Below are 72,089 nucleotides of genomic sequence, written 5' to 3' on the forward strand. Positions count from 1 at the left end.
TCATAAGGGCGATGAGGAGGTAATGAATGAGCGCGTTCCTTACTAAAAACCTCTCCCAGGTCATGATACTCCACTGGCACTGTGGACAAATCGGGAGGAGGAAACTGTTCAATGGGGAGAGAGCGAGAGAGAGACTGAGCTGTACGGAGACAGTTAGTTGAACAGTAAGGACTCCAGCCAGAAATTGAGGTGGAAACCCAGTCTAAATGGGGGTTATGCTTCTTTAACCAGGGAAGACCTAGGACTAGTGGAGAGGAGGAGGAAGAGATCACCAGAAGGCTGATGTCTTCCGTATGGTTTCCTGAGATGGTCAAAGTCAAGGGTGACGTACGGTGGGTTACATCAGGAAGTGAGCTGCCATCAATCGCACTTAGACGACGTGGGTGATCAAGAGGATGAAGGGCGATGTTCAATGACTGGGCGAAGCTGTGATCAATAAAACTATCATCAGCTCCGGAATCAATAAAAATCTGAACCGGGGTCTGAGTGCCATTAGCGGTTAACAGGGCTGGTAACATTATGCGATTGGCTGACAGCTGGCTTGTACTGGTGTGGCTCACCTGAGTACTGGGGGTGTGAGTGGCGCGAGAGCGAGGAGGACGCACCACACAATTCTGTAACACATGCCCCGCCTGCCCACAGTAGAGGCAGAGACCGAGGGAGAAGCGGCGATGACGCTCCTCGGGGGTCTGGCGAGTGTGACCCACTTGCATGGGCTCCAGTCTGGTCAAGCGTGTCTCTGAAACCGGCGAGCTGACAGAAGGAACTCTGGGATCAGGTCGAGTGAAGGGCAATGAGTTGGAGAACTTATGCTCTCTACGCCGCTCACGTAACCGGTTATCAATCCGGACAGCTAAACAGATCAGATCCTCAAGTGACTGGGGCTCGTCTCGAAAAGCCAGTTGATCACGAATCTCTTCAGTCAGTCCTTGGATGAATGCTGACTTAAGCGCAGGTTCATTCCAGCCACTTTCTGCGGCGGCTATGCGGAACTGGACAGAGTAGTCTCCCACAGAGGAGCTGGACTGGCGGAGTGAAAGAAGCCGACGGGATGCCGAGTCAGTGTTACGAAACGGCAAATCAAACACCCGACGCATCTCAGCTGTCAAAGACTCGAATGACTGGAGGACTGGCGACTGAGACTCCCACAGTGAAGTGGCCCATTCACCGGCGCGACCCCTCATTAAATTAAATAGGAACGCTATACGGGCACGATCAGTGGAGTAATAACTCGGCTGCAGATCAAAAACTAAGTTGCACTGTAATAAGAAACGATTACAGGAACCGATCTCTCCGGAGTAGAAATCTGGCATGGGGACAACAGGTTCGCGAGTCGCCACTAGAGCAGCTGTGGGACTGGTCTGAGAAGGAGTAGCCGATGAAACGGGTGATTGCCCTGAGCAGGAAAGTCGTTTTACAGAGGCAGACAAGGAGGAGAAGGCCTCCATAATTTCTTTAGAGAAATTCTCCAACTTGGAGACCCTGGTGCCTAGGATGCCTGCGGCTAAATGCCAATCTTGGCTTCCTGCTGAGTCCATTTCTGGCCAGGTCGTACTGTCACAAGGCTCAGAAATGAGAGGAGACTCAATTGCAGGAAGTAAGAGAGGCGAGGCAGTTAACGGAACAACACAGGATTTAATAAACAAAAATGTCAGCCAACACAAACGGGACGCAGCCCAAAGTCCATAACGACAACTAAAGGAGTCTCCAACGGAGAATAAATGACGATCGAGGTCAGGAATTGTCCAAAGTCCAAACAAAGAGTTCACAAGGAGGCTCGGGCACGAGGAGGAACAGGAACTAAAAAATGAGAAGTCAAAGTCAGGATAAAACTTACAAAAATACTCAGGTGCAAGGCAGTCCAGGGGGAAAAGTAGCGATCCGAAGAATGAAAAGTCCAGCATACCATACATGAAAAACGTTCACGACCTGGCGCTGCACTGTCATCCAGCTACTCCTTAAGAAGCTGTGGAAAATTAGGGGAAATGAGGTGCAGCTGCCACTCGTGCCCGACCTGTCAAGACAAACCACACACAGGAAACGGGGAAGTGTCCATACAAAATAAAAGCACAACAGGAGGGGACATGACAGACCCTCTGGTCACGTGACTGACAGCTTTCTTTCCTGTCTGAACATAAAACATGGCGGACATCCACTCTATTTTTAACATCGTGGACATCTGTTCTATTTCGCTCTAAATTGTGAGATTTTAAAACAAAAGCTTTTGTTGACTTTTGATCGCATTTCTAGTGACAAATATATTCATTGGGTTAGATATCTGCTCGCACTGAAAAACGTGCAATAACTATGTTTGTCTACTTGGCATACCGTAATAATTTGACGACTTTGCCTCAAAAATCGTTTCACTCTTACGTTTCATTTGTCAATGGCTTTATGAATGGCGTTCCTATGGTCACGTGACTGACAGCCTGCTCTCCTGTCTGAACACAAAACATGGTGGACATCCGTTCCAATTCGCTCTAAATTGTGAGATTTTAAAACGAAAGCTTTTGTTGACTTTTGATCGAATTTCTCGTGACAAATATATTCTATATTGGGTTGCAACCTGAATAAAAAGTGACGTTTACAATCGTCCATGCCTGGAGAGAAGACATTTACTGAGCAGCTACAGTCAGGGTTCTAGTCTAAGCTGAGTAAGAAAGAGGGAGTTTATTCACAAATGAATAGACAGTTATGCAGGAATCCGGTGGATCTCAGGACGCTGCACACTCCACAGCACTGTAATGAAGCAGATACCGGTGTCCCAGGAGTGAGAGAGGTTCTGCGATGGAGGAGCCTGTCCACCGTCCTCCTAAAGAGTGCAATGATGTGGTTGCCGACGGCGGAGACACCATTCCACTGCGCTAGGGAGGCTCTGTCAGCGCCGGGTGGGATGGTCACTCCTCAGGGGTGAGGTCGAACTCCTGGGGCGATCGCATCACGCATTGCGCATGACGGCTGAGTGAGAGGGAACGCGGCGCCGCCAATCCAAACCCTGAACCTGGCAGTAAGCTCCCTACCTGACCAAGTGCGGTGCTAGTGCCAGTGGAGTGTCAGAATTGCGACGGGAGTCCAGATTTCTTCCAGTTGTGGGCAAACAACATGAGGTCGTGACCTGTGTGTAGTCTCGCCATCCAACGCCAGCAGGCCGTTAATGAAGTGGGATGATTCTTGAGCTGGCGATGGAGAGAGAGCTCAACTTCGATACGAGGGGGGCGGATGCCATGAGGCGCGGGTGAAGATCAAGCGGGAACCTGCCTGATTCCACCACACGGAACTCAGCCAACTCTGGCAAGACAGTCTACAGATCCACCTCATAGCAACGCCTGGCTCTCGTCAAACTCATCCCATGGCTTGGAAGAGGGAAATGTGGAACGGTTCGGCTGCTAGTAGGCCATTCGCAGTGTCCTGTTCGTAGAGGATTAGTGTTGAATATAAGAGTAAGAGTGTTTTTCCTATAGCTGTAGGTGATATTCTGATGAGGGAGTGAACACTGCAGAAAACGCGTTTTCAGCCCGAGTGACGGTGGTTTTCAGAATCCACAAACATAAAAATGTTCTTATTCCTCTGAAATCACTTCAGACATGCTGAATTAGTTCTGCAGCGACTAGAAAGACCGCTACCGCTGTAAATTCAGGTGAAAATTTCATGTTCTGAGGCATCGCTGAGCAGTGAGTGAACAGTGCAGGAAACGCGTTTTCAGCCCAAGAGAAGATGGGTTTCTGACCGCCAAAAATAAACTTGTTGATAACCCTCTAAAAACAGTTCAGAAATGTACATTTACTGCTGAATATTCAACAATGAGTCTTTTTCCTATAGTTGCTGTTGATATTTTCATGTTCTCAGGCTTTTCTAATCAGTGAGAGAACAGTGCAGAAATTGCGTTTTCAGCCCGTGAGAATGTGGTTTTCAGACCGATAAACATAAAAATGTTGATAACTCTCTGAAACCACTTCAGAGAGGTTGAATGAGCTCTGCAGTTACTAGAAAGACCCTTTCTGCTATAGAGTCAGGTGAAATTTTCATGCTCTGAGGCATTCCTCAGCAGTGAGTGAAGTGCGGCAAACACATTTTCAGCCTGAGAGAAGCTGCGTTTCAGAGGAGGAAAAAAAAAAGTTCAATACTCCCTGAAATACAAGTTCAGATAGGTAGATTTAGTGTTGAATATACTAGAAAGGGTATTTTTCCGATAGTTGTAGCTGATATTTTCATGCTCAGAGGCTTTTCTGATCAGTGAGTGAACAGAGCAGAAAACTATTTTTTTAGACAAAGAAAAGTTGGTTTTCATACAGACAAAAATAAAAATGTTGATAACTCTCTGAAACCACTTCAAACAGGTGGAATTAGTGCTTCACTTACTTGATAGATCAATTCTGCTATAGTGGCAGGTGAAATTTTCATGTTCTGAGTCTTTTCTGGACATTGAGTTAACAGTGCAGAAAACCTGTGATCAGAGCGAGAGAAGGAGGCTTTCGGACAGTAAACACAATGTCCATGGATGATGTGATGGTGATGGATATACCCCCACCGATCTCTCCCTGTGTCTTATCCTGGGAGTTTTCAATTGTTCTTTATTTCCATCTTGCTTTGACCGTAGTCCGAGTGTAGCAGAGACGAGAGGAATATTGAGAACAGCCTGCTGGTCTCAACCATGGACCAAGAATTTGAACGTGTAGAAGAGGAGGACACATGCCGATGGATGCATCCCCGCCAGGCACCTCGCCTGACCCAGTGGGCCAAGAGACCTGCCGCTATACATCACCCCCAAGGTCGAACAAAATGTTGTTCGTCCGAATGTAGTGAAGTGGCAGCAATAACCCTCCATACAGTGGGTCTGGGCGTCCCACTGGGGCCCGCTCGGTGCCAAATCAGGTGTTTCCCTGCTCCGGCAACTACACTGGGGAACCTGATGCCATCCCACAGCCACAGCACTAGTTTGAGCCCAATGTGGAAGACCACAATTGGCATTAATAACCGTCCATATTTGGAGGGACAACTCACCAGCGGAGACACGTTTGGCCTATGACGAAGCACTGCGGAAGAGAAACACTTTATTGCACCAACAATACAAAAGCATCAGCGCTCCTGAAGTTCGCTCAGCTCTGGTGGAGGGGCGCTGCACCACTAGACCGAAGGAAAAAGTTGGATATAGATGAAGAGAGCCTCCCCTCGGTCAGCTAACGATTCTCTCATTTATTGGCCAGAGATGCTGGAAGCACCTGCAGACAGGACAACGTGAGGTAAAGTAGAAGCAGCCTACGTCAGACAAATCAGCAAAAGTTGAGACGGAAGCCCAGGAGGCTATTGGCAGATATTTGCCAAGAAACACCTCTGAATGTTGACCCTTATTACCACCTGCCAGCGTCACCCACAGCTTATCTGTTTTCCTGAAGGCCTCGACTCCAGTCAGACAAGCTCTCAGTGCACTCACGGGAATACATGAAATACAGTCTAATACAGTCTACAGTCTAATACAGTCTAAATACATTTGATTCGTTCTCCCATGTGGGTTGAGGAGACACGCCCATTGAAGAATTTCTTCTCCGGTTTGCTGTGGTGGCTTGCAGGCTGAATATAAGGCCCGATGCATTTTGAGGTCTCATGCGCTGACTCCTGGGGGACCTTAAACTCCTCCGAGAGGCGCACTGGACCCTGGAGCAGAGGATGGGGTTTATCCAGCATGAATGAATGAATGAATGAATGGGCTGTGAAGATGTAGCATTAACAACCCCTCATACATAGAGTGTAATTGTACACTCTGGGTGGCAGGAGCTGCCGCCTCGCCTTTGCCACCGTAAGCTAAAATAGAAGGTGCTGTTAACAACCCCTGAACAACAGTTCAGAGCGCCCCATCCATTTGATTTAAAAGCGGGGTTTTACCATCTCTACTGTTAAGCGACATTGTAAGACCGCAGCATGTCGGGGACGCACATGCACCACTTTTAAGAACGGTGGAAATCAAGGGTAGTTAGTCAATTATAATCACACAACATTTTAACCCGGCTTACTGTTTACCGGTTGCCAAGAATCATATTGAAAATATTGAAAATAAGAGACGACCCGCACAGATTTGTACAATATTATGAAAAATAGGTGGGTGGAGATCTACCCGGTTTCTACGGTGCCCCGGTTATGTACGGACGAGGCATCGGTTCCCTCCTCTCAAAAATGTTTCGGTTTGTATCACTTCTGTTGAAAAGAGGTATTGCCATAGCGAAACCCCATCTCAAATCAGCAGTGGGTAACATAGCCTCGGATATGTTCACCCGTACCGTGAGAGGAATGAGCGATCAACAGACAGGAAGGGTCAGGCGGTATAGCCGTCTTATCACGAAGAACAAAGAGACGCCCTCCAGGACGATGTGTAACACAGAGCTCAAATAAACGTACAAACAAAAAAAGAAAGAAGTCAGTTGACAGAAGCAAACGGGCCAAGAGGAAGTCTAGAGGGAGCTCTGATATATTTTAAAAAAACTTATATACAGTGACATGGCACTTCTACACCAGAAATCTGCTCATCAAGTCTCATCAATTATCCTCTAAACACAATCTTTGATCAGTGTGATGTGGTTCTGGAGGATCGAATGATTTCGCAGTCCAGTTCCACTCACCCCTACAGAGCTATGATTGAAACACTTAATAGGCCTTAATAAACGGGCAGAGTTCACGAGCAGAACCAGAGAAGTACATCTTCTCGGTCCTCTGCACAGCAACATATTTTTCTGTGAGAGACTGTTATTAAACTCGGTCGATTTAAGAATTAAACTCACCAGGGCGAATGATGCCTTCTGCCTGACCGGACCCCGCGACTCCACCTTTCGTCTGAAAATCCTCGGCGCCTCTCTGTTTGTGAAGAAAGTCACTGTTTCGCCAGCTGTGAGAATAGGTCATGCAGCGGGTTTGTTAAATGGAAATGCTCTCTACCCACTCTCTCGAGTCAATGTAAAATCATACTCCATTCTAGAAACTCGAGAATATGCAACCAGGAGAATATATTTCTGGGTTCAATACCTAAATACGTGGTTTTAGGGATGGTGCATCATGAAGTATTTTCCGGTAGGAGAGATCTCTCCCCGTTCAATTTTCATCATTACGACACTGAATATCTAGCCCTCTGTCAGGATGGCCGCTTTTCAACCTCAGTTTAATAACAGTATGGCAGTCAAAGGGTTTTATAACATGATTCTAGCTACAGGAAGACATTTAAAGGATCTACCTCTGAGTATTGACCGCGAAGGTTTTAACAGGGGTTATTCGCTGTTTGCATTTAATCTCAATCCAGCCGACGACAACGACGCTCTCTCCCCTGTCTCAAATCGGAATTTAAGACTGGAGTTGAGATTCAGAGTTGCTTCACCAAACACCGTAACCCTGACTGTGTACGCTTGTTATGATTCCATTCTGGAGATTGATGCGAAAAGACAAGTGCTGGTGGACTATTATTAAAAAGTTATGGCTAGTCTCCAGTTACAGAGGCTGCTGAGAGGTCTCTTGGGCGACACATTTTACGGTGTATGGCCGTCGGATAAAGTTGCCTCAATTGACTCACGCCCTCAGACTGCCTGCATATTTCATCGTCAACACACATCTGGCACATAAACCAGGAGAGCACTGGTTGGCTTTAACTCTCGAAGAAGACGGTAGAACAACTTTCTTTGACTCGTTTGGAATGGGGCCCTACTTTGCACATTACCCTGAAAATAGAAGAGAAAAGAAACATTCAGGCGACATCAAGTACAACAATGGTCAACTACAGCACCCTCTATCGTTTGTATGTGGTCATCATTGCGTCTTCTACCTCTGTCATCGTGCTAGAGGGCTGTGTATCGAAGAAGTATTCGGTCTGTACAGTGACAATACCTTGAAAAATGACCTCATGGTATACAACTTTGTGAAAGGACATCAACAATGTTTAAAAAGATGTGCACACTGTCCGTGGAAACAACAAAACTGTTCTCTTCTGTATTTTAAAGACTATTGTAACGTGTGACTAATCTTATTTTTTGTGCGTGTGTTTAAAAGAAAAATCTGTAATCTCATAGTAATTCAATAAAACATTTTATTGATGAAAAGACTAACTGTGTACATGCCAATTATTCAGGAAACCCATCGAGGTGTTAGAGACAATTTCTTTCCTTTGGTCACTACACGCGTCAAGCGTCGTCGAGGTGTCACTTCAGGATCCTTTGGGTCGGGAGACCAGCTCTCAGCTATACTTTTCTTTCGCGAGATAGAATTCGATTTAAGTCTCTGATATTGAGCCCTCGCTTCAGGATTGGACAGCAGGGTGAGAGGGATGTTTAGCTTTAATCATGTGACGAGAAACTCGGACCATCCCTCAGGTAACGAAGAACTTGTTTTCTTATACAGTAGGGAAAGGTACTTGAAGATAGCAATCACATGAGAGCCTTTTACAGCATTTCCTTGATACATAAATTCGCCATTCATATTCCAACCATCACCGTTTTTGGATATCCTCTGGATAATGTATTCAGCATTTCTTCGAGCTTTTGACGGAAGGCTATTTAGAATATCCTTACCCAAGTCATCTGTTACAGAGGGTGTTTTTAGAACACTTTCGACACGACTGTCAGAGTCGTGGGGATGATCGCTGGATCCGTCTCGTAAAGTCAGAGTTACTCTCCTGTGGTCTCTCCGATCCTGTTTAGTAAAGGTTAAATATCTCTGCAATAGAGCATCATACTTTTTAATCTTCTCATACGAGTTTAACTGAGAATCATTTAGAATGGTCCTCATCTTCTCATTCAATTCGTCTTTGGCAGTTTCACGGGTGTCGGAGGTTGGACGTGATAACTGGTTAATTTGCTGAGGAGAGACGAGATATATTTTCTGGACAGTCTTCATAGTGTTTTACTTCTTTACAAGTCCTCCTATTAGGTTTCCAATGATTGGAACGGCAGCCGCTAGCAACGGCAAAATGAATCCTCCCGATTGCTTTTTAAGAATCCTTCGTTTACGCTTCACACACGCCTTTTCATTAGCCAAGAGTCTGATGTTTTTCTTCTGTTTTTTGAACTGAGACTGCAACAACAAAACATTCCCCTTCAAAACATTCAGGGCGATCTCGCCGAGAGCTTGAATAAAGTCCCGAGAACTATGCATCAAAATATCTTCACGTTTCTTTGAGGGAGCATGGTATAGTTCCTTGAGTAAACCTGCGTTTCTTTTTATACGCGCTGACAAAACTTAAGCAGACGTTTTTGGTATGTACACTGTGTGACGTTGATGAAGTATCCCAGTCCGAGGGCTGTAGCGTTCTGGACATGAGGGTGTTAGATCAACAATTAAGTACCTGTGAGCGCCGGCTGTAGCATCTTCAAAGCATCTTCATATTTTTATGATGTCTGTACTGAGTAAAAAAGCGAACAACCTAGGGGTTTTCAGAAGCTTCAAAAATAACAGTCACGAATAATCAAATGTTTTCTATCAGAAGGAAACACATCTTCATTTTCAAAACATTCAGTTAAACCTTCAATGAATTTGATATTTTTATTCATATTTTGCAATTCACTGTACGTAGGTTGAAAAGAAGTATAAATACATACAATATTTATTTACAATTGACATCATCGATAACATGTTCACAATTTTCAAGTATACATTTTAGAAAATGGGTCTTTCCTGACCCTGATGGTCCCACCACTAGACATGAAAATGGCGTTTTCATACGTGGATCGAAATGAATTTCTTCCACAATGACCCACTCATCCACTCAAACCTCGGTTGTGCCTTCCGAAAACAATCGTCTCTTATCGTACGCGACCCGGAGTCTTTTAGTAAGTGATCTGATTTCTACTGTGATGTTCTTTTTATCCCTCACAATGTTGTGTTGATGGGTCTCAAGCATCCCATCAGGTGAATTCTGTAAATAGCCCTTTACAAGATCTCTGACGGAGTCAAAGTTTATCTGCTAATAAGACTCTTTTATTTGCATGATACCTTTAACTTTCATTACAACCTTTTTCTGTCCTTTGGTCCTATAACCATACGTCTTTGGACCCGCCGAAACAAAGTCCTCGATGCTATCCCCGTCGAGTTCATCAGTCAGATCACCGAGATAGTTACCTAATTTTAAAGGCGTCTCGCCGTCTTTCACCACATATATCAAGCTGTCTGTGTCAACATGAGAACATTCTCCTGCAATTTCTCCATGTAACTGTACAACTTCAGACGAGCATAAGCAGCGGTAAAAGCTCTGATAAAAACATTTCTGCTTTTACCAGGAGGGTAGGGACCCTTGTAACGCCACTGGATCACAACTTTTCTCATCCAGCACGTTAAAGTAGCTGACCTCGTATTTCCCTGAAAACAAGAAACTGAAAAACTCGTTGGGGTCTGACACTACAGAAACCTGAGACATGTTCTCTTTCTGACAGAACTTGCCGCAAAGGCAATTCAGACAAGCCTTAGCCACCTGTCTCTTTGCAGGTTTGTGACAAATCTTATCAGCACAAAGCAAAATCCCCTGATGGGCTTGATAATCCTGAATGTATTTGTCGCGGCTTTCCTGATCAACGGCCTCAGCAGGGTAACCAGAAGCCTCCTGCTTGCCCTTCAGGAATGTACGGATGTAACCTGTGAAAATACAATTGCTAGATCTCTCAAAATGCCATACTTCAATAATCTTGGCCACCTTGTATCCTTTGTCCAGAGCCTTGTTGAACTCAACCGTGACCCAGACCCCTGTCAAAGCACGTCATCATTATGCATACAGTCATTGTCTTGAACATTACGTCTTGAACAGATACTGCATAACGTGAAGTGTAATTTACCCCCTGGTCCTCTGTAGGGTAAAACAGGTACATATAAACCCCTAGGTGGATAGACAACCACCTTGATGAGACCAAAGTACTGTCTGGGATCCCCGAAGTCCTTGTGAATTATTCAAGGATGACCTAGGGGGTAGGAACATGTGCTGTTGACGTAAGGATACAGAGAGGTGACATCAGCGTAATAAACTTTTTCACCAGGCTTAGCCGTGTAATGCAGCTTTAAAGTGCTGGTTCTACCGCCGTACAGGGCATTACGAGGGTTGAGAGGCTCAGGGGTGTCAAAATCTAAGAGAAAATCTCTGAGATCGTCACACGATTGTCGAAGCGAACACCATTCGTGGTCCCAGATGGTAATAAGATGCACCCCATGATCAGACTTTAATGCCTGCTCTCTCTCCATCGTAGCAGAGTAGAATTCAGGGGGACCTCATGAGGGTCAACACATGAAGGACAACCGTGGAAGAAACATCCATAAAACTCCCAGGCCTGCTTAACACCGTCAACTTCAGCATAACCGTCAAAATATTGGCCAAACACCACCTCCCCACGGTTCAAGGCATGTTGTATGAAAATGCCCTGTCTGTGTGATTTCCATTAAAACCACTGGATGGAAGCAACTGAGAACCTCTTGTTACGTAATTGTTGGGACATGGTATGGCTAATGTGTCTGGTTTTAAAAAGTTGGTCCTGAAAACAGCCATACATATATATATATATATATATATATATACAGGGTCGGTGATGGTGGAGTCTTCCACCACGGTTAGGATTAAGGAGACAAGAAAGGCTGTTTGCTAAGCAAAGCTGATCAGTTCCATCACCACCAACTGCAAAGAGATGTTGTCTTTTTTTACCAATAATTTCGGCATCCAGTGTCTTTTCGAGTTTGCGTTTAGCGCCACCTCGAGGATTATGCACATTTTGGACCATTAATTCAATTCTCTTACCCATAGCGATGACTCTGTCAGATTGCACGGTGTTGCTCAGGAGGTCCTCAAAAGCAGGGTAGATATTTCCCCCGTCACCTTCAACCACAACATTAATGTGTTCTTGAACATCTTCACCTCCCACTTCAAGCGGAACCACATTCTCTCGATCTGCCAGTCTCTGTGCTTCATCAGCCAACTCTCTGACCTGTTGCATCAAACCTCTGTAGAAAGTAGCTAAATCAGGAGTACCGGGTACAGCAGGGCGTGTTAGCACCCTTCGTAGCCTATCTGTATTAAAAGGCTCTATGACTTCTGATTCAATACCGGTACCTCTAATGCAACATCCTTCCTGAACCGAATCACTGTCAACATTGTCATTGCTACAGCTAGAGCCAGACACATCTATCAGAGGGTCAAGAGCAGGTGTCCCTGAATCAGCCGTCTGTAGATTATCAACAAACCTAACCAATCGCCATTGTCTAAAGAGGTATCAGCCCTACCCTCGTGAGATGATGCAGGAACCATATTTAAAATACGATCATCCTCTCGCTCAGGGAAAAAAATGGACTCCATGTTTTCATTTACACTTGGATCTTAGACCAGCTCTACATCCTCCTCAGACATGTCGTCAAACAAGACAGACAGAAACATACGTGTCGGTGAAGCACTCTGGTCAATGAGGTGTGGTGTAGTGTTCTGGTTGTGGGTGGATTCAGGGACAGAACCAGAAGGAAAACCATCATGGTTGGCCATAATTTAACAATAAAATAATAATTTAAAATTAACAAAACAGCAACTTCAAAACACAATGCCCTGCGGTTCTTTTAAATAATCACGCTCCAAATGGACCTTACTGTGGTTGAACTTCAGTCAGGTCAGTCCATGACGTCTGTTACCACCAGGTCCTTGTAGTTGTAGGAGCCTCACGACACCAGCGCTTTATTTGTGATGTCCTTCCTGACGATTTCTGTAACGATAATATATAAGACATATACATCCCAGCTGATTACTCATTGAAAAAGTTGTTCATCTTACCTTCACAAAGATTTCTCGTCAACCGTCGATATCTACGTGCTTGAAGCGCTAGACAACGACTCTGTATTTTGCGTTGATGTAGACGACGTTCAAGCGTACGTACTCTGCATTCAAGCTGTTGCTTTACAGTCGTTGCAGCATAGAACGCCAATAGGGTCGGTGATGGTGGAGTCTTCCACCTCGTGGTAACCCTGTATATATGTATATATATATATATATATATTCACCTACGGCGTGCAGAGGAAGAGTCATCCATAGTGAGACTGGAGTCCGTTTGAAAAGGAGGATGAAGCTCTGGAAGGTCTGGTCAACAGCAAAGGTTACCCCTGAACTGATGTAAAATGTGGTCTGATCTGATAAGACAATGTTGGAAGAGCTCAGCGTTTGCTAGATACCTCAGAGGTGTAAACTTTTTCCCCTGTCAAATGATGCTATTTGAAAAGGAGGGGTGGGTGACCTGTGTGTGTGTGTGTGTGTGTGTGTGTGAACTTTGTCTGAACAATGTTGTCTGAAGACAGTGAGGTTTGCCGTCAGACAGACCAATGAGGTTTGTCTTCAGACAGACCTCTCTGTCTTCAGATTGTGTCTTTTGAAGATTCAACCGTCCGGGAAAGAACTCACATCTCCTCAGCAAATTAACCGGTTATCACAGACACTGTTTCAGTGTCTGAGAAAGAGTCAGGCATGATGGCTGTTGTTCCCCCACTGTGTGACCTCATTTTTTGAACGTATTTCCTGAGTAAGTAAAAATGCATTGTTTCAAACTCACATATGGTATAAAATTAAATAGACTGATTCAACAGAAACTCATATGAGACGGATAGCTGTGTCATTTGAACTAATGCTGAAAAAAGTATTTCTTGCTTTTGTTTTATCCTTGTTCACTGCACCTTATTTTCTGAAAACTAAAAGTATTTTTCAAACAAGTAGAAATTATCTGTTTTAAACACATGTTGAAAAAAATGGTGCATGAGTTGGGTAGCTGTGTCATTTGAACTATTAGTGAAGACTAAAAAAGTGTTTTCTTTCTACTGTTTTATCTTTAATAAATATTTCAAGAATGAAACACTGCTTCATAAGATGTTAAATAACTTCTAAAATGTTTATACCAGAAATAATATTGGAGCTACTAACACGTTTTGATTATTTAGTCTACAATGCAGAAACAGTTTGAACATTGACTAATGCTGAAACTTTAGTTTTATTTTCAATATCTCAATTTCGTCCTTAAGGTAATCCCACAGAGCCACATCAAACCCCTCCCTAATGCAGACCCTACCTGACCTCCTACCGCGCCTAACCATTTGTTGCGGCTGTGAGGATGCAGCTGACCCCTCCCATGCATCACACAGGTTGTTGCTTCCCCCCTCGACCTTCGTTATTTTCCTTCCTGTCATAAAACAAGGGGGATGGCTATTATTTTAATTTCCTGTTGATATAAAAAAGGGGGAGGGTTATTATTCTAATGTCTTGTTGATATAAAAAAGGTGGGGGGGCACTCGATCTCCTCTCATTCTAACTCAGTTGTCTCTGTTACCATTGCCATGTCATGGTTCTGGGTCACGTGATGAAAGTGCCTTTGTTTAAAAGTATTCCTGCTTTGATTGGCATCAGAATTAGAGGGGGAATTGTTACAAGATGCTATTTTGTCTGATCTTGTGGTTTTCTTCATCCCAAGCTAGTCATGAACATAACATCATGGAGCTGATCAATATCTCTGAGAGTGAGCAGTGACACTGAAGAGATACTGAGAGTTGGCTGTGGTGTGGTCACCAGCTGAGACATTCAACCAAGGCCTCCTGATGTGGTGGAAAGAACTGAGAGAAAGTATGGTCTCCAATACTTTCTCTCAGTTCTTTCAACTTCTTTTCCTGATACCTTTGCTCTGTTTCTGACTCAATTCTTCCACAAGCAAATTACCAGGAAGAAGACGAGCTGTGCCACATCTGAGCTGAGTACAACCGTGTTCCTCTGACGGTCTTCATCATCCTGAAGTCAAGAAAATGAACTCAGGCAATCGAATCCCGGTCGTCCACGTGAAGGGCAAAGATGCTGTCCACTATACTGACAAGGATTCTGCTGGCTTCTTTTCACAGGAAGATGAACCATTCAAATCTCTGTGGATAGAATCTTCAGGTACATTTTTATATTACATCCATTTTTTTAGACCCAATCATGTCCATCTTTAGGGGGAGCTTCAATGGAGGAAAAAAAAAAAGAATCAACAGCTGTTAACCAACCTGTTCCTGATGGCATTTAGCATCACAATGCAATGGGTAAATATGAACATCACCTTAATATTGGTTTTGGACTCAAAAGTTGCAAAATACACGGAAAATAATTATTATAAAAAGCGGGATAAAAAAAACGACGGGATTGTGACAACGCAATTGAAAAACCTTTGGTGGGGAAGGAATTAAAAAAAAAAAAAAAAACAATCACTGCAACACATAAAATAACAACCTTCCACGGTGGTTTGGAACCTCTTCTTTTCCTTTGCTTTAAGTTTGTGATAATGTTTGTCTTATATTCTTGTATTCCTCTGTTTTGTTCTCAGTGCAGTTTCTCAATTTCTGACGTTTTCGTGCAGGAAACAATGAGGCCATTTGGTCAAAGCTTGAGTTGGAAACGTCACAAAAGTGTCTGTTTCTCCAGCAAGGATTCAAGACATTTCTGCATCGCATCACATTCTAGTGTATTGGATTCAACACATGCTTCGGTAGCTCAGTCAGTAAGTTGCTGCGGCCACAACGCAGGTTACGAACCACGAGACCAGGGGTGGGCAATCTGGTCCTCAAAAAGCCGGGAAGGTGCAGGTTTTTTTTCTCCCAACCAAACAAGCTCAGACAGTTTAACCAATCAGGTGCAGGTGAAAAAAACAGCACCTGACTGACAATCAAGTGAGTTTACCCTTGAGACACCTGGTTCTTGGTTGAAACAAAAACCTGCAGCCACTGTGGCCCTTTGAGGACCGGTTTGAGACCCCTGGTCCCTGTCAAGGTAGTGTTAGCAGTTTTCCATGAATCTTTATCTTTATTTGCATCAATGTATCTTGAAAAGTCGACTCTGGCTAGCAGGCCAACTTCTGAGGACTCAGGAGAGGAATGTTTTGCAGTGAGTGATTTGGGTGGAACAAGAGGCACGTGGCATGTTGAGTCCTCCTCATCCATCACAGCTGCAGCATCTATGTTCAAGACAGGACAGAAATATTTTGTAGACAATCTCCATATGAGGTGGCTAAAAAGTTGGCGTGGGGCTCGAACCCATGGCCCTGAGATTAAGCAGCGTCCTTCTTAGTATAGTGGACAGTATCTCCGCCTGTCACGCGGAAGACTGCGGTTCGATTCCCTGACGCGTAGTTGATGTTTTTTTTTTTTTTGATACAGTTTGCTTAATTTACATCGGGCACCTGATTCAGTGGCTGTGGAAACTAGGAATATCCTCAGGATATTGAGCGAAGCGAGTCAAACTTCGATGGCAGTGGAGGCACCATTGTCAGGAGGTGGTTCACCCAAGGCTTCAAGGATCCAAGCACAGAAAGTGTCTTTTCATTCTGGCACTGGGGCTGAACTGCTTTGGAATGTTCTCAGGCATCTGATACCCTACTTTCACTCAGGTCAGTTCATATGGAATTGAGCAAGAACACTGGGCTAGTGGCGCAATGGATAATGCGCCTGACTACGGATCAGGAGATTCCAGGTTCGACTCCTGGCTAGCTCGAGCTAATCTTATCTTTCATCCTTGATGTGGAAGTAAAACGTGGGAAGAATGTTTGTGCACTGCGTGCTACCAAACTGTGCTGCACTGAGAACAAAATAAAAAAGAGGTTTTTGTGTTGTTGTTTTTTTTTTTCTTTCCTTCCCCACGGAAGGTTTTAGATTCAAATGGTGCGTCAGCCAATCAGCCTCACACAACACACCAAGGGCAAAACCAGACAACAAAGGAAATTCCTCCTACTGATGTCCCGTAACAACAGGTCCTTCACACCAGAGACCACAACCCACAGGCAGACAAATGCAGATGCACGGTGGTTATGAACACAACTGACTATCACAGGAAGATGGAAAGCCTGTTAAACAACAAAGACATATGTGAACCGCAGAGCAATAACTCTGTGACACACAACATTGCCAAACATCTAGCCCCACTCTTGGCACCGCTGGTAGGGCACAGCACCCACCACATCATCAACTCTACAGACTTTGCACGAAAGATACAGGGAACTAAACTAGATGCGGATGAGACCATGGTCTCATATGATGTCACGTCCCTTTTCATATGTATCCCCACCAACGAAGCGGTCACCACGGTAAGAAAGAAACTCGGCCATGATCTCAGTCTACCTGACAGAACCAGTCTCTCACCAGAGAACATATGTGAATTGTTGGACCTTTGCCTCACCACCACTTACTTCCAATACAATGGATCCTTTACAGACAAAAACACGGTTGTGCAATGGGCTCCCCAGTGTCACCCATAGTTTCGAACCTGAATATGGAAGACATTGAGAACACTGCTTTGGCTTCTTACAAGGGCACACCACCCAGCTGTTGGTTCAGATATGTTGATGACACCTGGGTCCTAATCTAAAAGGATGAAGTGGAACCCTTCACACAACACATCAACTTGGTAGACGGACACATCAAATTCACCCGAGATGATGTGGAAAACAACAGACTACCTTCTCCGGACTGTGTTGAAGCAGACTGGAGCTTCAGCATCGAAGTGTACAGGAAACCAACACACACACAGACCAATACCTCCAGTTTGACTCTCATCACCCACTAGAACAAAAACTAACATCAAGCCCAAAACCACACCTCACCTAGGGGGAGAGAGAAGGAGCATATCAGAAATACCCTTCAAAAATGTGGCTACCTCAACATGGCCTTGACCAAAACATCAAAAGGGAACACAAAGGACAAAGAAAACAATGCCCAGCGCCATAACAGCATTGTTATTCCCTATGTGTCCGGGGTCTCTGAGAAACTCAGAAGAATCTTTAGCAAACATGAAGTCCGGGTTCAGTTCAAACCATGCAACACCTTAAGACAGAAACTCGTCCATCCCAAGGACAAAACGCCTCACCACAAAAGGAGCAATGGGGTTTATGTAGTCCAGTGCAGCCAAGAGTCCCAGACCTTTACATTGAAGAATCGAAACAAGCTCTCATCAAACAAAAGGTCCAACACAAGAGAACCAACTCCTCTGGACAAGACTCAGCAGTCCATTTAAATCGAGAGGACAAGAAACACTCTTTTGAACACAGCAATGTTCACATTTTGACCGGTGGTTTGAAAGAGGCGTAAAAGAAGCCATTTTTGTCAAAGTGGAAAAACCCTGTGTAAACAGAGGTGGAGGACTGAACACCCTCCCCAGGCAGATTTAGCCACTGATCTAGGCTTGGAGAGGTCCTTCACACCTGTACAGTGTGGCATCATCATCTGAATAGCCCCAATTGCCACCTGGGCTACATTCAGCATTTGCATTAATGGCCCATCAACACCCATGACCAGTGGCCGGGGACCCATTAACACATCTCCATTAGCATAATGCTGACTCTTGTCACCCATCACACTGGATTGGCTCTACCCCTGTCCATCAACATCTTGTCCCATTCAGATGGCCTGATATAAGCCTGAACTCCAACCCAGCTCAGTAGAACTGACGAAGCCTCCTGGATAGGAGGCCAAACGTTTTCTTTGACTATTACTAGTCCGGTTGACCTGATTCAAACCTTTGCTGCGTGATGACCCGGATAACTGAGCAGCCTTAGCCTAAAGTTCTAAAACAAATACATTGGTCCAAAGTTTTTCAAGTTATGAGGCTGGGATGTGCAATATCCCAGTCTTCAAAACATTTATTTTCGATTGCACAGTAAAATGACTGTGAGTCGAGCATGAGGCATGTGATCTCAGGGGCTGGTGTCAGGCAAATACAGAAGAGGAGAGGCATTTCCTCTATGAGGAGCTTCACTGAGGCATGAGCATTGAGTTGCTGATTTACGGAGATGAAATGGGGGAAGTTTTGCAAATATAATATAACAGTGACCAGTGTGGGTATCGAACCCATGGCCTTGCTACATGATACTACTATTGACTAGTTTAACTAGAGAGGTCCAGAATCACTGCGTTGTTGCAATGGTATAGCATAGCATAGTAGCATAGCTCTGTGGCGCGATCTGCTTTATCTTGCAGTAAAAACTTCATTCATGTACTCACTCCGACAGACATGATGTTGCTCTCCCTTCTGGACAATCCTCTTAAACAGGGGTCACCAAACTGTCCCAGAAAGGGCTGCTGGTTGAGTCCAACTTCAGCTTGCTTGCCTTGAATGACCCCATGATAATATCACCTGAAATGTATGAAAAGAAAAAAATACTGCTTCTCCTTCGTCATCTGTGAACCTCAGTGGTGATCTTCCTCTTCTTTATTTATTCCTCTTCTTTATTTCTTTATTTGTTCAACTTGTTCCCTCGCTCCTCTCCTTATCTCCAGAACAGCAATACAATAAGTCCTGCCACTGGCCGGTTAGCTCAGATGGTTAGCGCGTGATGCTAATAACGCCAAGGCCATGGGTTCGATCCCCATAGTGGCCACTGTGACATAACACCAGCCCCTGAGATCACATGCCTCATTCTCCACTGACTTACTGTTTTAATGACAGGATATTGCACATCCCAACCTTAAAACTGATCTGAATGCTGCCAAAATATTAAAGAAAACATATAGAGCTTTCTGGATCGCTTTTTTGTGTAGAGCTAGTACAATGATGTCATCACACTCTGTTGTCATTCATGAGAGGAGGAGGATGGGCCTTCCTCCTGCCTCACCTGCTGCTGCTGCTGCGTCTCCTCCAACTTTCCAACCTCCATTATGTGCAGGACACCAAAGGAAGAGACCAACTGAGGGAGGGTCCCCGGATGCTGATGCTGAGCTCAAGCATCTACTCATGAACTCCCTCCACAAACCCAGCTCAGAAGATGAGATAGTTTTCAAGGTCCTGGTTGCTTCAATGCAGATATTGTCAACGCAAATAAAAGATCACATCATTTACAAGTTATTTTATCAAACAAAACAACAGCTGACTGAAATTGGGATCATTTGGACCCTTCATTTATTTCCTTTGTAGCCACAGTCTCATGAAAGGAACCAGACATCGCCCCCCTTTCCTCCCCCTCTATTGACCCTCGTCCCTGCTGGGAAGATCCTTCAAAACACACCTACATAGTTTACTTCAGGTCTGACTATGATTCTGTGTGTATTGGATGAGTATAAATGAATGAGTTATTTTATATTTTGCAAATAAAGAGTTTGATATTGAACATTTGTTTTTTGTGGAAAATGGCTTCACAGAAAAAAATCAAAATCAATCAAATGTCAACAAACTGAGTTGAACACAGCTTTGTTTTATTGCAGAGATGAATTATAATATGCAAGGACCTTTGCTCTGTTAAACAGGTTGGTGACTCTTGAATGAGCAGTTGTGGTGCACTGATAACTGTTTGTTCACAAAGGAGACGCTTCATCTGCGACAAAAACATGTGGTCTGTGGTAGTGGTCCTCTGGTCAGCTCCTGGAAGTGGCACTGAAGCAGTTGGTGATGAGTCTTCTGTTACAGAATGTCTGCAAAATCTAAACCATACATTGATATGTAAACATATATATGTAGGTGATAATTTAACAAAGTATATATCGACCATACAACAGGACATCAACTCACAGGATAAATAGATTTAACACAATGCATTTAATTGTTGCATTAATTCATCACCACAAAGTTGTGTAAACTGACTAGACTCTTTAACTAGACTGGCTAAAGCAACAGTACTTATTTTATGCTACAGAGCCAGCAGAACTGATGATGAGGCCTCCAAGTAGATTTCTGAACCTGGCAACAGATAATAGCTGAAATGTGGTTTGGTTAAATGCTCAAATATGAAAACACACCTCTGGAAACAGTGCAACCATGGGAAAAGCAATGAAAGGAAGCTGACAGACAATCTGGAATTATTTAATAAGTATCCATGGACAAAATACAATGAACATCAGTGTGTGATTCAGATATTTTTTAGGCAGCAGAGAAGGCCTTGCAGGCCCTGACACCCGCCACTGCCATTTCCTCTTTGCCCACAAAGACCTTCAGGAATAATTCCCAGAATAATCCCTTAGTCCATTGCAGGCATTGTTCCCAATATATTTAAGGTTCAGATTTAGAAAGAGTAACGTGTTTACATTCTTTCCTTTCATCACACTTCTTCTTGAACTTATTCATTGTCCAGCCTTAACACTGCAGGTCCTGAGTTGCAGTTACTCTGAGATGTCTCTTCGCAATCCTCCTCATGGATGGGAATGTTGTTTCATGTATTTTCTACCAAAGAAGTGGCTCTCCATTCCATGCACTTGGCCTTTCCTCTGAGTCATGCTGCATTTCTATGAGCACACAGGCCTCGTTGGCGCAGTAGGCAGCGCGTCAGTCTCATAATCTGAAGGTCGTGAGTTCGAGCCTCACACGAGGCACTTTCTTTTTGAAAAGTGATATGGATTTCCATTCCATTCATGAACGTTGAACTGTTTTGGGGGACAAGCTTTGCAACATGACTCCTAGCACGACCTTTATTTGTGGTGTTTCCACGGAGCGATATGTGTCCATTTTCCCCTCTTCCCGAACATCAGGAAAGTTGTGGATGATATTTGTGACCGAGACCAGCACGATGTAGGATGGACGACTCAGAACATGAGAAAATTCTCTTTTGTGTTCTGATCACTTATATGTGTGCAAAACAGGTCACTGACAACAGAAGACGATCACCAGTTCACAGATGTTATTGGAACGATGGTTCAGAGGATTGTCTTGAAGTGCTGGTTTGTTCAAAGGCTGAACAACACCATGAGTTAAAGATTGATGTGGAAGAATACAGCTCCTTCTCTGGTTCAGTGTCAGTAGTTCGCTCATGTTTCTCTTCAGATCGTATAAATCTTTCGCCTTTTACTGAAGATTTCCGTGGAGAGGAACAACATGAGCTTATACTAGTTTTTGATGCCCTGCTCTTGTAGGGCTTCTTATTGTGTTCAGTGAAACCTGTCTGGTTAACGACTTTGTATCGCAAGTGCAGAGTTGTTATTCCCAAGATGTGTATCTACGAAGCAGCAGAGTGTGTTGTCTAACTTCAATTGAGCCATCACTCCATTTCCATGGTTTTCAGAACATGTATTCCTGCTCTCAAAGTGTCTCTCTTTTTGTAGAGATTCTCATGTCTCTGTGACGTAATTGGTCAGCACGTTTGGCTGTTGTGGGAAAGGCTGGTGGTTAGAGTCCACCCTGGGAAGAAGATCCACTTTGGTTCCGTGACGAACCTCACCGTTAGTAGGGCAGGTGATTGGTTGGTGATTTCACAGTGCTGTCGGCCCGTACGTTCCCCAGGGGACTGGAATGTTTGATTTCTGCATTCAAAGGGTTTCACCCAATACTTTGAGGAAACTGCATGAAAAGATCAGACCCTGCCTTGAATTGTTGGACTGTCACAGCATACAGTCTGGTTGAACTCCAGTCAGCTGAAGACCAATGAAGTCACACACACTCTGTTACGTGACGGTTCCACAGAGCGATTCCTGGTGGACACAACATCACTTCATGCGGCATATTCCACCTCAACGCACAACACTATTGTCATGTGACAGTTCTGCAGACTCAAAATGACCTAAGCATCCTAAACACACACCAACGTTATTGGTAGGACTTGAACCTACACAGGTACAACCCAATGGATTTCAAGTCCATCGACTTAACCAGTCGGCCACAACAACAACGTTACTGAGCCACTTCATCAGGAATTTAGTTTTGGGTGAATTAGAAATCAGTTCATCACATCACCTCTTCCTCATCTTTCAAGCAACAATGATGATGGCTGCTTTTCAAGCACTTGACCTGGGTTCGATTCCCAGCCACTGCACGTAGCCCATTCCATTCACTCGTGATTCAAACAACTGGTTTCTTCTGACCATTCACAAATCCACTGAAGGCACGAGTGATGAAGGCCATGGAACTGAAATCCATTGGGGATTTCCCCTGTAGCTTCGAGTCCTTCCAACAACGCGAGGCAGAGATTGATTTTTATCCCATTGAGACCTACGTGTTGGTCGTCCACGTCCAGCCTTAATAGGACATTTGTGGTGTTGACAGTTGAGGCACAAATATTCTGCCATCCATGGTTAGATGGCAAAAACAACTGAGAATTGAACCCAGGTTAACTGCTTGGAAGGAAGCTACTGTTTACACAAGAACACCATTGCCCAGATTCCTGTCAAGGAACATTCACTTTCACAAAGAGAAATCGAAAATAGCGGATGAACAAACATGCGGTGAGATGAGGTTTTTGGCCGACTTAGTTCGGCCCCTCAGCTTCTCTATTTTTTTAAGTCCATGTCAGCTCAAGATATGTATCTACTCAGTTCCACTCTGTACATAAATTGTTGCATCAGCCAAAATATAGCAGTGTGAGTGTTATGAATGTGGGTGGGAATACTTGAGCTTCATTTTCTAAACGTTGTGATGTCTGCCCTGCTCGCCCCTCTCACTCGCTCTTTTGCCTATTTTGGATTCCTACTGACTCAGAAGTCCGAAAGATTTTAGAATGTCCTTCATTCATTTCCTTCAGTTCTTCATTAATTTTTTTCATCATGATTTGTAAGTGTACCAAAATGGCCGACTCACCTGCAAAGCATATAGTGAGTACTTTGAACTAATTTCACCAGTTAAATCTGCCAAAACACAAAAATCTGTGACCTTGTCTGTGACCTTCTTCATTCCTAACCTTCTGCCTGAGATCGACACAGTTTTCAACTGCATCCCAACCTGTAATGCTTGGTGGAAAGGCATGTAGTAGTGGATGGACTCACCAAGCTGTGACTAGCCAAACTGCAAACATGGAGCCTGATGGAGTTACAGCCTTACAATTGTTTCAGAAAGCTGGTGAAGTGAAAAGTTTGTGTTGGTTTTGGATGAATCAGGTTGCATTCTGGAACATCAGGCGTAATTTTCCAGTGTCTCATCTGTGTAGATCATCTGAACAGATGATCTGAAATATTGAAGCACTGGATCACAAACTTCACTCCAGTTTTGTGACAGCTTTACACTTCCAAATCCTAGCTACAGTTGATGATGTGATCACCCTTTTCCTAAACTACGTCATTTATTCCAGGTACGTCCCATATGGTGTCGTTGTTTGGCCCCTGGTATGGGAACCACATCGGGACGCTCCGATCGATCAGTCACCATGATCATTATCATGACAACCTATGGGACAGGGGTCCACCCATTTGGGTGGACTCATGTCCCATAGGTTGTCGTTTTCCTGGTTCTTGCCCAGGACAACCAGCGTTGACTATTAGCTTGGAGCTTCTGACCTTGTGCTGGGACTTTGACTAAACATGTGTAATACGTGCTTTTGACAGAGATTTGAATGCAAAACACTGAGACAAGATTTCAGATTTTGATATTTATGTACAACTGTTTGGGACACAAGCTTTGCAACACTACTAAGTGATGTGAGCCATGTGACAAAACAATGTCCATGTGATCGGCACAATGAGGTTTGGGACAAAGAAGTGGAAGACAGTGTTGGTCGATGCAAAGATGAAATGGTGGAACTTTTTGCTCTCATTCTCTTTATTCATTTATTCCCTAAAGCACTGCTACCATCTTTCTTTACCACTCTCTCTTTGCTGAAAAACATATAGTTATGACTTACTTCAATCACACAATCATTCTGCACAATCTTCAAACCTTGAAAACTGAAAAACGTTCACAGATCCACATTTTCTTGTGTATCAGCATGTCTCCGTGGCGCAGTAGGTTAGCGTGTTCGGCTGTTAACCAAAAGGTTGGTAGTTCGAGCCCACCCAGGGACGTGACCTGCTTTATCTTGCAGTGAAAACTTCATTCATGTACTCACTCTGACAGGCATGATGTTCATCTCCAAAAAAACAATTCTCTTAAACAGGGGTCACCAAACTGTCCCAGAAAGGGCTGCAGGTTTTTGTTCCAGCCAACCAAACACACACAGTTTAACCAATCAGGTGTCAATTTGGAGACCCCGACTCTTAACCATCCTTCCATGAACGTATGTGAACCTGCGATCATCTTCGATTATTATGATTATTATTATAAATATAGCCTCACAGTCCCTTGTCCCATGATCATAGACAGAGGCATAGACATCGACTCCCACAAGTCCCATATGGTCTAGTGGTCAGGCTTCCTGGTTTTCACCCAGGCGGCCTGGATTCGACTCCCGGTATGGGAAAGCTACCATCATTATGGTTTGTTGATGTTGTTCAAAGACAGATTGTTGTTATGACTCACCTGTTCCAAAACTCCCTTAACTCGAGAGAAGGCATAAATCCCACTCCGTCTCACACGCCAAACAAGAACTCTAACATTCAGTTGATATCTTTGTTGTCGAACCTGTGTCAGTCTAAATAAACGCGTCAACTTATCAACCACTGCCTCAGACAGCTGGTGTCAGTGTAACCAGTGAGAAGATCTTTAGTTCGGGTCTGATAGCAGTGTACTATCTATTTCAGATTTATGAAACTTCTGAAATCAGAAGACATTCATCACATCACACATCATACAATCACATACAATATTTATGAGCATCAAAAACAAAGAAAATGTAAGATTTTTGTTTTCCAGTAACATAAAGTGCGGCACCAAAGAAAGGACAGAAATATGTTTTCTCCATGGAAGCTTTTAAACCACAAATAAATTTTCCTGATATTTAAAGAGTTTGGTTTGTCTTGGAAAGAAATAAATGCAGATATATGTATGAATGTCTATATCTATATGTCTTGTGCTGGCCAGCTTTATAAAATTAGTTCTGAGGAGCTCTTCTGTTTGTGAGGAGAGTATCAAGCATTGGTGCTCAATCTGATCTGAACTTGTCCTCCCCGACCATCTGAAGATATCTTCCTTTTCAATGCAGTCTAAAGTCCAATGTTCATCTACGAGGGAGATGCAAACATGTTTAACAGACGATGGATGGCGACTTGTCAGAAGTTCGGATCACCTGTATCACGTGTCTCCTTCATCGTTGCTGCAGCGTCTCTGAACCCCGCCTCCCCAGTAGAGCACTGGTAGCCAGTGTTGGGCAAGTTACTTTAAATCAGTAACTTAGTTACAGCTAGTTAGTTACCTCGTTGAAATGTAACTTTGTTACTTAAGTTACTCATTACTTTCAAAGTAACTGGTAAAAACATAATCATTTTATAACACTCCCCCTGGAACTGCAACCTTATCGTGGTGGGGGAGTTTGTGTACCTTGAATGATCCTAGGAGCTATGTTGTCGGGGGCGTTATGCTCCTGGTAGGGTCTCCCATGGCAAACAGGTCCTAGGTGACGGTTCAGACTAAGAGCAGTTCAGAAGCCCCGATGACAAAAGCAAAAACATCAAGGACCGTGACGTCGCCCAGCATGGCGCAGCCGGGGCCCCACCCTGGAGCCAGGCCTGGGGTTGGGGCTCGAATGCGAGCGCCTGGTGGCCGGGCCTCTGCCCATGGGGCCCGGCCGGGCCAAGCCCGAACGAATGACATGGGCCGTCCCTCCTGCGGACCCACCACCCACAGAGGGAGTCATAGGGGTCGGGTGCAAAGAGAACTAGGTGGCAGTCGAGGCCGGGGGGCCCGACGACCTGGTTCGTGTGGACATTCTCTGGCTCTTGGAACATGGAATGTCACTTCGCTGGGGGGGAAAGAGCCTGAGCTTGTGCAGGAGGTTGAGAGGTACCGGCTAGATATAGTCGGGCTCTCCTCCACGCACAGCCTGGGCTCTTGAACCCAACTCCTTGAGAAAGGCTGGACACTCTACTTTTCTGGAGTTGTCCGCGGGGAGAGGCGGCGGGCTGGCGTAGGCTTGCTCATAGCCCCGCAGCTCTGCAGCTTCGTGTTGGGGTTTACCCCGGTGAACGAGAGGGTCGCGTCCCTACGCCTACGGGTTGGGGACAGGTGTCTCACAGCGGTTGCGGCTTACGGGCCGAACAGCAGTGCAGACTACCCGGCCTTCTTGGAGTCACTGGGAGGGGTACTCGACAGTGCCCCAACCGGGGACTCCATTGTTCTACTGGGAGACTTCAACGCCCACGTGGGCAATGACAGCAAGACTTGGAGGGGCGTGATTGGGAAGAATGGCCTACCCGATCTGAACCTGAGCGGTGTTCTATTACTGGACTTCTGTGCCACCCACAGTTTGTCCATAACGAACACCATGTTTGAGCACATGGGTGTCCATAAGTGCTCATGGCACCAGGACACCCTTGGCCGGAGGTCTATGATAGATTTTGTGATCGTGTCATCTGACCTTCGGCCACGTGTCTCGGTCACTCGGGTGAAGAGAGGGGCAGAGCTGTCAACCGATCACCACCTGGTGGTGAGTGCGATCCGCTGGCAGGGGAGGAAGCCGGTCAGACCGGGCAGGCCCAAACGTATTGTGAGGGTCTGCTGGGAACGCCTGGCGGAACCCACTGTCAGTGGGGTCTTTAACTCCCACCTTCGGGAGAGTTTCTCCCAGATCCCGAGGGAGGTAGGTGACATGGAGTCTGAGTGGTCCATGTTCTCCTCCTCCATTGTCAGTGCGGCTGCACGTAGTTGTGGTCGCAAGGTCTCCGGTGCCTGTCACGGCGGCAATCCCCGAACCCGGTGGTGGACACCGAAAGTAAGGGATGCCGTCAGGCTGAAGAAGGAGTCCTATCGGGTCTTGATGGCCTGTGGGACTCCTGAGGCAGCTGACGTGTACCGGCAGGCCAGGCGTGCCGCTTCCCGTGCAGTCCTGGAGGCAAAAACTCGGGTCTGGGAGGAGTTCGGAGAGGCCATGGAGGAGGACTATTGGTCGGCCTCGAAGAAATTCTGGCAAACCGTCCGTCGTCTCAGAAGGGGGAAGCAGTGCCTCACCAGTGCTGTTTACAGCGAGGGTGGGATACTGCTGACCTCGACTGGTGATGTTGTCGTGCGGTGGAAAGAATACTTCGAGGGTCTCCTCAATCCCGTCGTCACGTCTTCCACTCAGGAAGCGGGGACTGAGGACTCGGCATGGTTCGCATTGCCGGCAGTAAATCAGACCTGTTCCCGGTGCATGTTGGTCTCCGCCAGGGCTGCCCTTTGTCACCGGTTCTGTTCATCACTTTTATGGACAGAATTTCTAGGCGTAGCCAGGGGTCGGAGGGGATCCGGTTCGGGAACCACAGAATTTCATCTCTGCTATTTGCGGACGATGTTGTCCTGCTGGCCTCATCGGACCGGGACCTTCAGCATGCGCTGGGTCGGTTTGCAGCCGAGTGTGAAGCGGCCGGGATGGGGATCAGCACCTCCAAGTCTGAGGCCATGGTTCTCGACCGGAACACGGTGGTTTGCTCTCTCCAGGTTGGTGGAGAGTTCTTGCCTCAAGTGGCGGAGTTTAAGTATCTCGGGGTCTTGTTCTCGAGTGAGGGAAAAAGGGAGCGTGAGATTGATAGACGGGTTGGTGCAGCGGCAGCAGTGGTGCGGTCGCTGTATCGGACCGTCGTGGTGAAGAGAGAGCTGAGTCACAAGACGAAGCTCTCGATTTACCGATCGATCTACGTTCCCACCCTCACCTATGGTCACGAGCTTTGGGTAGTGACCGAAAGGATGAGATCGCGGATACAAGCGGCTGAGATGAGTTTCCTCCGCAGGGTGGCTGGGCGCACCCTTAGAGATAGGGTGAGGAGTTCGGTCATCCGGGAGGAGCTCGGGGTGGAGCCGCTGCTCCTCCACATCGAGAGGAACCAGCTGAGGTGGCTCGGGCATCTGATCCGGATGCCCCCTGGACGCCTCCCTGGGGAGGTGTTCAGGGCATGTCCTACCGGGAGGAGACCCCGGGGAAGACCCAGGACTCGCTGGAGAGATTATGTCTCCGGTCTGGCCTGGGAACGCCTCGGGATCCCCCGGGAGGAGCTGGAGGAGGTTTGTGCGGACCGGGAAGTTTGGGCTTCCCTGCTCCGAATGCTGCCTCCGCGACCCGACCCCGGATAAGCGGCAGAAGAAGGTGAAGGTGAAGGTGAAGGTGATTTTATAACAGTCACGGTTATCGGACTGGTTGGATGCAGCAAAACTGGGACAGAGTTATCCTTATTCGTGTGGCCTGCTGCGGTGCCAGACATTGAATTAAAAAAAAAAAAAAAGCATCTTCTGCCATCGCTCGTAAGTGCGGGTGGACGTAACTCAAGCAGGTTGTGAGTCGGATGTTACTTGCATATGGATATGAAGCAAAAACCATCCTGAAAAGAACCCCGGTCTTCCGCGTGACAGACGGAGATACTGTCCACTATACTAACAAGGATCCTGTCAGCAGTGTTTAGCATTCACATCTCTGTCAAAAGAGTTTTGTGGTACATTTGTTTTATATTTCAGGAATATTTTATCCAACTGTTCATTGTGTGGGGACCAGGGTGTGAATATTCTTTAAAAACACCTGGGAAATTATAAGATCCAGAGAAATAATCCCAGGAAGAGTTTTATTGGTGGAATGTTTTTACTGGAACAAGAAAGTGAGAATCATGAATGTGTACACTCCTCCAGACTCTGCCTAGTTCAATGTCATAATGCCATCAGAAGTTCCCCTATTGAGCAGGAATCATGTTAACGGTTGCTAACATAGAGGTAATGTCGTCTCCTAAAACCAACAAGTCACGTCTTCCAATCTCCTTGAGGGAACTAACGATGAAAATGACCTGGTTCAAGGAAGTTGAGGAAAATGAGCAGTTTGTCGCCGCGAGTTACAAAACACAGCTGATATCAGGTTTGTCATGTGCTCACCACAAAACATTTGCTAAGACAGAGGAACACACACACTGCATCAGGTTACACACATCACACTTCCCTAGGAGCCTGGATAGCTTAGTCGGTAGAGCATCAGACTTTTAATCTGAGGCTCAAGTCCCTGTTCAGGCGATGCTCTGTGTCTGGCCAAGTTGGCTGTTTCACTGGTTGTGTGTTGGTGCAGGATGCAAAAGGACTTCGTTCAGGCTCTGATACATTTGGGGTCTGACTCACTCATGGTATCTTGTTGAATCAGCTTGGTAAAAATAAACAGAAATTTCCAGTAACACTACCACATTTTATAATTTATTAGATGTATTTACATATGACAGTCGTGGTACATTCCTCGTTGGCGCAGCAGGCAGCGCGTCAGTCTCATCACCTAAAGGTCGTGAGTTCCAGCCTCACTGTCTTTTTGAATAGTTAGAAAGTTATATGGATTTCCATTCCATTCAATTAAGTTCAACTGTTTTGGGGAACAAGCTTTGCAACATGACTCCAAATCTTTAGTCATCTACCACTTTAAATATTAACCATGTCATATTCGCATTTCTGTTTTTACACTCTTGTCTCGTATATACTGTAGTATTGCGATGATTCTAATGTATATGGAGAACTGTTTTTGTTTCTCGTTCTTGGTCCGTGGGAGAGACCAGCAGGCGAAGTGAGGGCTTTGCCTTGTAATCTCAATATTCCTCCCATCTCTGCTGCACTCGGACGACGGTCAAAGAGAGATGGAAAAAAGGAACGATTGAAAACTCCCAAGATAAGACATAATAAGTGGACCGGTGGAGGTATATCCATCACCATCACATAATCCATCAACATTGTTTTCTTTCAGTTTCTTTCCAGTTCTGACACTCCACTGGCACTAGGACCACACGTGGTCAGGTACGGCGCTTACTACAAGGTGGAGGGTTTGGATTTGCGGCGCAGCGTTCCCTCTCACTTAGCCATCATGCACGATGCGCGATGCCCTCGCTTGACCTACCCCCTGAGGAGTGACTACCCGCTGACAGAGCCACCATCACGCAGTAGAATGGTGTCTACGTTGTCGTCAACCAGCTCATAGCGCTTGAGAACATCATCGCGCTCCTTATGAGCTCCATGGACAGGCTCATCCATCGCAGAACCTCGCTCACTCCACAAGAGATTTTAGAGTTTCAGCAGTCCATCGGCGTGGTCTTCTGCTCGCGGCGCCTCCTCCACACACAGCCGCTGCCCGGGGGAAATACCGTCGCTGGTCGAAGGGGCTGCTCCTCTTGGAGAGACCGGTCGGCTGCGCTCACCTCTGCTCGCTCCAAACAAGTAGGAAGCACTTTGTATCTAAAAGTATGCATCTAAACCAAAGTCTAACTTGAAAAAAAAATAAGATGCATTACTTTGGTATCTGGCCTGTTCCTTCTCTCCCCAAAATTACGGTTTATCACCCGCCACGTTTTCTTACGGTTCGATTTGTTTTTGCTTGAGATCGTCTCAGGAGTCCGAGCAGTATAGTAACAGTCTCTCTGCATCTTTATCCCTGACGTCAGAACTGTCCCTGGAGAAGTTTCTGGAGCTAAGAAGTGATGTTTTTCCTCAGCTTTGCCACAATAAGAAGCATAGGCGTCAAATTACTCTTGCCCGTCTCTCGACACATCCCAGTTCCAGCCAAAAGTCAGGAGAGTTTAATTTCTGCAATTAATTCTATTTATTACACTTTCCAGCAGGGGTCGCCACAGGACCGTGAAAGCCACCTCTTCAGAGGACCACACAGTAGGCGCTGCATGCCAGACATGTTCTGTTCTCAGCTCCCTCGTGCGATATCTGATGCGATGTCTGTCTGTGATTCTGTTCTCTGCAGCCCTCCAAACCTCTCAGAGGCAGGTAGGACATCGTCATCTACGGAGTCATCTCTTTCTGAGGATGATTGGGCCGGTCCCTCGGGGTCCATCTTAGGAGAATTGCAGTGTCAGATCAAGGTACACTGCAGCCACTGAGTTCATCACACAAGTCGTCACAAGTTTGGGGGCCCTACTTCCTCTGACGGCTCACCTAACAAATGCGAGCCTGTTTTTGAAGATCCAGCGGGACAGGAATTCCCCAGAGGAGTGGTCGCTGAGCACCGACTGCCCTTTCGACCAGGACACGTCCCGGAGGGCGGGTCTGCTCCTGTGCTCAGGGCGCCGCCACCTGGACCTGGGTGAACTCAGAGAACCAGCGGTCATTTCTGATGGAGGAGGCACGCTGTCCTGTCAAAGGAAGTAATCGAGCTAGTGCCAAAGCGATCCACCTACACTGGGTTTTACTCTGGGTACTTTCTGGAACCCAAAAAGACAGGAGAGTGGACACCTGTTCTGGACCTCAGTCTCCTCAACCAATTCATGACCAGACAGCGGTTCTGGACTACCTGGAGACTCCTGCAGTGAGTCAGAGTGTGAGAGTGGAAGACCTCCATAGATCTTGCAGACGCCTACTAACACGGTTCGGCCGAGTCACACGAAGTTTCTCCGGTTTGGGCTAGAGGGTCAGGTGTATCTACACAACTTTCTAGTGCCTCGCACCTTCGCCAAGTGTGGGGAGGCGGGGCTCGAACCACTAAGGAGACAGGGTCTGTGGATTCTGACAGTCTCTTGGATTCTTCGACCACTGGTTGTTTCTAGCCAGGTCCAAACAGGACTCATGAGCGCACACCAGCTTGGTGTTGGAGCACATCACGCAATTGAGATTCAGCGTAAACCTGTCCCTGAGTCCCTGAAAACTCAGATTCGGCGTGCGATCATTGTGACCCTGGTGTGCCCCAGTGCCTCTGGTTTCCAGGACTAGTGCAACTCGTGAAGGGCGAGTTTTGGGACTTGCACCTGCTCCAAGCAGGAGGAGCCCTGAAGTCACCACCCCCGCACCTACGTGCCCTGTCTGTCCACCCTGACTGTATTTGTTTTTGTATTGATGGCTCCCCAGTCACCGTCCGTCCCAACCCAGCCATCCAACCCGAAGTTAACTCTTCGTCCCACAGATGCATCAGTTCATCATCAGTTCATGCATCACCTCCACACGAGGATGCATCACAGGCTCACCTGCACACTCTGTGGCCGTTGAGGGCACTGGATTGCTACTTACAAAGGGTGAAATGTTTTAAATGGTCAGAGAGTCTCCTTATCTGCTATGGCGGCTGCCAGCACGGAGTAGCACTCTCTACTCAGCGTCTTTCTTTCTGTCCAAGGTCAGCCATCTGCCTGGCTTACGAGTTAGCGGGACAGGCTGCACCGGAGGGCACTCAGACACTGTGGTAATCCAGGCCAGAGTAGGTGTTGGAGGCAGACGCTGGAGACACTTTTCTTGCTTCACCAAAGAAATTTATTAAGAAGCTGCTCCAGGATGCAAAAATAGCCAGGAAAAGTATAAAAAAAAAACATGGATTGCCAAGAAACTCAACAGTTAACTCAACGTAACGGAAAAGACTGAAATAATTTCAACAGAAATTACTCATACGCACTTGTGCACACCTCTGCACACTGCAGCCTCCCCCTCTCTGGTCTGCCCGCTTCTCTCTTTATGCGTTTGAATCTGGACTGTACCTCTCAACAGGTAAATCCCAAATACCACCAACAACCATAACTCATTTCTGCTGTAAGAAACAAAGTCCTCTGCTCACCATACTTTTAACACAATCTGCCACCTGACGCTCAACCTCGCTCCATTACTCCATCATAGATAATAAAACAAAACAAAACACTTCCCTACCTTGGCCTCCACCACAATTGAAACTTTCCATGATGTCACTAATGACATCACCAAGGTGATAAAACCAGGAATTGAGCCGCCACGTCCTCCTTTTTACCTGAAGGCCTCGTGGTGAGTAACACAACCAACATGCTTAACAAGTATGACATAATACCTAAATAACTGACATTTAATTGAACCAATAAACGTGCTTTAACGTAACCATACTCCTTTGTGTTGATTTTTGATACACCAGAAGATGCAACTCAAACATGACCCGGGATAGTTTGAACGCATGATTCAGGTTAAAGATGGAATTAAATCAACCCAAAAAAGCATACAACAATAACTTAAAATGAGACAAATGGGTGATTCTCAGCCACTTTGTCCCAGACACACTCTCCCTGTAGCATGGCTTCCTCCACAGCCCTGCCGCCTGGAGTACCAATGGAAGAGAAATTTCCCACAGCGTCATCGTCTTTGGTCTCCATCTTTGCCAGAGCTTATCTTGTGGAGGAGTCAGCGAACTCCATGGCCCATTTGTTGATCATGGAGGTCTGGTCAGGTGCATGCTCTTCAGTTACAATCCTTCACCTTCTTACGAATTCCATGGGAGCTTGATGCTGATATCACAGATCCAATCATACTCCGGCATCATATCCATCATTCCCTCACGATATGTTTTGTTTTTTTTTCCACAGTCTTACAACCTCTGGTCTGGAAGAAAAGACCAGAATTCCCCTTTTGGGCATCTCCTTCCATCATGTTAAGCCACTTGAACCTCATAGTGCTGTATTGAACCTTATAGTGTTGTATTGCTAACGGGTTAGTGGCTCAGCAACACCTCGCTCACCTTTCTCACAGGTGAACCAGGCTCGCTTCCCGTCCACCACCTTCATTTGCGAGACTCATGATGGACAGGACATGGGTAAATTAATTCTCCTTTTGGGGCTTTGTTTCTTACAGACTAAGGACACTGTTGTAGACCAGTCGGCTGCTCTCACCTCTGCTCCTTCCAAAAACGTAGGAAGAAAACTTTGTATCTAAAATTATACATCTGAGCCAAAGTCTAACTTGAACAAAAAATAAGATCCTTTACTTTCATATCGGGTCTGTTTTGTCTCAGCCCAAAATTAGGGTTTATCACCCGCCAAGTTCTCTTCCGGTTCCAGTCAGTGCGAACTAGAGCGGCAGCTCTCCGGCTGTTGGACATACACCTCCCGTGTACCTCCACGCGTTCGTTTACTCGTCAGAATGACGACCAAGAAGCCAACAAGTTATATCCAAGATTTATTCCCTAACAGATGACTCTAACACAAAGGCAGAATTCTGGGTCAGCAACTACGCCTGACTTAGCTTTAGCAGAAGTCCGATAGGGCGACAAAAAACTATCTGAGGTCTTGACCCTTTATTCACAAAAGTTTCTCTACGTGGGCTCCGTCCTCGATTGGTCCCTCTAACGAGTTACAATTTTTGTTCCTCCAGTGTGGTTCACTCCAGTCTTTGGACTCCACCTGCAACTTCAAATTCTCACACACACTCAACCACACTGCCTCATCCAGCATTCCTGTGTCTGTAAATAACTTCAATATTAGTAGTACAAACAATGATTAATATTCATACCGTAGAATGAATGCACAATTCTCATTACGGTTTCAAAAATTTGTTTTTGTTTGACATCGTCTCAGGAGACCGAGCAGAATAGTAACGGTCTCTCTGCCTCCTTATCCCTGACGCCAGAACGGTCCCTGGGGAAGTTTCTGGAGCCAAGAAGTTTCGTCTTTTCTTAACATCGCCACAATAATAAGCATAGGGGTCAAAAAACTCTTTCCCGTCTCTAAACAGATCCCGTTTCCAGCCAAGTGTCAGGAGAGTTTCAATTCTGCCATTAACTCTTATGATTCCTCAGACTCGCCAATGTCCAGCAGGGGTCGCCACAGGACCGCGAAAGCCACCACTTCAGAGGATCACACAGTAGGATCGGCGTGCCAGACCGGCTCTGTTCTCAGCTCCCTCACGGGATGTCTGATGCGATGTCTGTCTGTGATTCTGTTCTCTGCAGCCCTCCAAACCTCTCAGAGGCAGGTAGGACATCGTCATCTACAGTGTCATCTCTTTCTGAGGATGATTGGGCCGGTCCCTCGGGTCTCCATCTTCGGAGAATTGCAGTGTCAGATCAAGGTACACTGCTAGATTGGGGGCTCTACTTCCTGTGACGGTTCAGCTGACAAAAGCGAGTCTGTTTATGAAGAACCAGCGGGACTTGAAGTCCCCAGAGGAGCGCTGAGCACCGACGGCCCTTTCGACCTGGACCTGCGCCGGAGGGCGGGTCCGCTCCTGTGCTCAGGGCGCCTGTGTTACAGGTCTCGGTTACCGGGCCCAACTGCAGATGAGTTGCCTGTTTTAAAAACAGTAGAAATGATCAGGGGCGACACCTGCTTCCACTCCGTACAGCGCAGCTCAGCAGACTGATCAGTGCTGACGACGCTGTTAATCAAGAGCGTCCCCGGATGCAAACAGCGCCACTTCGCCTCCTGCTGGCCATGGGACCTCCCAAAATACTTGAATAAATTTAACTATAAGTCTTTCCCCTGCACCGAAACCACGCCCCTAATAATAGCAACCAGCAACTTATCTACATAAAAAAATAAAAATATGAACACTATTATATATATTTTTTAATAACAAAAATTGTGATCACACATTTTGCGTCACTCAGGCCTACCGGCCTACTAGATGTCTTGCGCCAATGACCTCACCCCTAAGGTCGAGCAAAACATTGTTAGTCCGGATGCAGTGTAGTGGCACCAATAAGCCTCCATACAGTGGGTCTGGGTGTCCCCCTGGTGCCCCTCTCGTTGCCAAATCAGGTGCTTCCCTGCTCTGGCGACTACACAGGGGAACCTGACGCCATCCCATAGCCACAGCACTAACGTGGAAGAACACACTTGGCACCGTCCATATTTGGAGGGAGAACTCTGCAGCGGAGAGACGTTCGGCTCATGAAGAAGCGCTGCCAAAGAGAAACACTTTATTGCACCAAAAACACAAAAGCATCAGCCCTATTAATGTTCGCTCCACTCAGGAGGGAGGGCGTTGCACCACCTGACCGAAGGAAAAAGGTGCATTTAGATGAAGAGAGCCTCCCCTCGGTCAGCTAGCGATTCTCTCATCTATTGGCCACAGCTGCTGGAAGCACCTGTAAACAGGACAACATGAGGCAAAGAAGAAGTTGCTGCCTCAGACAAATAGAAATCTGCAAAAGTTGAGCCGTAAGCTCAGGAAGCTGCTTGTAAGATTTCTGCCAAAGAAAGTCCTCTGAAGGCAGCTATGGATGGTGCCCCTTTTTACCACCTGCCAGAGCCACCCACATCTTATCTGTTTTCCTGAAGGCCTTGACTCCATTCAGATATGCTCTCAGTGCACTCACGGGACACACCTTGTGGAAGCGCTAGTGGTTCTCATCCGGGTGGGGGGTAAGACAGAAAGCCTTCACTGAAAAATTCCTGACCTCAGAAGAGGCACAAATGAATTTGGGAAAAAAAAGACTAATCGAGAAGGCACATAGTTCTCCAAACCCTCCTGATGGAGGCCAGGACTAGGAGGAGAGCTGCTATGTGAGCCTCCAGCTATAAAGGAGCCTGATCAAGTGGCTCGAAGGGAGCTTCAGAGAGAGACTTTAATACCAATTGAAGACTCCTTCATGCAGGGATCTCGAAGACTCAGACCGACCGGTGCGTCTGAGTCTTCGAGATCCCTGCATGAACTGGAATAGCAGTGGATGTTTGCCCAACGGACACCAGTCCAAACCCATTGAGCATTATATGCTTTGAGTGGTGATTTAGCATTTCGAATAGTGAACTGCACCTCGTGGGCAGAGGACCACCTGCTAGCCTTGAAGTAGCCATGCTTTGAGGGGACGACCCAGGACATGCGGTCCCCTCATCATTTCTGGCCCCTGCTGCAGGACTGTTTGCAGTTTGCAGCACACCCCTGTGTGAGTGTGTGTGTGAACACAGGTGGCAGAGTCGCGCAGTCCAAAACACCTCCCGGGACTCTGGAACACCTATGAGGTCATCTTGACCAAAGACCAAAGCTTAACCCCCAGCCTTGCAATGTGGCCTGACCTGAGAACCATGGTCAATTACCATGTTTTTCCATACCGGACGTCTAACTTGCACCGCTGGCTCCTTTCCCAGACGGCCGTCAAGGAGATGCACGTTTTACTGCACTAAAGCGCCTGCAATGTCACCAACAATGTTGCTTTGGTATGACGGAAGGTGGTGTGCCCAGTGTCCTGTCGCTATCTCGGATGGCCAGGGCCTCACACGGGACCTGCCTATGAGAGTTCCTACCTCACCGCCACTCCCAGGGTCTATCCAGCCTGAATGAATGAATGGGTTGTGAAGATGTAGCTTTAACAACCCCTCATAAATAGAGTGTAATTTTACACCCCGGGTGGCAGGACTGCCGCCTCAACTTTGCCACCGTAAGCTGAAACTGAAGGTGGCGTTAACAACCCCTCATATATCGAGTGTAACTTACACTCTGGATCAGCAGGAACTGCGTTGCTCTCTTTTAGCCACTATACCGCTGAAATAGAAAGTGGCAGTAACAATCCTGCATACTTGGAGAGAAACCATTTACTGAGCAGCTACAGTCAGGGTTCTAGTCTGAGCTGAGCAAGAAAGAGGGAGTTTATTCACAAATGAAAAAACAGCTATGCAGGAATTCGGTGGATCTTGGGACGTTGCACACTCCACTGCACTGAAATGAAGCAGATACCGGTGTCCCAGGGCCAGGGCTGTGAATGAGGGCCTCCTGGTCGCAGGGTTCGGCTGCACCTGAAGACAAAATTACATGAGGGAAGGAGGATGCAGACACATTAGACACATAGTGGTCAGCAAACGTAGACATTGATGACCAAGAAGCTGCCTGGCAGTTATCTTTAAGAGACACTTCCTTGAAAGCAGCCACAGATGTTGCCAGGCCTCTGGTCGAGTGTGCTCTCAGTGATTCCGGTGCCTGTTTTCCCGCTGTCTCATAGGCTTTCATGATGGAAATTCTAAACCAATTTTACAACCTGTGAGGGGACAGTGCCTGACGCTTCTTTCCACAGGGGAGAGACACCCACAGAGTGTCCGACTTTCTGGAGGGTGGAACTCGATCCAAATAAACTTTTAGCTTTCTAACCGGACACATTTTGTGTAAACTGTCATGCTCCTCGTCTGAAAGTGGAGGAGGGCAGAAAGACTTTACTGCCAAGGTGCTGATCTACGACAAGAGAACCAGAGAGGACATTTGAAGTTATCTCTGCTGGCAAAGACATCAGCGACATGGTGGCCGAATAACTCCCTGATTATGCTTGCCATCTCCTGAGATAAACTCCACTTATCTGGCAGTGGTCTCCGAGATAATCCATCTGCTGCCACATTGTCTACACCTGGCACATCCAGAGCCCTCAATGAGGCTAAATGTACATCAGCCCAGAGCCAATTATTTCTGGCTAGGTTGTGTAACGCAGACGACCTCCCCCTACCCTGGCGGTTGACAAAGCTGCCTGATCTCACCATAACGTGGTTCCCAATTTGATAGAGAGAAAGAGCCACCAACACTTTAAAAACTGCCAACATTTCCAGCAGGTTAATTTGACGACCTTCGGAACTGCTCCAGATCCCGCTGACGCTGATCAGAACCATGTGGCCTCCCCAGCCTCACAGAGATGCATCTGCAAAGACTTGTAGGACTTGCTGGATCCTGAAAAGCACGCTGAGTCCCAGTCAGAGCACGACCTTCCTGGGGTTCATGCTGGACTCAGTCTCGGGTCAGGCCCGATTCCCGTGACTCGAGATTTGTGTTCTGGTCTCTGATCCCGAGTCGGGTGAGGGTGCAGGCCGCCAAACCACTTCTGAAGACTTCGGATGTGGGGAAGACCCAGCCGGACCAAGGCGTGGCCCGCTGCCTCATTAGCGCGATGTGGTCCAACACAAAGCTGGTGTGCACTCATGACTCCTGTTTGGACCTGGCTAGAATCAACCAGTAGTCCAAGTACCTCAGAATCCACAGACCCGGTCTCCTTAGTGGTTTGAGCTCCGCCTCCACGCACTTGGTGAAGGTGCGAGGCACATGACACTAGAGACCGTGTTGTGGAAGTAGGCGTCTGCAAGATCTATGGAGGTCTTCCACTCTCACGCTCAGACGCACTCCACGAGTCTCCTGGTAGTCCGGAACCACTGTCTGGTCATGAATTGGTTGAGGAGACTGAGGTCCAGAACAGGTCTCCACTCTCCTGTCTTCTTGGGTGCCAGAAAGTACCTAGAATAAAACCCAGCATAGGAGGATCGCTTTGGCACGAGCTTGTTTACTTCCTTTGATAGGAGAGCGCGGTTCTCCTCCATCAGAGATGACCGCTGGTTCTCTGAGTTCACCCTGGTCCAATTCCAGAACACCAAACATAAAAATGTTGATAACTTTCGAAAAACACTTCAGACAGCTTAGATTTGAAGTGTAACTACTAGAAAGACCCTTTCTGCTATAGTGGGAGGTGAAAATTTCATGTTCTGAAGCTTCCCTGCAAAGTTAGGGCACAATGCAGAAAACGCATTTTCAGCCTGATGTAAGGTGGGTTCAGGAAGGAGAAACATAAAAATGTTGATAACTTTGGAAAAACACCAGACAGCTTACATTTGATGTGCAACTACTAGAAAGACTCTTTCTGCTACAGTGGGTGGTGAAAATTCGATGTTCTGAAGCTTCCCTGGAAAGTTATGGCACAATGCAGAAAACGCGTTTTCAGCCTGAGATAAGGTCGATTCCGGAACGCCAAACATAAAAATGTTGATAATTCTGGAAAAACACTTCAGACAGCTTAGATTTGAAGTGCAACTACTAGAAAGACCCTTTCTACTATAGCGGGAGGTGAAAATTTCATGTTCTGAAGCTTCCCTGCAAAGTTTTGGCACAATGCAGAAAACGCGTTTTCAGCCTGAGATAAGGTCGATTCCGGAACGCCAAACATAAAAATGTTGATAACTCAGGAAAAACTCTACAGACAGCTTAGATTTGATGTGCAACTACTAGAAATACCCTTTCTGATATAGTGGGAGGAGAAAATTTCATGTTCTGAAGTCTCCCTGCAAAGTTATGGCACAATGCAGAAAACGCGTTTTCAGCCTGAGATAAAGTGGGTTCCAGAACGCCAAACATAAAAATGTTGATAACTTTGGAAATACACTTCAGACAGCTTAGATTTGATGTGCAACTACTAGAAAGACGCTTTCTGCTATAGTTGGAGGTGAAAATTTCATGTTCGAAAACTTCATTGCAAAGTTATGGCACAATGCAGAAAACGCGTTTTCAGCCTGAGATAAGGTGGATACCAGAACGCCAAACATAAAAATGTTGATAACGTTGGAAATACACTTCAGACAGCTTAGATTTGACGTGCAACTACTAGAAAGACCCTTTCTGCTATGGTGGGAGGCGAACATTTCATGTTGTGAAGCTTCCCTGCAAAGTTATGGCACAATGCAGAAAACGCGTTTTCAGCCTGAGATAAGGTCGATTCCGGAACGCCAAACATAGAAATGTTGATAACTTTGGAAAAACACTTCAGACAGCTTAGATTTGTTGAGCAACTACTAGAAAGACCTTTTCTACTATAGTGGAAGGTGAAAATTTCATGTTCTGAGGCTTCCCTGCAAAGTTATGGCACAATGCAGAAAACGCGTTTTCAGCCTGAGATAAGTTGGGTAACAGAACGCCAAACATAAAAGTGTTGATAACTTTGGAAAAACACTTCAAACAGCTATGATTTGATGTGCACCTACTCGAAAGACCCTTTCTGCTATAGTGGGATGTGAAATTTTCATTTTCTGAAGCTTCGCTGCAAAGATATGGCACAATGCAGAAAACACGTTTTCAGCCTGAGATAAGGTGGGTTCCGGAACGCCAAACATAAAAATGTTGATAACTTTGGAAAAACACTTCAGACAGCTTCGATTTGATGTGCAACTACGAGAAAGACCCTTTCTGCGATAGTGGGAGGTGAACATTTCATGTTCAGAGACTTCCCTGAGAAGTTATGCCACAATGCAGAAAACGCGTTTTAAGCCTGAGATAAGGTGGGTTCCGAAACGCAAAACGTAAAAATGTTGATCACTTTGGAATAACACTTCAGACAGCTTAGATTTGATGTGCAACTACTAGAAAGACCCTTTCTGCTATAGTGGGAGGTGAAAATTTCATGTTCTAAACGTTCCCTGCAAAGTTATGGCACAATGCGTAAAACGCGTTTTCAGCCTGAGGTAAGGTCGTTTCCGGAACGCCAAACATAAAAATGTTGAGAGCTTTCGAAAAACACTTCAGACAACTTAGATTTGATGTGCAACTACTAGAAAGACCCTGTCTGTTATAGTGGGAGTTGAAACTTTCAAGTTCTGAAGCTTCCCTGCAAAGTTAAGGAACAATGCAGAAAACGCGTTTTCAGCCTGAGGTAAGGTGGGTTCCGCAAAGCCAAACATAAAAATGTTGATAACTTTGGAAAAACACTTCAGACAGCTGAGATTTGATGTACAACGACTAGAAAGACCGTTTCTGCTATAGTGGGAGGTGAAAATTTCATGTTCTGAAGCTTCCCTGCAAAGTTATGGCACAATGTAGAAAACGCGTTTTCAGCTTGAGATAAGGTGGGTTCCGGAACGCCAAACATAGAAATGTTGATAACTTTGGAAAAACACTTCAGACAGCTTAGATTTGTTGAGCAACTACTAGAAAGACCTTTTCTACTATAGTGGAAGGTGAAAATTTCATGTTCTGAGGCTTCCCTGCAAAGTTATGGCACAATGCAGAAAACGCGTTTTCAGCCTGAGATAAGTTGGGTAACAGAACGCCAAACATAAAAGTTTTGATAACTTTGGAAAAACACTTCAAACAGCTATGATTTGATGTGCACCTACTCGAAAGACCCTTTCTGCTATAGTGGGATGTGAAATTTTCATTTTCTGAAGCTTCGCTGCAAAGATATGGCACAATGCAGAAAACACGTTTTCAGCCTGAGATAAGGTGGGTTCCGGAACGCCAAACATAAAAATGTTGATAACTTTGGAAAAACACTTCAGACAGCTTCGATTTGATGTGCAACTACGAGAAAGACCCTTTCTGCGATAGTCGGAGGTGAACATTTCATGTTCTGAGGCTTCCCTGAGAAGTTATGCCACAATGCAGAAAACGCGTTTTCAGCCTGAGATAAGGTGGGATCGGGGACGCCAAACATAAAAATGTTGATAACTTTCGAAAAACACTTCAGACAGCTTAGATTTGATGTGCAACTACTAGAAAGACACTTTCTGCTGTCGTGGGAGGTGAAAATTTCATTTTCTGAAGCTTCCCTCCAAAGTTATGGCACAATGCCTAAAACACGTTTTCAGCCTGAGATAAGGTCTATTCTGGAACGCCAAACATAAAAATGTTGATAACTTTGGAAAAACATTTCAGACAGCTTAGATTTGATGTGCAACTACTAGAAAGACCCTTTCTGCTATAGTGGGAGGTGAACATTTCATGTTCTGAAGCTTCCCTGAAAAGTTATGGCACAATGCTTAAAACGCGTTTTAAGCCTGAGATGAGGTCGATTCCGGAACGCCAAACATAAAAATGTTGATAACTTTGGAAAAACTCTTCAGACAGCTTAGATTTGATGTGCAACTACTAGAAAGACCCTTTCTGCTATAGTGGGAGGTGAACATTTCATGTTCTGAAGCTTCCCTGAGAAGTTATGGCACAATGCAGAAAACGCGTTTTCAGCCTGAGATAAGGTGGGTTCCGAAACGCCAAACTTAAAAATGTTGCTAACTTTGGAACAACATTTCAGACAGATTAGATTTGATGTGCAACTACTAGAAAGTCCCTTTCTGCTATAGTGGGAGGTGAAAATTTCATGTTCTAAAGGTTCCCTGCAAAGTTATGGCACAATGCGTAAAACGCGTTTTAAGCCTGAGATAAGGTCGAATCCGGAACGCCAAACATAAAAATGTTGATAACTTTGGAAAAACACGTCAGACAGCTTAGATTTGATGTGCAACTACTAGAAAGACCCTTTCTGCTATAGTGGGAGGTTAAAATTTCATGTTCTGAAGCTTCCCTGCAAAGTTATGGCACAATGCAGAAAACGCGTTTTCAGCGTGAGATAAGGTGGGTTACGGAACGCCAAACATAAAAATGTTGATAACTTTGGAAAAACACTTCAGACAGCTTAGATTTGATGTGCAACTACTAGAAAGACCCTTTCTGCTATTGTGGGAGGTGAAAATTTCATTTTCTGAACCTTCCCTCCAAAGTTATGGCACAATGCGTAAAACGCGTCTTCAGCCTGAGATAAGGTCAATTCCGGAACGCCAAACATAAAAATGTTGATAACTATGGAAAAACACTTCAGACAGCTTAGATTTGATGTGCAACTACTAGAAAGACCATTTCTGCTATCGTGGGAGGTGAACATTTCATGTTCTCAACCTTCCCTCCAAAGTTATGGCACAATGCAGAAAACGCATTTTCAGCCTGAGATAAGGTGGGTTACGGAACGCCAAACATAAAAATGTTGATAACTTTGGAAAAAACATTTCAGACAGCTTAGATTTGATGTGCAACTACTAGAAAGAACCTTTCTGCGAAAGTGGGAGGTGAAAATTTCATGTTCTCAAGCTTCCCTGCAAAGTTATGGCACAATGCAGAAAACGCGTTTTCAGCCTGAAAAAAGGTGGGTTCCGGAACGCCAAACATAAAAATGTTGATTACTTTGGAAAACCACTTTAGACAGCTTAGATTTGATGTGCAACTACTAGAAAGACCCTTCCTGCTATAGTGGGAGGTGAACATTTCATGTTCCGAAGCTTCCCTGCAAAGTTATGGCACAATGCAGAAAACGCGTTTTCAGCTTGAGATAAGGTGGGTTCCGGAATGCCAAACATAAAAATATTGATAACTTTCGAAAAACACTTCAGACAGCTTAGATTTGACGTGCAACTACTAGAAAGACCCTTTCTGCTATAGTGGGAGGTCAAAATTTCATGTTTTGAACCTTCCCTGGAAAGTTATGGGACAATGCAGAAAACGATTTTTCATCCTGAGATAAGGTCGATTCCGGAACACCAAACATAAAAATGTTGATAACTTTGGAAAAACACTTCAGACAGCTTAGATTTGATGTGCAACTACTAGAAAGACCCTTTCTGCTATAGTGGGAGGTGAACATTTCATGTTCTGAGGCTTCCCTGAGAAGTTATGGCACAATGCAGAAAACGCGTTTTCAGCCTGAAATAAGGTGGGTTCTGGAACGCCAAGCGTAAAAATGATGATGACTTTGGAACAACACTTCAGACAGCTTAGATTTGATGTGCAACTACTAGAAAGACCCTTTCTGCTATAGTGGGAGGTGAAAATTTCATTTTCTGAACCTTCCCTGCAAAGTTATGGCACAATGCGTAAAACGCGTTTTCAGCCTGAGATAAGGTCAATTCCGGAACGCCAAACATAAAAATGTTGATAACTATGGAAAAACACTTCAGACAGCTTAGATTTGATGTGCAACTACTAGAAAGACCCTTTCTGCTATAGTGGGAGGTCAAAATTTCATGTTCTGAAGCTTCCAATGGAAAGTTATGGCACAATGCAGGAAACGCGTTTTCAGCCTGAGTCAAGGTGGGTTCCGGAACGCCAAACATAAAAATGTTGATAACTTTCGAAAAACACTTCAGACAGCTTAGATTTGATGTGCAACTACTACAAAGACCCTTTCTGCTATAGTGGGAGGTGAAAATTTCATGTTCTGAAACTTCCTTGCAAAGTTATGGCACAATGCAGAAAACGCGTTTTCAGCCTGAGATAAGGTCGATTCTGGAATGCCAAACATAAAAATGTTGATAACTTAGGAAAAACACTTCAGACAGCTTAGATTTGATGTGCAACTTCTAGAAAGACCCTTTTTGCTATAGTGGGACCTGAAAATTTCATGTTCTGAAGCTTCCCAGCAAAGTTATGGCACAATGCCGAAAACGCGTTTTCAGCCTGAGATAAGGTGGGTTCCGGAACGCCAAACATAAAAATGTTGATAACTTTGGAAAAACAATTCAGACAGCTTAGATTTGATGTACAACTACAAGAAAGACCCTTTATGCAATAGTTTGAGGTGAAAATTTCATGTTCTGAAGCTTCCCTGCAAAGTTATGCGATAATGCAGAAAACGCGTTTTCAGCCTGAGATAAGGTGGGTTCCGGAACACCAAACAATAAAATGTTGATAACTTTGGAAAAACACTTCATACAGCTTAGATATGATGTGCAACTACTAGAAAGATCCTTTCTGCTACTGTGGGTCGTTAAAATTTCATGTTCTGAAGCTTTCCTTCAAAGTTATGGCACAATGCAGAAAACGCGTTTTCAGCCTGAGATAAGGTCGATTCTGGAATGCCAAACATAAAAATGTTGATAACTTTGGAAAAACACTTCAGACAGCTTAGATTTGATGTGCAACTACTAGAAAGACCCTTTTTGCTATAGTGGGACCTGAAAATTTCATGTTCTGTAGCTTCCCAGCAAAGTTATGGCACAATGCCGAAAACGCGTTTTCAGCCTGAGATAAGGTGGGTTCCGGAACGCCAAACATAAAAATGTTGATAACTTTGGAAAAACAATTCAGACAGCTTAGATTTGATGTGCAACTACTAGAAAGACCCTTTCTGCTATAGTGGGAGGTGAAAATTTCATTTTCTGAACCTTCCCTCCAAAGTTATGGCACAATGCGTAAAACGCGTCTTCAGCCTGAGATAAGGTCAATTCCGGAACGCCAAACATAAAAATGTTGATAACTATGGAAAAACACTTCAGACAGCTTAGATTTGATGTGCAACTACTAGAAAGACCCTTTCTGCTATAGTGGGAGGTGAACATTTCATGTTCTCAACCTTCCCTCCAAAGTTATGGCACAATGCAGAAAACGCGTTTTCAACCTGAAAAAAGGTGGGTTTCGGAACGCCAAACATAAAAATGTTGATAACTTTGGAAAAACACTTCAGACAGCTTGGATTTGATGTGCAACTACTACAAAGACCCTGTCTGTTATAGTGGGAGGTGAAAATTTCATGTTCTGAAGCTTCCCTGCAAAGTTAAGGAACAATGCAGAAAACGCGTTTTCAGCCTGAGATAAGGTGGGTTCCGGAACGCCAAACATAAAAATGTTGATAACTTTGGAAAAAACATTTCAGACAGCTTAGATTTGATGTGCAACTACGAGAAAGAACCTTTCTGCTATAGTGGGAGGTGAAAATTTCATGTTCTGAAGCTTCCCTGCAAAGTTATGGCATAATGCAGAAAACGCGTTTTCAGCCAGAGATAAGGTGGGTTCCAGAACGCCAAACATAAAAATGTTGATAACTTTCGAAAAACACTTCAGACAGCTTACATTTGATGTGCAACTACTAGAAAGACCCTTTCTGCTATAGTGGGAGGTCAAAATTTCATGTTTTGAACCTTCCCTGGAAAGTTATGGGACAACGCAGAAAACGATTTTTCATCCTGAGATAAGGTCGATTCCGGAACACCAAACATAAAAATGTTGATAACTTTGGAAAAACACTTCAGACAGCTTAGATTTGATGTGCAACTACTAGAAAGACCCTTTCTGCTATAGTGGGAGGTGAAAATTTCATTTTCTGAACCTTCCCAGCAAAGTTATGGCATAAAGCAGAAAACGCGTTTTCAGCCTGAGACAAGGTGGGTTCCGGAACGCCAAACATAAAAATGTTGATAACTTTCGAAAAACACTTCAGACAGCTTAGATTTGATGTGCAACTACTACAAAGACCCTTTCTGCTATAGTGGGAGGTGAAAATTTCATGTTCTGAAGCTTCCCAGCAAAGTTATGGCACAATGCCGAAAACGCGTTTTCAGCCTGAGATAAGGTGGGTTCCGGAACGCCAAACATAAAAATGTTGATAACTTTGGAAAAACAATTCAGACAGCTTAGATTTGATGTACAACTACAAGAAAGACCCTTTATGCTATTGTAGGAGGTTAAAATTTCATGTTCTGAAGATTCCCAGCAAAGTTATGGCATAAAGCAGAAAACGCGTTTCCAACCAGAGATAAGGTGGGTTCCGGAACGCCAAACATAAAAATGTTGATAACTTTGGAAAAACACTTCATACAGCTTAGATATGATGTGCAACTACTAGAATAAGCCTTTCTGCTACTGTGGGTCGTTAAAATTTCATGTTCTGAAGCTTTCCTTCAAAGGTTTGGCACAATGCAGAAAACGCGTTTTCAGCCTGAGACAAGGTGGGTTCCGGAACGCCAAACATATAAATGTTGATAACTTTCGAAAAACACTTCAGACAGCTTAGATTTGATGTGCAACTACTACAAAGACCCTTTCTGCTATAGTGGGAGGTGAACATTTCATGTTCTCAACCTTCCCTCCAAAGTTATGGCACAATGCAGAAAACGCGTTTTCAGCCTGAAAAAAGGTGGGTTTCGGAACGCCAAACATAAAAATGTTGATAACTTTGGAAAAACACTTCAGACAGCTTGGATTTGATGTGCAACTACTACAAAGACCCTGTCTGTTATAGTGGGAGTTGAAAATTTCATGTTCTGAAGCTTCCCTGCAAAGTTAAGGAACAATGCAGAAAACGCGTTTTCAGCCTGAGATAAGGTGGGTTCCGGAACGCCAAACATAAAAATGTTGATAACTTTGGAAAAACACTTCAGACAGCTTAGATTTGATGTGCAACTACTAGAAAGAACCTTTCTGCTATAGTGGGAGGTTAAACTTTCATGTTCTGAAGCTTTCCTGCAAAGTTATGGCACAATGCAGGAAACGCGTTTTCAGCCCGAGTCAAGGTGGGTTCCGGAACGCCAAACATAAAAATGTTGATAACTTTCCAAAAAACATTTCAGACAGCTTAGATTTGATCTGCAACTACTACAAAGACCCTTTCTGATATAGTGGGAAGTGAAAATTTCATGTTTTTAAGCTTCCCTGCAAAGTTATGGCACAATGCAGAAAACGCGTTTTCAGCCTGAAAAAAGGTGGGTTTCGGAACGCCAAACATAAAAATGTTGATAACTTTGGAAAACCACTTCAGACAGCTTAGATTTGATGTACAACTACAAGAAAGACCCTTTATGCTATTGTAGGAGGTTAAAATTTCATGTTCTGAAGATTCCCAGCAAAGTTATGGCATAAAGCAGAAAACGCGTTTCCAACCAGAGATAAGGTGGGTTCCGGAACGCCAAACATAAAAATGTTGACAACTTTCGAAAAACACTTCAGACAGCTTAGATTTGATGTGCAACTACTACAAAGACCCTTTCTGCTATAGTGGGAGGTGAAAATTTCATGTTCTGAAACTTCCTTGCAAAGTTATGGCACAATGCAGTAAACGCGTTTTCAGCCTGAGATAAGGTGGGTTCCGGAACGCCAAACATAAAAATGTTGATAACTTTGGAAAAACACTACAGACAGCTTAGATTTGATGTGCAACTACGAGAAAGACCCTTTCTGCTATAGTGGGAGGTGAACATTTCATGTTATCAACCTTCCCTCCAAAGTTATGGCACAATGCAGAAAACGCGTTTTCAGCCTGAAAAAAGGTGGGTTTCGGAATGCCAAACATAAAAATGTTGATAACTTTGGAAAAACACTTCAGACAGCTTAGATTTGATGTGCAACTACGAGAAAGAACCTTTCTGCTATAGTGGGAGGTGAAAATTTCATGTTCTGAAGCTTCCCTGCAATGTTATGGCACAATGCAGAAAACGATTTTTCATCCTGAGATAAGGTCGATTCCGGAACGCCAAACATAAAAATGTTGATAACTTTCGAAAAACACTTCAGACAGCTTAGATTTGATGTGCAACTACTAGAAAGACCCTTTCTGCTATAGTGGGAGGTCAAAATTTCATGTTTTGAACCTTCCCTGGAAAGTTATGGGACAATGCAGAAAACGATTTTTCATCCTGAGATAAGGTTGATTCCGGAACACCAAACATAAAAATGTTGATAACTTTGGAAAAACACTTCAGACAGCTTAGATTTGATGTGCAACTACTAGAAAGACCCTTTCTGCTATAGTGGGAGGTGAACATGTCATGTTCTGAAGCTTCCCTGAGAAGTTATGGCACAATGCAGAAAACGCGTTTTCAACCTGAGATAAGGTGGGTTCCGCAACGCCAAGCGTAAAAATGATGATGACTTTGGTACAACACTTCAGACAGCTTAGATTTGATGTGCAACTACTAGAAAGACCCTTTCTGCTATAGTGGGAGGTGAACATTTCATGTTCTGAAGCTTCGCTGACAAGTTATGGCACAATGCAGAAAATGCGTTTTCAGCCTGAGATAAGGTGGTTTCCAAGACGCCAAACGTAAAAATGTTGATTACTTTGGAACAACACTTCTGACAGCTTAGATTTAATGTGCAACTACTGGAAAGACCCTTTCTGCTATAGTGGGAGGTGAAATTTTCATTTTCTGAAGCTTCGCTGCAAAGTTATGGCACAATGCGTAAAACGCGTTTTCAGCCTGAGATAAGGTGGCTTCCGGAACGCCAAACATAAAAATGTTGATAACTTTCGAAAAACACTTCAGACAGCTTAGATTTGATGTGCAACTACTAGAAAGACCCTTGGAGCTATAGTGGGAGGTCAAAATTTCATGTTCTGAAGCTTCCCATGGAAAGTTATGGGACAATGCAGAAAACGATTTTTCATCCTGAGATAAGGTCGATTATGGAACGCGAAACATAAAAATGTTCATAACTTTCGAAAAACACTTCACACAGCTTAGATTTGATGTGCAACTACTCGAAAGACCCTTTCTGCTATAGTGGGACCTGAAAATTTCATGTTCTGAAGCTTCACTGCAAAGTTATGGCACAATGCGTAAAACGCATTTTCAGCCTGAGATAAGGTCGGTTCCGGAACGCCAAACATAAAAATGTTGATAACTTTCGAAAAACACTTCAGACAGCTTAGATTTGATGTGCAACTACTAGAAAGACCCTTTCTGCTATAGTGGGAGGTGAAAATTTCATCTTCTGAAGCTTCCCTGCAAAGTTATAGGACAATGCAGACAACGATTTTTCATCCTGAGATAAGGTCGATTACGGAACGCGAAACATAAAAATGTTCATAACTTTCGAAAAACACTTCAGACAGCTTAGTTTTGATGTGCAACTACTAGATAGACCCTTTCTGCTATAGTGGGAGGTGAAAATTTCATGTTCTGAAGCTTCCCTGAGAAGTTATGGCACAATGCAGAAAACGCGTTTTCAACCTGAGATAAGGTGGTTTCCAAAACGCCAAACGTAAAAATGTTGATTACTTTGGAACAACAATTCTGACAGCTTAGATTTAATGTGCAACTACTAGAAAGACCCTTTCTGCTATAGTGGGAGGTGAAAATTTCATTTTCTGAAGCTTCCCTGCAAAGTTATGGCACAATGCGTAAAACGCGTTTTCAGCCTGAGATAAGGTCGATTCCGGAACGCCAAACATGAAAATGTTGATAACTTTCGAAAAACACTTCAGACAGCTTAGATTTGATGTGCAACTACTGGAAAGACCCTTTCTGACATAGTGGGAGGAGAAAATTTCATGTTCTGAAGTCGTGCTGCAAAGTTATGGCACAATGCAGAAAACGCGTTTTCAACCTGAGATAAGGTGGTTTCCAAAACGCCAAACGTAAAAATGTTGATTACTTTGGAACAACAATTCTGACAGCTTAGATTTAATGTGCAACTACTAGAAAGACCCTTTCTGCTATAGTGGGAGGTGAAAATTTCATTTTCTGAAGCTTCCCTGCAAAGTTATGGCACAATGCAGAAAACACGTTTTCAGCCTGAGATAAGCTCGATTCCGGAACGCCAAACGTAAAAATGGTGTTAACTTTGGAAAAACACTTCAAACAGCTTATATTTGATGTGCAACTACTAGAAAGACGCTTTCTGCTATAGTGGGAGGTGAAAATTTCATGTTCTGAAGCTTCCCTGCAAAATTATGGCAGAATGCGTAAATCGTGTTTTCAGCCTGAGATAAGGTCGATCCCGGAACGGCAAACATAAAAGTGTTGATAACTTTGGAAAAACACTTCAGACAGCTTCGATTTGATGTGCAACTACGAGAAAGACCCTTTCTGCTATAGTGGGAGGAGAAAATTTCATGTTCTGAAGTCTCCCTGCAAAGTTACGGCACAATGCAGAAAACACGTTTTCAGCCTGAGATAAGGTGGGTTCCAGAACGCCAAACATAGAAATGTTGATAACTTTGGAAAAACACTTCAGACAGCTGAGATTTGATGTGCAACTACTAGAAAGACCCTTTCTGCTATAGGGGGAGGTGAAAATTTCATTTTCTGAAGCTTCCCTGCAAAGTTATGGCAAAATATGTAAAACGCGTTTTCAGGCTGAGATAAGGTGGGTTCCGGAACGCCAAACATAAAAATGTTGATAACTTTGGAAAAACACTTCAAACAGCTTAGATTGGATGTGCAACTACTAGAAAGACCCTTTCTGCTATAGTGGGAGGTGAAAATTTCATGTTCTGGAGCTTACCTACAAAGTTTTGGCACAATGCAGAAAACGCGTTTTCATCCTCAGATAAGGTCGATTCCGGAACGCCAAACATCAAAATGTTGATAACTTTGGAAAAAAAAACTTCAGACAGCTTAGATTTGATGTGCAACTACTAGAAAGACCCTTTCTGCTATAGTGGGAGGTGAACATTTCATGTTCTGAGGCTTTATTGCAAAGTTATGGCACAATGCGTGAAATGCGTTTTCAGCCTGAGATAAGGTTGATTCCGGAACCCCAAACATAAAAATGTTGATAACTTTGGACAAACACTTCAGACAGCTTAGATTTGATGTGCAACTACTAGAAAGACCCTTTCTGCTATAGTGGGAAATGAACATTTCATGATCTGAAGGTTCCCTGCAAAGTTATGGCACAATGCAGAAAATGCGATTTCAGCCTGAGATAAGGTGGGTTCCAGAACGCCAAACATAAAAATGTCGATAACTTTGGAAAAACACTTCAGACAGCTTAGATTTGATGTGCAACTACTAGAAAAACCCTTTTAGCTACAGTGGGAGGTGAAAATTTCATGTTCTTAAGCCTCCCTGCAAAGTTATGCCACAATGCAGAAAACGCATTTTCAGCCTGATATAAGGTGGGTTCAGGAACGAGAAACATATAAATATTGATAACTTTTGAAATACACTTCAGACAGCTTAGATTTGATGTGCAAGTACTAGAAAGACCCTTTCTGCTATAGTGGGAGGTGAAAATTTCATGTTCTGAAGTTTCCCTGCAAAGTTATGGCACAATGGAGAAAACGCGTTTTCAGCCTGAGATAAGGTGGGTTCCGGAACGCCAAACATAAATATGTTGATAACTCAGGAAAAACTCTACAGACAGCTTAGATTTGATGTGCAACTACTAGAAAGACCCTTTCTGCTGTAGTGGGAGGCGAATATTTCATGTTCTGAAGCTTCCCTGCAAAGTTATGGCACAATGCAGAAAACGCGTTTTCAGCCTGAGATAAGGTCGATTCCGGAGCGCCAAACATAAAAATGTTGATAACTTTGGAAAAACACTTCAGACAGCTTAGATTTGATGTGAGACTACTAGAAAGACCCTTTCTGCTATAGTGGGATATGAAAATTTCATGTTCTGAAGCTTCCCTGCAAAGTTATGGCAGAATGAGTAAATCGTGTTTTCAGCCTGAGATAAGGTCGATTCCGGAAAACCAAACATAAAAGTGTTGATAACTTTGGAAAAACACTTCAAACATCTTTGATTTGATGTGCACCTACTCGAAAGACCCTTTCTGCTATAGTGGGAGGTGAAACTTTCATGTTCTGAAGCTTCCCTGCAAAGTTATGGCACGATGCAGAAAACGCGTTTTCGGCCTGAGATAAGGTCGATTCAGGAACACCAAACATAAAAATGGTGAAAACTTTCGAAAAACACTTCAGACAGCTTAGATTTGATGTGCAACTACTAGAAAGACCCTTTCTGCTATAGTGGGAGGTGAAAATTTCATGTTCTGAAGCTTCCCTGCAAAGTTATGGCACAATGCAGAAAACCTGTTTTCAGCCTAAGATAAGGTGGTTTCCAGAACGCCAAACATAAAAATGTTGATAACTTTGGAAAAACACTTCAGACAGCTTAGATTTGATGTGCAACTAATAGAAATACCCTTTCTGCTACAGTGGGAGGTGAAAATTTCATGTTCTGAAGCTTCCCTACAAAGTTATGCCACAATGCAGGAAACGCGTTTTCAGCCTGAGATAAGGTGGATTCCGGAACGCCAAACCTAGAAATATTGATAACTTTGGAAAAACACTTCAGACAGCTTAGATTTGATGTGCAACTACGAGAAAGACCTTTTCTGCTATAGTGGGATGTTAAAATTTCATGTTCTGAAGCTTCCCTGCAAAGTCATGGCACAATGCGTGAAACGCGTATTCAGCCTGAGATGAGGTTGATTTCAGAACGCCAAACATAAAAATGTTGATAACTCAGGAAAAACTCTACAGACAGCTTAGATTTGATGTGCAACTACTAGAAATACCCTTTCTGCTCTAGTGGGAGGTGAAAATTTCATGTTCTAAAACTTCCCTGCAAAGTTATGGCACAATGCAGAAAACGCGTTTTCAGCCGGAGATAGGGTCGATTCCGAAACACCAAACGTAAAAATGTTGATAACTTTGGAAAAACACTTTCGACAGCTTAGATTTGATGTGCAACTACTAGAAAGACCCTTTCTGCTATAGTGGGAGGTTAAAATTTCATGTTCTGAAGCTTCCCTGCAAAGTTATGGCACAATGCGTAAAACACGTTTTCAGCGTGAGATGAGGTTGATTTCAGAACGCCAAACATAAAAGTGTTGATAACTTTGGAAAAACACTTCAGACAGCTTCGATTTGATGTGCACCTACAAGAAAGACCCTTTCTGCTCTAGTGGGAGGCGAATATTTCATGTTCTGAAGCTTCCCTGCAAATTTATGGCACAATGCAGAAAACGCGTTTTCAGCCTGAGATAAGGTCGATTCCGGAGCGCCAAACATAAAAATGTTGATAACTTTGGAAAAACACTTCAGACAGCTTAGATTTGATGTGAGACTACTAGAAAGACCCTTTCTGCTCTAGTGGGAGGTGAAAATTTCATGTTCTAAAGCTTCCCTGCAAAGTTATGGCACAATGCAGAAAACGCGTTTTCAGCCGGAGATAAGGTCGATTCCGAAACGCCAAACATAAAAATGTTGATAACTTTGGAAAAACACTTTTGACAGCTTAGATTTGATGTGCAACTACTAGAAAGACCCTTTCTGCTATAGTGGGATATGAAAATTTCATGTTCTGAAGCTTCCCTGCAAAGTTATGGCACAATGCAGAAAACCTGTTTTCAGCCTAAGATAAGGTGGTTTCCAGAACGCCAAACATAAAAATGTTGATAACTCTGGAAAAACACTTCAGACAGCTTAGATTTGATGTGCAACTACTAGAAAGACCCTTTCTGCTATAGTGGGAGGTGAAAATTTCTTGTTCTGAAGCTTCCCTGCAAAGTTATGGCACAATGCAGAAAACCTGTTTTCAGCCTGAGATAAGGTGGTTTCCAGAACGCCAAACATAAAAATGTTGATAACTTTGGAAAAACACTTCAGACAGCTTAGATTTGATGTGCAACTAATAGAAATACCCTTTCTGCTACAGTGGGAGGTGAAAATTTCATGTTCTGAAGCTTCCCTACAAAGTTATGCCACAATGCAGGAAACGCGTTTTCAACCTGAGATAAGGTGGATTCCGGAACGCCAAACCTAGAAATATTGATAACTTTGGAAAAACACTTCAGACAGCTTAGATTTGATGTGCAACTACGAGAAAGACCTTTTCTGCTATAGTGGGATGTTAAAATTTCATGTTCTGAAGCTTCCCTGCAAAGTCATGGCACAATGCGTGAAACGCGTATTCAGCCTGAGATGAGGTTGATTTCAGAACGCCAAACATAAAAATGTTGATAACTCAGGAAAAACTCTACAGACAGCTTAGATTTGATGTGCAACTACTAGAAATACCCTTTCTGCTCTAGTGGGAGGTGAAAATTTCATGTTCTAAAACTTCCCTGCAAAGTTATGGCACAATGCAGAAAACGCGTTTTCAGCCGGAGATAGGGTCGATTCCGAAACGCCAAACGTAAAAATGTTGATAACTTTGGAAAAACACTTTCGACAGCTTAGATTTGATGTGCAACTACTAGAAAGACCCTTTCTGCTATAGTGGGAGGTTAAAATTTCATATTCTGAAGCTTCCCTGCAAAGTTATGGCACAATGCGTAAAACACGTTTTCAGCGTGAGATGAGGTTGATTTCAGAACGCCAATCATAAAAGTGTTGATAACTTTGGAAAAACACTTCAGACAGCTTCGATTTGATGTGCACCTACAAGAAAGACCCTTTCTGCTCTAGTGGGAGGTGAAAATTTCATGTTCTAAAGCTTCCCTGCAAAGTTATGGCACAATGCAGAAAACGCGTTTTCAGCCTGAGATAAGGTCGATTCCGAAACGCCAAACATAAAAATGTTGATAACTTTGGAAAAACACTTTTGACAGCTTAGATTTGATGTGCAACTACTAGAAAGACCCTTTCTGCTATAGTGGGATATGAAAATTTCATGTTCTGAAGCTTTCCTGCAAAGTTATGGCACAATCCGTAAAACGCGTTTTCAGCCTGAGATAAGGTCGATTCAGGAACGCCAATCATAAAAGTGTTGATAACTTTGGAAAAACACTTGAAACAGCTTAGATTTGATGTGCAACTACTAGAAAGACCCTTTCTGCTATAGTGGGAGGTGAAAATTTCATGTTCTGGAGCTTACCTGCAAGATTTTGGCACAATGCAGAAAACGCGTTTTCATCCTCAGATAAGGTCGATTCCGGAACGCCAAAGATAAAAATGTTAATAACTTCGGAAAAACACTTCAGACAGCTTAGATTTGATGAGCAAGTACTAGAAAGACCCTTTCTGGTATAGTGGGAGGTGAAAATTTCATGTTCTGAAGCTTTCCTGCAAAGTAATGGCACAATGCGTAAAACGCGTTTTCAGCATGAGATAAGGTCGATTCCGGAACGCCAAACATAAAAATGTTGATAACTTTGGAAAAACACTTCAGACAGCTTAGATTTGATGTGCAACAACGAGAAATACCCTTTCTGCTATAGTGGGAGCTGAAAATTTCATGTTCTGAAGCTTCCCTGCAAAGTTATGGCACAATGCATAAAACGCGTTTTCAGACTGAGATAAGATCGATTCAGGAACGCCAAACATAAAAGTGTTGATAACTTTGGAGAAACACTTCAAACAGATCAGATTTGATGTGCAACTACTAGAAAGACCCTTTCTGCTATAGTGGGAGGTGAAAATTTCATGTTCTGGAGCTTACCTACAAAGTTTTGGCACAATGCAGAAAACGCGTTTTCATCCTCAGATAAGGTCGATTCCGGAACGCCAAACATCAAAATGTTGATAACTTTGGAAAAACACTTCAGACAGCTTAGATTTGATGTGCAACTACGAGAAAGACCCTTTCTGCTATAGTGGGAGCTGAAAATTCCATGTTCAGAAGCTTCCCTGCAAAGTGATGGCACAATGCATAAAACACGTTTTCAGCCAGAGATAAGGTCGATTCAGGAACGCCTACCATAAAAGTGTTGATAACTGTGGAAAAACACTTCAAACAGCTTAGATTTGATGTGCAACTACTAGAAAGACCCTTTCTGCTATAGTGGGAGGTGAAAATTTCATGTTCTGGAGCTTACCTACAAAGTTTTGGCAGAATGCGTAAATCGTGTTTTCAGCCTGAGATAAGGTCGATTCCGGAACGGCAAACATAAAAGTGTTGATAACTTTGGAAAAACACCTCAAACAGCTTAGATTTGATGTGCAACTACTAGAAAGACCCTTTCTGCTATAGTGGGAGGTGAAAATTTCATGTTCTGAAGCTTCCCTGCAAAGATATGGCACAATGCAGAAAACTCGTTTTCAGCCTCACATAACGTCAATTCCGGAACGCCAAACATAAAAAATGTTAATAACTTCGGAAAAACACTTCAGACAGCTTAGATTTGATGTGCAAGTACTAGAAAGACCCATTCTGGTATAGTGGGAGGTGAAAATTTCATGTTCTGAAGCTTTCCTGCAAAGTTATGGCACAATGCGTAAAACGCGTTTTCAGCCTGAGATAAGGTTGATTCCGGAACGCCAAACATAAGAATGTTGATAACTTTGGAAAAACACTTCAGACAGCTTAGATTTGATGTGCAACTACTAGAAAGACCCTTTCTGCTATAGTGGGATGTCTAAATGTCATGTTCTGAAGCTTCCCTGCAAAGTTATGGCACAATGCAGAAAACGCGTTTTCAGCATGAGACAAGGTCGATTCCGGAACGCCAAACATAAAAATGTTGATAACTTTGGAAAAACACTTCAGACAGCTTAGATTTGATGTGAGATTACTAGAAAGACCCTTTCTGCTATAGTGGGATATGAAAATTTCATGTTCTGAAGCTTCCCTGCAAAGTTATGGCAGAATGCGTAAATCGTGTTTTCAGCCTGAGATAAGGTCGATTCCGGAACGCCAAACATAAAAGTGTTCATAACTTTGGAAAAACACTTCAAACAGCTTAGATTAGATGTGCAACTACTAGAAAGACCCTTTCTGCTATAGTGGGATGTTAAAATTTCTTGTTATGAAGCTTCCCTGCAAAGTTATGCCAAAATATGTAAAACGCGTTTTCAGGCTGAGATAAGGTGGGTTCCGGAACGCCAAACATAAGAATGTTGATAACTTTGGAAAAACACTTTAGACAACTTAGATTTGATGTGAAACTACTTGAAATACCCTTTCTGCTATAGTGGGAGGTGAAAATATCATGTTCTGAAGGTTCCCTGCAAAGTTATGGCAAAATATGTAAAGCGCGTTTTCAGGCTGAGATAAGGTCGATTCCGAAACGCCAAACATATAAATGTTGATAACTTTGGAAAAACACTTTCGACAGCTTAGATTTGATGTGCAACTACTAGAAAGACCCTTTCTGCTATAGTGGGAGGTGAAAACTTCATGTTCTGAAGCTTCCCTGCGAAGTTATGGCACAATGCGTAAAGCGCGTTTTCAGCCTGAGATGAGGTTGATTTCAGAACGCCAAACATAAAAATGTTGATAACTTTGGAAAAACACCTCAAACAGCTTAGATTTGATGTGCAACTACTAGACAGACGCATTCTGCTATAGTGGGAGGAGAAAATTTCATGTTCTGAAGTCTCCCTGCAAAGTTACGGCACAATGCAGAAAACGCGTTTTCAGCCTGAGATAAGGTGGGTTCCAGAACGCCAAACATGAAAATGTTGATAACTTTGGAAAAACACTTCAGACAGCTTAGATTTGATGTGCAACTGCTAGAAAGACCCTTTCTGCTATAGTGGGAGGTGGAAATTTCATGTTCTGAAGCTTGCCTGCAAAGTTATGGCACAATGCAGAAAACGCGTTTTCAGCCTGAGATAAGGTGGGTTCCAGAACGCCAAACATGAAAATGTTGATAACTTTGGAAAAACACTTCAGACAGCTTAGATTTGATGTGCAACTGCTATAAAGACCCTTTCAGCTATAGTGGGAGGTGAAAATTTCTTCTTCTGAAGCTTCCCTGCAAAGTTATGGCACAATGCAGAAAACGCGTTTTCAGCCTCACATAAGGTAGATTCCGGAACGCCAAACATAAAAATGTTGATAACTTCGAAAAAACACTTCAGACAGCTTAGATTTGATGTGCAACTACTAGAAAGACCCTTTCTGCTATAGTGGGAGGTGAACATTTCATGTTCTGAAGCTTTCCTGCAAAGTTATGGCACAATGCGTAAAATGCGTTTTCAGCCTGAGATACGGTTGATTCCGGAACCCCAAAAATAAATATGTTGATAACTTTGGACAAACACTTCAGACAGCTTAGATTTGATGTGCAACTACTAGAAAGACCCTTTCTGCTATAGTGGGAAATGAACATTTCATGATCTGAAGGTTCCCTGCAAAGTTATGGCACAATGCAGAAAACGCGTTTTCAGCATGTGACAAGGTCGATTCCGGAACGCCAAACATAAAAATGTTGATAACTTTCGAAAAACACTTCAGACCGCTTCGATTTGTTGTGCAACTACTAGAAAGACCCTTTCTGCTATAGTGGGAGGTGAAAATTTTATATTCTGCAGCTTTCCTGCAAAGTGATGGCACAATGCTGAAAACGCGTTTTCAGCCTGAGATAAGGTTGATTCCGAAACGCCAAACATAAGAATGTTGATAACATTGGAAAAACACTTCAGACAGGTTAGATTTGATGTGCAACTACTAGAAGGACCCTGTCTGCTATCATGGGATGTCTAAATGTCATGTTCTGAAGCTTCCCTGCAAAGTTATGGGACAATGCAGAAAACGCGTTTTCAGCATGAGACAAGGTCGATTCCGGAACGCCAAACATAAAAATGTTGATAACTTTGGAAAAACACTTCAGACAGCTTAGATTTGATGTGAGATTACTAGAAAGACACTTTCTGCTATAGTGGGCTATGAAAATTTCATGTTCTGAAGCTTCCCTGCAAGGTTATGGCAGAATGCGTAAATCGTGTTTTCAGCCTGAGATAAGGTCGATTCCGGAACGCCAAACATAAAAGTGTTCATAACTTTGGAAAAACACTTCAAACAGCTTTGATTTGATGTGCAACTACTAGAAAGACTCTTTCTGCTATAGTGGGAGGTGAAAATTTCATGTTCTGAAGCTTCCCTGCGAAGTTATGGCACAATGCGTAAAACGCGTTTTTAGCCTGAGATAAGGTTGATTCTGGAACGCCAAACATAAAAATGTTGAAAACTTTCAAAAAACACTTCAGACAGCTTAGATTTGATGTGCAACTACTAGAAAGACCCTTTCTGATATAGTGGGAGGTGAAAATTTCATATTCTGCAGCTTTCCTGCAAAGTTATGTCACAATCCAGATAACGCGTTTTCAGCCTGAGATAAGGTGGGTTCCAGAACGCCAAACAGAAAAATGTTGAGAACTTTGGACAAACACTTCAGACAGCTTAGATTTGATGTGCAACTACTAGAAAGACCCTTTCTGCTATAGTGGGAAATGAACATTTCATGATCTGAAGGTTCCCTGCAAAGTTATGGCACAATGCAGAAAACGCGTTTTCAGCATGTGACAAGGTCGATTCCGGAACGCCAAACATAAAAATGTTGATAACTTTCGAAAAACACTTCAGACCGCTTCGATTTGTTGTGCAACTACTAGAAAGACCCTTTCTGCTATAGTGGGAGGTGAAAATTTTATATTCTGCAGCTTTCCTGCAAAGTGATGGCACAATGCTGAAAACGCGTTTTCAGCCTGAGATAAGGTTGATTCCGAAACGCCAAACATAAGAATGTTGATAACATTGGAAAAACACTTCAGACAGGTTAGATTTGATGTGCAACTACTAGAAGGACCCTGTCTGCTATCATGGGATGTCTAAATGTCATGTTCTGAAGCTTCCCTGCAAAGTTATGGGACAATGCAGAAAACGCGTTTTCAGCATGAGACAAGGTCGATTCCGGAACGCCAAACATAAAAATGTTGATAACTTTGGAAAAACACTTCAGACAGCTTAGATTTGATGTGAGATTACTAGAAAGACACTTTCTGCTATAGTGGGCTATGAAAATTTCATGTTCTGAAGCTTCCCTGCGAAGTTATGGCACAATGCGTAAAACGCGTTTTTAGCCTGAGATAAGGTTGATTCTGGAACGCCAAACATAAAAATGTTGAAAACTTTCAAAAAACACTTCAGACAGCTTAGATTTGATGTGCAACTACTAGAAAGACCCTTTCTGATATAGTGGGAGGTGAAAATTTCATATTCTGCAGCTTTCCTGCAAAGTTATGTCACAATCCAGATAACGCGTTTTCAGCCTGAGAAAAGGTGGGTTCCAGAACGCCAAACAGAAAAATGTTGAGAACTTTGGAAAAACACTTCAGACAGCTTAGATTTGATGTGCAACTACTAGAAAGACCCTTTCTGCCATAGTGGGATGTTTAAATGTCATGTTCTGAAGCTTCCTTGCAAAGTTATGGCACAATGCAGAAAACGCGTTTTCAATAAGGTGCGATCCGGAACGCCAAACATAAAAATGTTGATAACTTTCGAAAAACACTTCAAACATAAGATTGTTGATAACTTTGGAAAAACACTTCAGACAGCTTAGATTTGATGTGCAACTACTAGAAAGACCCTTTCTGCTATAGTGGGAGGTGAAAATTTCATGTTCTGAAAATTCCCTGCAAAGTTATGCCACAATGAAGAAAACACGTATTCAGCCGGAGATAAGATCGTTTCCGGAACGCCAAACATAAAAATGTTTCTAACTTTGGAAAAACACTTCAGACAGATTAGATTTGATGTGCAACTACTAGAAGGACCCTTTCTGCTATAGTGGCAGGTTAAAATTTCAGGTTCTGAAGCTTCCCTCCAAAGTTATGGCACAATGCAGATAACGCGTTTACAGCCTGAGATAAGGTAGGTTCCGGAACGCCAAACATAAAAATGTTGATAACTTTGGAAAAACACTTCAAACAGCTTAGATTTGATGTGCAACTATTAGAAAAACCCTTTCTGCTGTAGCGGGAGGTGAAAATTTCATGTTCTGAAGCTTACCTGCAAAGTTATGGCACATTGCAGAAAACGCATTTTCAGCCTGAGATAAGGTGGGTTCCGGAACGCCAAACATAAAAATGTTGATAACTTTGGAAAAACAGTTCACACAGCTTAGATTTGATATGCAACTACGAGAAAAACCTTTCTGCTTTAGTGGGATGTGAAAATGTAATGTTCTGAAGCTTTATGCAAAGTTATGGCACAATGCGTAAAACGCGTTTTCAGCCTGAGATAAGGTCGATTCCGGAACGCCAAACATAAAAATGTTGATAACTTTGGAAAAACACTTCAGACAGCTTATATTTGATGTGCAACTACTAGAAAGACCCTTTCTACTATAGCGGCAGGTGAAAATTTCATGTTCTGAGGCTTCCCTGCAACGTTATGGCACAATGCAGAAACCACATTTTCAGACTGAGATAAGTTGGGTTCCAGGGCGGCAAACATAAAAATGTTGATAACTTTGGAAAAACATTTCAGACAGCTTAGATTTGATGTGCAACTACAAGACAGACCCTTTCTGCAATAGTGGGAGGTTAAAATTTCATATTCTGAAGTTTCCTGCAAAGTTATGGCACAATGCAGAAAACGCGTTTTCAGCTTGCGAGAAGGTGGGTTCCCGAACGCCAAACATAAAAATGTTGAAAACTTTGGAAAAACACTTCAGACAGCTTACATTTGATGTGCAACTACCAGAAAAACCTTTTCTGCTATAGTGGAAGTTTAAAATTTCATGTTCTGAAGCTCCCTTGCAAAGTTATGGCACAATGCGGAAAACACGTTTTCAGCCTCAGATAAAGTCGATTCCGGAACGCCAAACATAACAATTTTGATAACTTTGGAAAAACACTTCAGACAGCTTAGATTTCACGTGAAACTACTAGAAAGACCCTTTCTGCTATAGTGGGAGGTGAAAATTTCACGTTCTGAAGCTTTATGCAAATTTGTGGCACAATGCGTAAAAAGCGTTTTCAGCCTGAGATAAGGTCGAATCCGGAACGCCAAACATAAAAATGTTGATAACTTTGTAAAAACACGTCAGACAGCTTAGATTTGATGTGCAACTACTAGAAAGACCCTTTCTGCTATAGTGGGAGGTGAACATTTCATGATCTGAAGCTTCCCTGCAAAGTTATGGCACAATGCAGAAAACGCGTTATCAGCCTGAGATAAGGTCGATTCAGGAACGCCAAACATAAAAATGTTGATAACTTTGGAAAAACACTTCAGACAGCTTAGATTTGATGTGCAACTATTAGAAATACCCTTTCTGCTATAGTGGGAGCTGAAAATTTCATGTTCTGAAGCTTCCCTGCAAAGTTATGACACAATGCAGAAAACGCGTATTCAGCCGGAGATAAGGTCGATTCCGTAATGCCAAACATAAAAATGTTTATAAGTTTGGAAAAACACTTCAGACAGCTTAGATTTGATGTGCAACTACTAGAAAGACCCTTTCTGCTATAGTGGGAGGTGTAAATTTCATGTTCTGAAGATTCCCTGCAAAGTTATGGCAGAATGCGTAAATCGTGTTTTCAGCCTGAGATAAGGTCGATTCCTGAACGCCAAACATAAACATTGAGATAACTTTGGAAAAACACTTCAAACAGCTTAGATTTGATGTGCAACTACTAGAAAGACCATTTCTGCTATAGTGGGAGGTGTAAATTTCATGTTCTGAAACTTCCCTGCAAAGTTATGGCACAATGCAGAAAACACGTTTTCAGCATGAGACAAGGTCAATTCTGGAACGCCAAACATAGAAATATGATAACTTTGGAAAAACACTTCAGACAGCATAGATCTGATGTGCAACTACTAGAAAGACCCTTTCTGCTATAGTGGGATATGAAAATTTCATGTTCTGAAGCTTCCCTGCAAAGTTATGGCACAATGCAGAAAACACGTTTTCAGCCTGAGACAAGGTGGGTTTCGGAACGCCAAACATAAAAATGTTGATAACTTTGGAAAAACACTTCAGACAGCTAAGATTTGATGTGTAACTACTAGAAAGACCCTTTCTGCTATTGTGGCAGGTGAAAACTTCATGTTCTGAAGCTTCCCTGCAAAGCTATGGCACAATTCCGAAAACGCGTTTTCAGCCTGAGATAAGGTCGATTCCGGAACGCCAAACATAAAAATGTTGATAACTTCGGAAAAACACATCAGACAGCTTAGATTTCATTTGCAACTACGAGAAAGACCCTTTCTGCTATAGTGGTTCGTGAAAATTCGATGTTCGGAAGCTTCCCTGCAAAGTTATGGAACAGTGCGTTAAACTCGTTTTCAGCCTGAGATAAGGTCGATTCCGGAACGCCAAACATAAAAATGTTGTTAACTTTGGAAAAACACGTCAGACAGCTTAGATTAGACATGCAACTACTAGAAAGACCATTTCTGCTATAGTGGGAGTTGAAAATTTCATGTTCTGAAGATTCCCTGCAAAGTTATGGCACAATGCAGAAAACACGTTTTCAGCATGAGACAAGGTCAATTCTGGAACGCCAAACATAGAAATATGATAACTTTGGAAAAACACTTCAGACACCATAGATCTGATGTGCAACTACTAGAAAGACCCTTTCTGCTATAGTGGGATATGAAAATTTCATGTTCTGAAGATTCCCTGCAAAGTTATGGCAGAATGCGTAAATCGTGTTTTCAGCCTGAGATAAGGTCGATTCCGGAACGCCAAACATAAGAATGTTGATAACTTTGGAAAAACACTTCAGACAGGTTAGATTTGATGTGCAACTACTACAAAGACCCATTCTGCTATAGTGGGAGTTGAAAATTTCATGTTCTGAAGCTTCCCTGCAAAGTTATGGCACATTGCAGAAAACGCGTTTTCAGCCTGAAATAAGGTCGATTCAGGAACGCCAAACACAAAAATGTTGAAAACTTTCAAAAAACACTTCAGACAGTTTAGATTTGAAGTGCAAGTGCGAGAAAGACCCTTTCTGCTATAATGGGAATTGAAAATTTCATGTTCTAAAGCTTTCCTCCAAAGTTATGGCACAATGCAGAAAACGCGCTCACAGCCTGAGATAAGGTGGGTTCCAGAATGCCAAACATAAAAATGTTGATAACTTTGGAAAAACACTTCAGACAGCTTAGATTTGATGTGCAACGACTAGAAAGACCCTTTCTGCTATAGTGGGAGGTTAAAATTTCATGTTCTGAAGCTTCCCTGCAAAGTTATGGCACAATGCAGAAAAGGCGTTTTCAATAAGATGCGATCCGGAACGCCAAACATAAAAATGTTGATAACTTTCGAATAACACTTCAGACAGCTTAGATTTGTTGTGCAACTATGAGAAAGACCCTTTCTGCTATAGTGAGAGGTGAAAATTTCATATTCTGCAGCTTCCCTGCAAAGTTATATCACAATGCAGAAAACGCATTTTCAGCCAGAGATAAGGTCGATTCTGGAATGCCAAACATAAAAATGTTGATAACTTTGGAACAACACTTCAGACAGCTTAGATTTGATGTGCAACGACTAGAAAGACCCTTTCTGCTATAGTGGGAGGTGAAAATTTCATGTTCTGTAGCTTCCCTGCAAAGTTATGGCACAATGCAGAAAAGGCATTTTCAATAAGGTGGGTTCCGGAACGCCAAACATAAAAATGTTGATAACTTTGGAAAAACACTTCAGACAGCTTAGATTTGATGTGCAATTACTAGAAAGACCCTTTCTGCTTTAGTGGGATGTGAAAATTTCATGTTCTGAAGCGTCCCTGCAAAGTTATGGCACAATGCAGAAAACGCATCTTCAGTCTGATATAAGGTGGGTTCCAGAACGCTAAACATAAAAATGTTGATGACTTTGGAAAAAACACTTCAGACAGCTTAGATTTGACGTGCAACTAGGAGAAAGACCATTCCTGCCATAGTGGGTGGTGAAAATTCGATGTTCTGAAGCTTCCCTGGAATGTTATTGCACAATGCGTAAAACGCGTTTTCAGCCTCAGATAAGGTCGATTCCAGAACGCCAAACATAAAAATGTTGATAACTTTGGAAAAACACTTCAGACAGCTTAGATTTGATGTGCAACTACTAGAAAGACCCTTTCTACTATAGTGGGTGGTGAAAATTTCCTGTTCTGATGCTTTATGCAAAGTTATGGCACAATGCGTAAAACGCGTTTACAGCCTGAGATAAGGCCGATTCCGAAACGCCAAACATAAAAATGTTGATAACTTTGTAAAAACACTTCAGACAGCTTAGATTTGATGTGCAACTACAAGACAGATCCTTTCTGCAATAGTGGGAGGTTAAAATTTCATAGTCTGAAGTTTCCTGCAAAGTTATGGCACAATGCAGAAAACACGTATTCAGCCTAAGATAAGGTGGGTTCCCGAACACCAAACATAAAAATGTTGATACCTTTGGAAAAACACTTCAGACAGCTTAGATTTCACGTGAAACTCCTAGAAAGACCCTTTCTGCTATAGTGGGAGGTGAAAATTTCATGTTCTGGAGCGTCCCAGCAAAGTTATGGCACAATGCAGAAAACGCGTTTTCAGCCTGAGATAAGATGGGTTCCAGAACGCCAAACATAAAAATGTTGATAACTTTGGAAAAATACTTCAGACAGCTTAGATTTGATGTGCAACTACTAGAAAGACCTTTTCTGCTATAGTGGAAGTTTAAAATGTCATGTTCTGAAGCTCCCCTGAAAAGTTATGGCACAATGCAGAAAATGCGTGTTCAGCCTGAGATAAGGTCGATTCCGGAACGCCAAACATAAAAATGATGATGACTTTGGAAAAACACTTCAGGCGGCTTAGATTTGATCTGCAACTACTATAAAGACCCTTTCTGCTATAGTGGGAGGTTATAATTTCATGTTCTGAAGCTTTATGCAGAGTTATGGCACAATGCCGAAAAAGCGGTTTCAGCCTGAGATAAGGTGGGTTCCGGAACGCCAAACATTAAAATGTTGACAACTTTGGAAAAACACTTCAGACAGCTTAGATTTGATCTTCAACTTCTAGAAAGACCCTTTCTGCTATAGTGGGAGTTGAAAATTTCATGTTCTGAAGCTTAATGCAAAGTTATGGCACAATGCGTAAAATGCGTTTTCAGCCTGAGATAAGGTCGATTCCCGAACGCCAAACATAAAAATGTTGAAAACTTTGGAAAAACACTTCAGACAGCTTAGATTTGATGTGCAACTACAAGACAGACCCTTTCTGCTATAGTGGAAGTTTAAAATTTCATGTTCTGAAGCTTCCTTGCAAAGTTATGGCACAATGCGGAAAACACGTTTTCAGCCTAAGATAAAGTCGATTCCGGAACGCCAAACATAAAAATGTTGAAAACTTTGGAAAAAAACTTCAGACAGCTTAGATTTCACGTGAAACTACTAGAAAGACCCTTTCTGCTATAGTGGTAGGTGAAAATTTCATGTTCTGAACCTTCGCTAAGAATATATGGCACAATGCAAAAAATGCGTTTTCAGCCTGAGATAAGGTCGATTCAGGAACGCCAAACATAAAAAAGTTGATAACTTTTTAAATACACTTCAAACAGTTTAGATTTGATGTGCAACTACTACAAAGACCCTTTCTGCTATAGTGGGAGGTGAAAATTTTATGTTCTGAAGCTTCCCTGCAAAGTTATGGCACAATGCGTAAAACGCGTTTTCAGCTTGAGATAAGGTCGATTCCGGAACGCCAAACATAAAAATGTTGAAAACTTTATAAAAACACTTCAGACATCTTAGATTTGATGTGCAACTACAAGACAGACCCTTTCTGCAATAGTGGGAGGTTAAAATTTCATATTCTGAACCTTCCCTTAGAATATATGGCACAATGCAGAAAATGCGTTTTCAGCCTGAGATAAGGTGGGTTTCGGAACGCCAAACATAAAAATGTTGACAACTTTGGAAAAACACTTCAGACAGCATAGATTTGATGTGCAACTACTTGAAAGACCCTTTCTACTATACTGGGAGGTGAAAATTTCATGTTCTGAAGCTTTATGCAAAGTTATGGCACAATGCAGAAAATGCGTTTTCAGCCTGAGATAAGGTGGGTTCCAGAACGCCAAACATAAAAATGTTGATAACTTTGGAAAAACACTTCTGACAGCTTAGATTTCACGTGAAACTACTAGAAAGACCCTTTCTGCTATAGTGGGAGGTGAAAATTTCATGTTCTGAAGCGTCCCAGCAAAGTTATGGCACAATGCAGAAAACGCGTTTTCAGCCTGAGATAAGGTCGATTCCGGAACGCCAAACATAAAAATGTTGATAACTTTGGAAAAATACTTCAGACAGCTTAGATTTGATGTGCAACGACTAGAAAGACCCTTTCTGCTGTAGTAGGATGTGAAAATGTAATGTTCTGAAGCTTTATGCAAAGTTAAGGCACAATGCGTAAAACGCGTTTTCAGCCTGAGATAAGGTCGATTCTGGAACGCCAAACGTAAAAATGTTGATAACTTTGAAAAGACACGTCAGACAGCTTAGATTTGATATGCAACTACTAGAAAGACCCTTTCTACTATAGCGGGAGGTGAAAAATTCATGTTCTGAGGCTTCCCTGCAAAGTTACGGCACAATGGAGAAAACACATTTTCAGACTGAGATAAGGTGGGATCCAGAACGCCAAACATAAAAATGTTGATTACTTTGGAAAAACATTTCAGACAGCTTAGATTTGATCTGCAACTACTATAAAGACCCTTTCTGCCATTGTGGAAGGTGAAAATTCGATGTTCTGAAGCTTCCCTGCGAAGTTATGGCACCATGCGTAAAACGCGTTTTCAGCAGGGGATAAGGTCGATTCCAGAACGCCAAACATAAAAGTGTTGATAACTTTGAAAAGACACTTCAGACAGCTTAGATTTGATGTGCAACGACGAGAAAGACCCTTTCGACTATAGGGGCAGGTGAAAATTTCATGTTCTGAGGCTTCCCTGCAAAGTTACGGCACAATGCAGAAAACACATTTTCAGACTGAGATAAGGTGGGTTCCAGAACGCCAAACATAAAAATGTTGATAACTTTGGAAAAACATTTCAGACAGCTTAGATTTGATCTGCAACTACTAGAAAGACCCTTTCTGCTATAGTGGGAGGTGAACATTCGATGTTCTGAAGCTTCACTGCAAAGTTATGGCACAATGCAAAATACACGTTTTCAGACTGAGATAAGGTGGGTTCCAGAACGCCAAACATAAAAATGTAGATAACTTTGGTAAAACACTTCAGACAGCTTAGATTTGATGTGCAACTACTAGAAAGACCGTTTCTACTATAGCGGGAGGTGAAAATTTCATGTTCTGAGGCTTCCCTGCAAAGTTACGGCACAATGGAGAAAACACATTTTCAGACTGAGATAAGGTGGGATCCAGAACGCCAAACATAAAAATGTTGATTATTTTGGAAAAACATTTCAGACAGCTTAGATTTGATCTGCAACTACTATAAAGACCCTTTCTGCCATTGTGGGAGGTGAAAATTCGATGTTCTGAAGCTTCCCTGCGAAGTTATGGCACCATGCGTAAAACGCGTTTTCAGCAGGGGATAAGGTCGATTCCGGAACGCCAAACATAAAAATGTTGATAACTTTGGAAAAACATTTCAGACAGCTAAGATTTGATCTGCAACTACTAGAAAGACCCTTTCTGCTATAGTGGGAAGTTAAAATTTCATGTTCTGAAGCTTCCCATGGAAAGTTATGGGACAATGCAGAAAACGATTTTTCAGCCCGAGATAAGGTCGATTCTGGAACGCCAAACATAAAAATGTTGATAACTTTCGAAAAACACTTCAGACAGTTTAGATTTGATGAGCAATTACTAGAAAGACCCTTTCTGCTTTAGTGGGAGGTGAAAATTCGATGTTCTGAAGCTTCACTGCAAAGTTATGGCACCATGCGTAAAACGCGTTTTCAGCCCGAGATAAGGTTGATTCCGGAACGCCAAACATAAAAATGTTGATAATTCTGGAAAAACACTTCAGACAGCTTAGATTTGATGAGCAACTACAAGACAGACCCTTTCTGCTATAGTGGGAGGTGAAAAATTCATGTCCTAAAGGTTCCCTGCAAAGTTATGGCACAATGCGTAAAACGCGTTTTCAGCCTGAGATAAGGTTTATTCCGGAACGCCATACATAACAATGTTGATAACTTTCGAAAAACACTTCGGACAGCTTAGATTTGATGTGCAACTACTAGAAAGACCCTTTCTGCTATAGTGGGAGGTCAAAATTTCATGTTCTGAAGCTTCCCTGGAAGGTTATGGGACAATGCAGAAAACGCGTTTTCAGCCTGAGATAACGTGGGTTCCGAAACGCCAAACATAAAAATGTTGATAACTTTGGAACAACACTTCAGACAGCTTAGATTTGATGTGCAACTACTAGAAATACCCTTTCTGCTATAGTGGGAGGTGGAAATTTCATGTTCTGAAGCCTCCCTGGAAAGTCATGGGACAATGCAGAAAACGATTTTTCATCCTGAGATAAGGTCGATTCCGGAACACCAAACATAAAAATGTTGATAACTTTCGAAAAACACTTCGGACAGCTTAGATCTGATGTGCAACTACTAGAAAGACCCTTTCTGCTATCGTGGGAGGTGAACATTTCATGTTCTGAAGCTTCCCTGAAAAGTTATGGCACAAAGCGTAAAAAGCGTTTTCAGCCTGAGAAAAGGTCGATTCCGGAACGCCAAACATAAAAATGTTGATAACTTTGGAAAAACACTTCAGACAGCTTAGATTTGATGTGCAACTACTAGAAGGACCCTTTCTGCTATAGTGGGAGGTTAAAATTTCATGTTCTGAAGCTTCCCTGCAAAGATATGGCACAATGCAGAAAACGCGTTTTCAGCCTGAGATAAGGTGGGTTCCGGAACGCCAAACATAAAAATGTTGATAACTTTGGAAAAACACTTTAGACAGCTTAGATTTGATGTGCAACTACTAGAAAGACCCTTTCTGTTATAGTGGGAGGTGAAAATTTCATGTTCTGAAGCTTCCCTGAGAAATAATGGCACAATGCAGAAAACGCGTTTTCAGCCTGAGATAAGGTGGGTTCCGGAACGCCAAACATAAAAATGTTGATAACTTTCGAAAAACACTTCGGACAGCTTAGATTTGATGTGCAACTACTAGAAAGACCCTTTCTGCTATAGTGGGAGGTCAAAATTTCATGTTCTGAAGCTTCCCTGCAAAGTTAAGCACAATGCAGGAAACGCGTTTTCAGCCTGAGATAAGGTGGGTTCCGCAACGCCAAACATAAAAATGTTGATCACTTTGGAACAACACTTCAGACAGCTTAGATTTGATGTGCAAGTACTAGTAAGACCCTTTCTGCTATAGTGGGAGGTGGAAATTTCATTTTCTGAAGCTTCCCTGCAAAGTTATGGCACAATGCGTAAAACGCGTTTTCAGCCTGAGATAAGGTAGATTCTGGAACGCCAAACATAAAAATGTTGATAACTTTGGAAAAACACTTCAGACAGCATAGATTTGATGTGCAACTACTACAAAGACCCTTTCTGCTATAGTGGGAGGTCGAAATTTCATGTTCTGAAGCTTCCCTGCAAAGTTATGGCACAATGCAGAAATCGAGTTTTCAGCCTGAGATAAGTTGGGTTCCGAAACGCCAAACATAAAAATGTTGATAACTTTGGAACAACACTTCAGACAGCTTAGATTTGATCTGCAACTACTAGAAAGACCCTTTCTGCTATAGTGGGAGGTGAAAATTTCATGTTCTAAAGGTTCCCTGCAAAGTTATGGCACAATGCGTAAAACGCGTATTCAGCGTGAGATAAGGTGGGTTCCGGAACGCCAAACATAAAAATGTTGATAACTTTGGGAAAAACATTTCAGACAGCTTAGATTTGAACTGCAACTGCAGGAAAGAACCTTTCTGCTGTAGTAGGATGTGAAAATTTCATGTTCTGAAGCTTCCTTGCAAAGTTATGGCTCAATGCAAAAAACGCGTTTTTAGCCTATGATAATGTGGGTTCCGGAGCGCCAA

The 72,089-nt window shown here is 43.4% G+C and overlaps 5 non-coding genes across 5 annotated transcripts; 4 read left to right on the forward strand and 1 right to left on the reverse strand.

Moving 5' to 3' along the window:
• Positions 1 to 16,404: 16,404 nt before the first annotated feature.
• Positions 16,405 to 16,477, forward strand: trnar-acg (transfer RNA arginine (anticodon ACG)). Its single transcript has one exon. It is a non-coding gene; the product is annotated as a tRNA-Arg (tRNA).
• Positions 16,478 to 21,203: 4,726 nt separating this feature from the next.
• trnam-cau (transfer RNA methionine (anticodon CAU)) lies at positions 21,204 to 21,276 on the forward strand. The gene has a single exon. It is a non-coding gene; the product is annotated as a tRNA-Met (tRNA).
• A 429-nt stretch (positions 21,277 to 21,705) lies between these two features.
• LOC128770173 (U5 spliceosomal RNA) lies at positions 21,706 to 21,816 on the forward strand. Its single transcript, XR_008416491.1, has one exon. It is a non-coding gene; the product is annotated as a U5 spliceosomal RNA (small nuclear RNA).
• Positions 21,817 to 22,481: 665 nt separating this feature from the next.
• On the reverse strand, positions 22,482 to 22,563 carry trnas-uga (transfer RNA serine (anticodon UGA)). Its single transcript has one exon. It is a non-coding gene; the product is annotated as a tRNA-Ser (tRNA).
• A 2,029-nt stretch (positions 22,564 to 24,592) lies between these two features.
• Positions 24,593 to 24,666, forward strand: trnan-guu (transfer RNA asparagine (anticodon GUU)). Its single transcript has one exon. It is a non-coding gene; the product is annotated as a tRNA-Asn (tRNA).
• The last annotated feature ends 47,423 nt before the right edge of the window (positions 24,667 to 72,089 follow it).

This window comes from Synchiropus splendidus, chromosome 13 (assembly GCF_027744825.2).
Source record: "Synchiropus splendidus isolate RoL2022-P1 chromosome 13, RoL_Sspl_1.0, whole genome shotgun sequence".
NCBI classification, from domain to species: domain Eukaryota; kingdom Metazoa; phylum Chordata; class Actinopteri; order Syngnathiformes; family Callionymidae; genus Synchiropus; species Synchiropus splendidus.